Genomic DNA, 72,089 nt, shown 5'->3' with positions numbered 1-72,089 from the left:
CCAGCGAAGGGACAGTCATCCTTCCATTGTGTCACCGTATCATATAAGTCACTCCTGCAACGTTCACCTATCAGTATGGACAAGCATCAAACTGCGTCTAGCAAAATGTCTGGTGTTTGACATTCTGAAGTATGTTCTCAGTTTTTTTAACGCATAAAGGCATATCTTCTCCATAAAGTGCACTCTTAAAATCTGTCACAGTCCAGTTTCTTACACGTTTCTTATTTCTGCTTGATGAACACGCATTGTTTTCTTCCGCTTTCCACAGTAACTTTGGATTTTTTATGTACCATTTTATCCTACTTACAACTTGGGTATCTCTTTTAGTCAATTTTGGTATTTCATCATCTTTTAATAGTTCTGTGTATACTTTGCTTAGCTTCAAAAAGCAAAGACCGTCATACTGGACCATGAGAAAAAGAATCCACAGTTGGGCCGTACTTTGCTTAGATACCTTCAGCAGCAATCCTACCCCAAAATATTAACTGTCCAAGTTAATATGCATAGGTTTGCCCTGTAGATTTTCATATGCTAAGCCCATACATTCTTACACAGGGATAAGTCCTATGTAAGCGAATGCAGGCTTGCTTTTGAGTAGACATGCAGAACATTCCAGTTAGTTACCTTCAATGTAGAGTCTGTTAGAAAATTTCATTCTGCTACGTATTAAGATGTTGATATTATTGCAACTGTTGGTCTATGTTTAGTTGTTTGCTTTTTCTTTGAATACTTTAAAACTTTTCTATAGTCTATTTTAGAAACATTCACAAATCTCCCCCCCCCCCTCCCGGGATTCCCCCCTCTCCTCTCCATATGTATAGATACTTGGTGGGCGAACCTAAATTTAATGCTGTTCCTTCCCAATACCTTTCCTGTATGTTTTTGACTTGAGTTTTCATCACATCCACCAACTCTTTTTTCTCAGTTTCTTCTTCTTCTGAGTTTTTAAATTATGTTCTTTGTAGGTTTTGCTTAGTCTTGAAGGATTCTGGGGAACAAACATGCTTGCTCACTCCTTTATGACTTTTAGAGGATTCTAGTAAATGGAATTTTGGTGTCATGTTACTCTTCTAACTCTGTGGTTCTACATTAGCAAGTGGCTTATGTGAGGAAGTAGTTTTTCCTCCGTTGATGTGAAGTGTTTCCATCTTCTTCTGAATGTTTTTTTTTCCTTTATCATTTTGAACTTGCTGGCATTCTTTGGTGGGATGTGTCACCTTTTTTCCCAATGTAATGTTGGTAGAGGTTTTCGTTATAATATCCTGATTTTAGGCCAGACTGGTCTAGACAATCAGTGAATGGATTTTTTTCCTCTTTTTTCTCACAGGCTCAGAAATCCATCTCTGTTTAAGGCTATAGACATTCTTTTTCCCCCACAAAAATCTATACTGTCTGTAAATTAGTTTATGTACTTAGCATATTTCTATCCTACATTTGTTACATTTGCAAAGAGCTCGGAGCAGCTCACAGAAGCCCCCCCCCCCTTTATCCTCACAACTCAAAGGCTGAGACCTTTTCACTGGCCCAAAGTTAGTCATGAGCATCATGGATGAGTGGGGACTAAAACTAGGATCGCCTCAGTCCCACAGTCTAAAAAAGCTAACAGTTAGCCTTCTTCCCATCAAGTTTATCCATGTGTCAAACCAACTGTCTCTGTCCCAAGCTTTCATGCCATCATAGGTCAAATTTCACGGTCCCTTCTGGTTCCAAAACAAGCATCTTCCTCCGGCGCATGTTCAGAAATGTAAGCATCCACACTCAACATTTTCAGGTCGTGGATTATTTTCCATTTTAAAAACCTGCAAAATCTTAAAGTCCTGTCATCAGCAGGACAGGTGGGCTTGCATGGACTCTTAACACCTGGGCTGGCTGAGCACTCACTGTGACCAGCCTTTGGAGCCTCTCCTTGGCACGAACCAAAGCTGGGCAATTTTGGCTTCACTCGCACTCAGTTCAGTGCACCTCTTGCTACTGCTGCTGCTTTATTCTCCCCACATGTGCCTGTTCACAGCCACAAGTAGATGTTGTTTCCTCTTCATGAATCCTCCCATTGGATGTGCCAGCCTTTACTTACCCTGAAGTTAAATAAAAATAAATGGCTTTTCTGCAAACCATAAGCTTCCTCCCCAAATCACCACTGACCTTTCCCTCGTTCCAGTTTAAAACACTGCAAGTCTGCACACAGGACAACGATTTCCCTGGTTCAGGGAGTGTTTGTAAGGGAGGTGTGTCTTCCACATCTGGCTGTGGCGATATGGAACATGGTGATGATGCATCAGCTGGAATTGCATCCATTAGCTCCAGTCAAGAAGATGTGGGTCAGCAACAGCAGGGACAGGCAACTTGTGGCCCTCTAGATCTTGTTGCACTACAACTCTCATCATCCCTTACCATTGGCTGTGCTGGATGGGGCTGATGGGAGTTACACTCCAACAACTCTGGAGGGCTACACCCCTACTATAAAGTCAGGTTAGGTCCTTTGTGAAAGTTGTCAGGCATAGTTTTCTCTTTCTCTTTGGTAAGTCTTGCTGTCTTTTTTGGTTCTATTTTCCTGAATAAATCTGTGTAAAAGTTCTGAGTCTCTTTCTTATTCGAAAGCTGCCTGGACACAGATCTTTAGCAAGCACCCTAACAACACAATTTATAATACAGAGGAGAAAATGTAATTTTCCTTGATCTTTTGCATCCCGTGTTCCTAATCACTCCTAATGACACACTTAAGTGTGCGTAATGTAGTAGAACAGCAAACCACTTGGCTTTATTAGAATATTAATAGCTGCAAAACTTGTTCTTCAAATGGACCATTATCATAAGGAAATTACAGAGTAAGCACATCTCTTATCTCTTCTGGAAACATTTGGTCATTTTCCTTTCCTCCATTCATATTTGCTTTTCACATTGAATGCGTTTGGGCAAAATAATAAGCTTTGGTTTATTCTTATGGGAAAGACTCCGCATGAGCCCCTGGCTTCTGTGATTCCCCCTCCCTTCTCTTCCACTGGCATAGCCAGAAGGAGGATAATAGAAGCCGTCTGTGGTTATTGATTAGGTGTTGTGTCCAAATCCTAAACTGTGCTTCATCTTAATTATGATTTATTGAAAGAAGCTAGCTTTTTGAGCTAAGGTTTGAAGTTTGTTTGTTTCAGCAAACCATTGTTAGAATAACCACCTGTTCCCAGGTTCATATTAGCTGGGCAATTATTAAGCAAAAGTGCCTTCTGTTACGGCCACATGACGTGGAGGGGCATGTGCAGGCGTGTTCCCATAATACCAAGCCATGTTTGAAGGCTGCATCCTGATGCCATCATTGGCTCTGCAATGCTTGATAAGTGCCTGTGTGAGGTCATGTTTCATTTGCCATTTTGCCACCCTTACACAATAAGACGGGCATTTGCCTGTTATTTCGTAAAGCAGCAGATACAAGAAGAAAGAAATGACAAGTGCCTCTACTTCCCCTTCCTTAATATCAACATTTAAATGTCTGGCACCTTAATCTTACTCATACTCAGACATATCTGTAACAGAGTTCATCCTGGAACACAGACTTTCCTGCCCCAAACCAAGACCAAGAATGAGGTTTTTGTTTCAGTGATTAGAAGGCAGAAGCAAAAATGATTCTTGCATTTGGCTTTTTTTTTTTTTTTAATGGCCTGGAATAATGGCTCGCCATCTGACATTGCTGGTTTTCATCATGGGTTGGACACATGCTTATATTAGTTTTAAATATCTTTCTATAGCATAAACCCACTCCAGCTTCTGGGATGCAAACAGAAACTAGCAGTGGTATTTCTAAAGTGTTGCTATGTATGACAAACAGCACAGAGGTATTGGTCTGTCATTTGGTCTTTTCCATAATGGTGAAAAGTTCATGAAATGTTGGAGAGCCGTTAATAGAGTATTGATCTGTAATACTGGACAAAAATGGTTTCCTACCAATGTTTCCTGATGCTTTTATGAATACCTGTACGTATGTATTCCTCATTTAAAAAGTGACATTTTTTCTTGTCTCTAATATTTCACAGGTGCAATTTATGTGTAAAGCATTTTAAAAGTATTCTGTTCTTTTTGTAGTACAGAATAAAGCATATAGGATATAATTCCAGAGCTGTGAGATGTGATTGCTGATGACAAAACCCTTCACTTAGAGCCATGTCTGTCTTTAAGCAACTCCCTCATTCTTGGCAACCCAAATCTAACTGCGCTCACACTTTCACCTTCTGATTGCAAAGGTACTTAAATGATGCAAACTTGCTTAGGATGGTGTCACTGGAAAATCCCTATAACTCTGCATTTCATTGTCTTGTTTTTTGTATCTGTATGACTTTTCAAGAATTCCTGTTTAATTTTGAACCTTTCATTGTCCTGGAAACTGGCTTTTTATCCTGCATTCCCCACAGACCCCTTTCTTGGGTTGTTGCTTTTCAGTTTTTCCTGTTGATCGGGTTCATCCACATAAGATCTTCATGGTGGAGAAACCACAGCACATATACCTACTTTGAAATCGTCTCGATGTATGACTTTGTCGTAATTCTCATCTTCTACATTGTCTATGTCTTCAGAGCTTATCGTACGCTGACCTGCATCAACTGGGCACTTGCAGTAAGTTCTTCATAATTAAGATCACTGTTGTCCATTTCTCTTCGTTTACTGATTTGCCGTGTAACATTCACCAAGAATTAACAGCAAAAAAGAAAGTAAACTCTGGGCCAAAGGATCATGAAATATGCCAGTAAGCATGTTGCATTTTCTATGTAAAATTGAAATGAAAAACCACTTAAGCCACAGTGGATTCCTTGCAACAGGAAATACGACAGATTATAGTAATGCATGTACAGAAAATGAAACTAGAGTGATCTACTCCAAGCAGCGGAAACTCCTGGAAGTGACTTTTTATAACTTGTGTAATAGCAAAAATGTATAAAGGAGAACTTCAGAATTCCTCCCCTACTTCCAACCTTTGAATCCCCCTGAATCCAGGCTGTTTTAGGGATCTAACATGTGACTTGGCAAGTTGTGTTGTCAGCCACTGATTGAAGGCAATGCTTGCATGGCAGCTTCTTTGTTCAGAGTGACACCAGTAAGTTACCAGTTTGGGCAGGTTGTTGAAGATGGTGGCCTAGATGCATGATGTGATTCATTTCCTGATCTGGCCCTGCGTTCCCTACTGGGACCACTCCACAGTGTCAGTTGGAGAGGGGAGCCCATCTATTGTCCAGTGACAAAATGCTGGCTGCCCCTCTCACTTGTGAACGGGGAGACAATAAGCAAGTTTGCACTGAAATCTTGCAAGCACAACTGGCAAAGAAATACACAATGCAGCAGGACAAACTCTTGCTGTGATTTCCCCATTATCTGGGGGAAAAACAACCACTCACCCAAAATTGGGGTTGGGATTTCTAGAAAGAGAGATGCTCTAGTGATATTGGGCAGGTTTGCATAACATGCTAAACCACTGAATGAAGAAGCGATGGTGGGTGGGCTGTTTGCAGAATAATCCATTGTGAACAAGACAATAATAAGGCTCTCCTCCCCTCCTCCTCCCTCAGTCTTCCAGAAGGTATCCCAGTTTCCTTCACAACAGTGCCCATCTTGAATCTTTGATCATTACCCAATGTTCCTTTGCAGCCATGTTGTTTTATGCTCTGAGCCTCAAAATGCACAATCAGGATTGCATTTTTTCAGTTCCACAAATGTCTTTGTATTTGTTGTTGTCGTTGCCATCACACTCTGCCCTTATGATTGCCTGATGCAGTCCTGCCTGGTCAATGCCATGTACGTTTCAGCAGCCAAAGGAAGTGAAGTGCACTTTGTTAACACTGACGGAAGCGGGCGAGACCACACTCAGGCTGATGTGCACATTGCCAGGCCCTGAAGAGTGGGGTGAGTTAATATCTCCCCTGTCTGAACGAGCTGGAGATCTGGGGAAGTGTTGAAAATGTAGAGAACTGTCAGTTCAGCCCTGGAAATCCAGAGGATTAATCGCTGAGGGAGAGATCTTGCTGCCATCCCCTTTCAACGCACCCCCTTTCCCCTGCATTACCAGGGACATTCAGTTGGCAGCTTTGTGTTCAAAGCAGCCAATATCTAGTTGCATCTTGCCAATTTGCATCTACCTTATGAGGTGCACTTTCTTCCCTTTGACAGCAGAAAATTACAAGAATATTGACTGGGCAAGACTACATATATCCTGCAGTCCTAACTGTGCACTTGTGCAGCCCTGAAAGACTGGGTATTTTTTTTTTTTTAATGATAAGGTGCATATTTCTGGGGCACAGAAGTTCGTGACGATCACTCCAAAGTGCTGCTTGAGCTTTGGTGCATCACAGGGGTGATTGCAAAGAGCGGCAAGGGCTTTTGCCACTCTTGTTGAGCAGTTCACTATCTGCTCCCTGCAACCCAAGATGGAATCAGTCTCCTTGGTTCAGACTACACAATAACCAACCCCTAGAACAAGCCATGGGTTGTCATGGTGGCTCATTTCCTAAAAAGCTGACTTGTAGGTAGCAATGTGGGTTTATACAGCACAACAACCTACCATGGCTACTTATGCACAATGGGGTATGGGATCATGAAAACATACTCCTTGTGATTTTCCTGTTGTAGTTTTTCAGTGATGAATGATGTATAAATTCCCAGACTACCCAGAACAGAGCTTACTTTCAGGAATAGAATATCTCTCCTGGGACCATTGTATCACTTCATAAAGGAAGTGAAAGTTGACAGTAAAACGCTTGTTAATGTTAAACACAGCTTTGCATGTAGCAAATTTGCATGTTGGGGGGGAGGGTAGCCTTGGCTCCATCTGGCAACCATGGCAGGGTAGCTTTCCATAATAACATACAAACATACCATTCTTTAAGGCTGTGCCATTTGTAATTTCTGAACATAGTTGAGCTCTCTTGCCATTACTTATTTCTTTGTCATCCTGTCCAATGCACTCCTGCAGTTTTTTGAGCCAGTGCGGGGTAGTGGTTAAGGGAACTGAACTGGGATTTAGAAGATCTGGATTCTAGTCCTCACTCAGCCATGAAATCCATTGGGTGACTGGGCCATTTGCTGCCTATCAGACTAGCCCACCTCACAGGTTAGTTGTTCCAGGAATAAAATGGAGAAGAGGTACTCCCTGTAAGCCACCTTGGGTTCCTTGCAAGTGGACAGAAAGCAGGCTATAAATGCAGTGTAATAAGGACAATAATGTTGTCGGGGGGCTTTTCCCTCTGCACGTGGGAAATAATGGGGGAAATTACAAGAAAAGAACAAATCTGAAGTATGAAGTGGTATACAATGGATTTTACAACATAGACAGAGTGCCAAGGTTTTCCCTAGCCTATTTTAAGAAGCTGTTGATGGTAGAATGAATCATTGTTAGCTGCTGGGTTATTCAGTAATTTCCCATTAATTTCAGTAGAAGTCAATCAGATTCCTGATAGCTTAGGAAACTGTATTTAATTACTTTCAAAATGAGAAGTGGAAGAAGAATGAAACAAGTACAACTGAACCTGTAATTGTTGAAGCATATAAAACAGCTTCATACATTCAGGAACGCCAGCTATATGGAATGCATACCATACACCTGTCTCACAGTAGCCCTTTTGCCCATTGGGTTTCTTGGCCTTGCCCACACATAGAGAGTGAGGAATCCAAAGCAAAGTCTCTGTCTGTACAAAATCCCAAAAAGGACTTTTTGTAGGGAATACAGGAGCAAGTTACAGCATTGTCACTTTCCATGGGGTTACGGAAAGCATTTAATGCTGCCTTTCATCTAGGAAATATTACCTAGGTGAGAGAAGATGTGTAGCATTAGGTTCACTTTTTCACATTTTGCTAAAAACATGAGAATTTGTTGGCTGGCACTGGGGCTGCTTTAGGTGAGTCACACTGAAATGTGGCTTGGATAAAGTTCTCTTCTAAACCGGGTTGTGCTTGTTTACTTTCAGGAGTTTCTGCATTACCTAATAGGTTCCATCCTGCTCCTCATTGCATCTATTGTGGTAGTAACAAAAAACTCCAACTCACCAGTCCTTACAGCTGGAGCGGTGAGTTTTGCATACTTCTGCATTTTGGCTTGCCAGTGTTTTTGTGGTTTTCAGTCACCAGTGCAAGCAGGTCTTTGGGGAATACAAAGAACCTGTTCTGATCATATGTGCATGAAACCTGTGTGGTCTGTATGTATATTTGGTTGGAATATGTTTGTTTAGGTTATTTGTACAGTGAATTTCTTGACTGTACTTCTGCTTAGTTTTCTCTGCTAATATATTTTAGCAGGCATTAAGTTTGGCTTCTTAATGAGCCCAAAGCTCAGCTACTTCACAAGCCAGTCTCAATGACCCTTGGTCTTTCTATTCATTGAGTGCTTTGTTTTCTATCAAGTCCATTCCTTTACTCTCACAGAACTAGGCATTTCCTCTGGCTCCTTCCACAACTGATTAACTAATTAGACAAATCATTCCAACCTCATGTTGGAAGGACAGGAAAGGGGTTTTTAAATCATATTAATGTAAATGGGATCTGCATCAGACATTCCCAGTAGATTGCATAGATGGTTGTTACCTAGCCAATTTTTTTCCCATGATCCCAAGAGGTCCTCCAAAAATCAAGGTCCTCCAAAACTCATGTCTGCTGTTGAACATCATGCTAGATGGCTGCAGCACGGTGTCATTGAGGAATTCAAAGGTATCTCAAAGAATTCAGAGCATCCAGATCACAACTACCGCTGAATACACTCCATAATAATTAGCTACTGGTCAGAAATAATTTAATTCAATCTATGAAGTGCATGTGAATCAGTACATAAAAATTAGGAAGTTAAATTGTACTGAACAAGTTTTATGGCAACTTGATGTATGCCAGGTTAATAGAAACCTTGGTGGTGCACGGATTCTAAATATGGATGTAGAATATATAGGATCCTGTCTGTTGGATCGCTTAATTGATGTAGAGCTTTTGCTGCTGTTTTTCTTTCAACAGGTGTTTGGCTTCTTGGCTACATTTCTGTGCATCTTAAGTATATGGCTATCCTACAAAGTCTCTTTTGTCACACAGTCAACAGGTAAGCATCCGATCAGCATCATTGCATCAACCAGCTCTACACCACACATTTGTACTTGCATTCTCTGAACATGGGAGGAGCAAGTGGTAATGGTAACCCCATGACACTATTTGTTCAGACCTCATAGTGCATTCTCTGTTATCGTCAGGTTGATGGAAAATGACAGGCAAACAAAAGCAGTTTGACTTTTCATCAGTTTCAATGAAAGTGGAAATATTTTACCTAAGTTAAGCCAAAGTATACAAGAGCTGATGGAGATGAGAAGAGGATAGCAAAGGGAGGATTCTTGGAAGAGAAGGACAGGTTATGGATAGGGTTCTTTGTCAGATTGCCCTCCTTCTGATCTTCTAGTCTGGCCTTGCCATCAAAACTGCAGAGGTCTGAGCCGTGAGAAGCATAGCCTTGTTTGCCCGACAGCAGTGGTAGACAGGCAGAAGGTAGAGATGGATCTATTGGTAGATTTCTCGGTAAACTCTGAATCAGCAAGGATTCCAAACTGATTGCACTACCAGAAATAACATTATAGCCCCCCTAAATTATCCTGCTGAAATGAAGAAAACCTGGGGTAACCAGGAGTGAATCTTCGTATGAAAAGACAGTGAACTTGAATTCCTGGTACTCCAGCTAAATATTAAGTAACTCCCACAAATTTTATGACTGCCTATTCCTGCCCTACTTCTCTTGAACCTTGAGATGCACTTCAGTGCTGTACTGCAATCTAGAATTACATTAGAATGTAATAGGATCTGTGCTGTATCTGACTAAGGATCCATCTAGTCCAATATTCTGTTTGTGCAGCAGCCAACCAGTTGCCCACAGAAAACCCACAATACACTCCTGCCTAAGGTTTCCAACAACTGATGTACATAGGCAAACAGTTCCTGATACTAAGGTAACATAGAGCCCAGGATTAGTGGATAATGGTAGTCTTCTTCTCCCTTAATTTGTCTAAACTGCTTTTAAACCCATACCAGTTGCTGAGCATCACTGCATCCTGTGGAGGCAAATTCCATAGTTTAACATGGTACCGCGCCAAGTGTTTCCTTGCATTTGTCCTGAATCTCTCACCAGTTAGTTTCCTTGGATAACCCCAAGTTCTAGCAATATAAGAAAGGAAGACAAATGCTCCCTATCTACTTTCTCTGTACCTTACCTAACTCTGTATGCCTCTCTTGTGTCTCCCCTTACTCCACCTTTTCCTAAGCTAAAAAAATCCTACCTGTTGGAACATTTAATGATAGCATAGTTGCTCCAGTCCTTGGGTCATTTCAGTTGTCCTCTTCTGCACTTTTTCCAACACTACAGTATCCTTTTTTAATGTGTATTGACCAGAACTGTACACAGTATGCTAAGTGTGGTCATACTTGTGTAAGGGGAGTATGATACTGTCTGTTATATCTTCAATTCCTTTCTTATCCATGCCTAACACAAAGTTCACCGTTTTTGCAGCAGCCCCACTTTGGGTTGATAATTTCCATCTATGAAATTAGGCAATCCATGCCTGAGGTGACTATAAGATTAAAGGATTTGTTTGGCAAAGCTTTCATAGAATCATAGCCTAGTAGAGTTGGAAGAAGGTCATCAGGTCCAACCCCCTGCTGATGCAGGACACCAGTTTACACCATCCCACTCAGATGAGTGTCCTGTTTCTTTTGGGATGTCTCTAGTGTGCGAGAGCCCACAACCTCTCCAGGCAACTGGTTCCACTGTTTTATTGTTTTGACTTCTTGCTATCTAGCCTGAATCTGGGTTGTCACAGCTTGAATTCATTGTTCCATGTCCTATGCTCTGGGATGAGCAAGAAGAAATCTTGAGCTTCCTCTTTGTGACAGCCTTTCAGGAACTTATAAAGTGATATCACGTTCCCCCATAGTCTTCTCTTCTCAAGGCTGAACACACCCGGTTCTCTGTGTCTCTCCTCACAGGGCCATGTTTCCAAACCTGGATCATTTTTGTTGCCCTTTCAAGCCATGCAAGTTCACACAAACTGCTAATGTGGACTGTTCCCCCTGCAGCTTCCTCACTGATTTCCCTGTTATAGAAAACATGTTTGGCCCATCAGTATCACTTGACCTCTTCCATTCCATCCCAGGCATGAGCATTTCTCCTTCTATAAACCACTGATTTCAAGAATTCCTGTTTACGGAATGCACAGGAAAAAGTGAACTTAAAAATCAGGATGGATTTGCTCATTAGCTGCTTCAAGAACAGGAGGATACAAATTTTTAAAAAACAGTCCTGTCATTCCTGGAAACTAGTTCTCCTCCAAGGCCATACACTTCTCCAGCCGCAGAAGGGGGAATGTGGAATTCAGTCCTTCCCACTCTCCCACGCACTTACCGAGGAAAAATATGGTGCCTGCATTATGAGGATGCTGAAGAGATGTTGGAGGGAAGAAGAGACCAGATGATGAAGGATCCTATGTTCTCCTCACCCCCACCTCACCCCAACCTGTTAGATCTCCAGTCTAGAAGAAGAAGAAAAGGCAGGCAGAGGCGAAAATCCCCTTTGTCACTCATCTCACTGTACCGGCAACAGCATGGTGAGGCCCTGGGTAATCAGGAGCCTCCAAGACTGCACCTTAAATATTCAGTTTTAGTTAACACTGTAATTTAGTGGGTGAGCCTAGCCACTAGCAGCTAAAAATAATATCCTTTGAACACACTTCTTGGGATTTTCTTATTTCACTCATGCCCAAAATTTTCCCCTCAAATTATGTACTGCATTTCCACTAAAGCCATCTTTTTGTATATACATTAAAAATAAATACCTTAGATCCAGTATTTCCCATTTCCATCCCATCCATGTGCATGAGGTTCATTCATCTGTGTATGACAGAATTAATACTTGGCTGGGCTAGTCATCCTGCAAGTTTGTGATGGAAGCAATCTAGATTTCCACCAAGTGTTATGCTGAGCAGAGTAACAATGCTTTCTTCTCAATCAGACATATGTTTGCAGCAAGTTGATTCTATTGTTTTCTTTCTCTATCGCATTTGTTTATTAAGATGCTGTTGTGTGAGTTTTGCTGTTTCAAGATGTGTACGCCACATTGGAGAAATCTACTTGCCAGAGGGAAGACAAAGCAAATGTCTGCAAGATGGAACTCTCTCCCGGTGACCTTTGTGGGGAAACGTCTTAAAGGCTGACCCTTCTGAATTTCATCTCATGGTCCTTCACTAAATTGGAAGTATCCCAGCAATCTCTACACTGTATCACCTTGGTTCCCGTCAACTGTGTTCCACCTGCAGAGATTCTTGGGCCCAAGTTGAACTATGCTGTAGTTCTTTCTTTAAAGAGAAAAGAAACCCACGCAAAGGAACCAAAGTGCCGAGGCCAAAGGCTGCATTTCCTGGGTGCGGTTCCATTTGTTAGCTCCACTCTCCTTACAGTGATAGCATTCAACCCACCAGGGAGTAGGATCTGAATTCTTGTTTTTATCAGACATTCAAAGTAGAAAATGGACTCTGCTTTCATCTATTGCTGCCAAATGCTGAAAAAAATGTACCTCAAACCAGCAACTGTTACATACTATGCTGTATCTGATATGTCTCTTTCTTATGTCTGCTTTTTGTGTTTGCAACTGTTCTTGTCACTTGTCAGGAATGGCATTTTATAAATTGCATTTCGACTGGCTTACTGTGAACATTTCCTTGGAAATGAACCAATGTTACTTTTGTATTCTGGTTTTGTTTCATTTTAAGTATTTTATTCAAGATAAAAAATAAAAGTGTTTTAATTTACTTTGTTATATTTGAAAAACATAATTTCTCTTTTCTTGATGCATGCCCATGCCTCTTGGACACCCTGTTCTCAAGCATTTGACATGATGTTGCTGAGGATTATCAATACAGATACTTGAGCCTCCGCAGTAAGTAGCTCCATTAGCTGGAATGGCCCTAGGAAAATCTAATTATTATTTATTCAATTTATACCCTGCTGTTCAGCCAAAAACTGGCACTCAAAGCAGCTTGATTTTTTTTAAACATTTACAAAGGAACAGCTAATTGTTGTGGGTGGTAGTTGTTCTAAAAAAAGCAAATTCTCTTTCATAAATCTCAATTTCCTGGTCTTCAAAACACAGCAGTTTGGTCCTAGAAATTCAACTGCACTGTGTGACATTTGGCTGCATGAATGGGAGAGCGCACAATTGGATGAGCGACACTGCAACATGTGGAGAGGGCACTGACATAAAAGAAAATGTGCTCTATGCAGCAATTAATGTGCACCGCAGCTGAATAAATGATATACAGGCAGTCCCCACATTGTGAACAAGCTCCGTTCCTGGAAAAATGGAAATGCATCTTTAAGTCAAATTTGTACATAGTCAGCGCTCCACATTCATGGAGCTTAGGGGCAAAGGACCCCCATTAAAGTGGAAAAACTATAAATATTAATCACCACCCCCAGCTCACCTGTGCCGCCTCTTTGCAGCAAGGACATGCTGGAGAGATTTTCCTCTCCGGATAGGTGAGGCAGGAAGGGCTGCTTTGGAGCCCTCTCTGTCCCTTCCCCATCACTTCCTCTTTTTCTCTATGGTAGTGATGATTCCCCACAGTATTTTGTTTAATTAAAGGCTTTATGGCAGTTGGTTCATAAGTATGAGTTGTTTGTAACTCAGATGGTCATAATGCAGGGACTCCTTGCAAAGTATGTAAAGTGGTATTTAATCATTAAACCCAGCAGCTTGAATTGGACCTACAGTGGAGTTGATGATAACCTGAAGGCTGTGTACTGGTCCAGTTGTAGTTCTAAGCATTTTTTTTTTAAGGCAGCCCCACATAAAGTACCTTAGCCTGGATGGTACTAAGTGTGGACTGATCCTTTTTGGCCACCAGAGTATAGCTGGGATGCTGGCTACAAATAGTACTCTTGACCCACCACCTGAACATCCAGAAGCCACAAAATCATACCCTATTTAAATGGTCTCTGTTGGTGCGAGTTGACCTACAGCATTACTTCAGCAGCAGTCCTCCTCCCTTGCTTATTAAATGCTCTAACATCTGCTTAATGCAGATTTCTTATCCAATTCAAAAGCTTCTGTTTCTTGCTTTTACTGGTTTCATTTCCGTCCTATGCTTTTTCCTCCTGCAGAGAGCCCGAGGCAGCTTACCTGGTCATCATCATCTCCATTTTATCCTCACACTATGAACATTTATCTTCTGCCATTTATTTTTTCACTATGACCAATAAAGGTAACACAGACTTTGATACATTTCAAACCGAGCAGCCAATTTTAGCCCTGCTAACTTGACTGGCACCGGGGAATGGAGAACTGCTGTTAAATATTTACAGAATGCCGGTAAGCAGGTGATACACAAAATAGAAGAGTCAGAGTCCCTACTAGTCAACTGGTAATTGCATTTGAACCAGAACTAAGTGTACAAATGGTCGCCTTTCACAGTTACCTCCAACCCCAAGCAGCTAGGAGTAATGCTCAAATAACCTATCGCCTGCATCACTATGGTTCAGCACAGAAATCTGTGGCCCTCCAGATGTTGGGACTATCACTGGCTGTACTGATGGGGGATTGATGGGAATAAACTGGAGTTGATATATAGTCTATGATCTAGGACATATGTGGACTAAACTTAGGATGGATCCAGAGAAGACTACCTTTATAGATGAAAGACTACAGATGTTTGAGGAGAAAACCAATTTTTCTAGGGGAAACTACTTGTTCTTTGCACTGGCATGGTCTCATTTTATCATAAGCTATACTATTTGGTCATGAGCAGAACTAAGTTAATTTCTTTCTTACTCTTGGCATAAAACTTAAAAAAAATATTCCAGAGTGCTCCAGGGAAATGTTTTTTTAATCTTCAAAAATATGTGGAGGTGTTTGTACATTTGAAGAAACACAACACAAAATCAAAATCCAATGTGGCAAAGTAGGGTAGTGTTGGACTAGGGGGCTGGGAGAGATCCAGGGTCTGGTATCCTCTTGGCCATGAAGCTCACTGAGTGACTTGCAGCTGGTCTAACTTAGTGGGTTGTTTTGAGGATAAAATGGAGAGGAAGAAGACCTTGTGAGCCACTTTGGATTCCTTTTAAGTGGAAGAACAGTGGGGTATAAATGTAATCCAATCACAAAATATACATGGAGATAGCCAGGACTAATTGTTGGGGGACACACTGTAGAGTTTCAAAATTTAGAACTTCTCCCTTCCAGGCAAATATTTTTCCTCTATCATGCCCCCCACAGGGGAAAAAAACCCAACAACAACTGTAAGATTGTTATTATATTGCAAGCACACAGACCCCTACAAAATATTCAGCAAAGGCGCTAAAGCAAAGGGGGCATGACTTAGTATGCACCTATAAATGCATACTTAGTATACAGTGGACATGACTTAGTATGCACCTATAAATTTCTTAAGAGGTTTTTTGAATTTGACTGGTATATAACTTTGGACAGCATTCCCAATACTGTTGCAAAGATGATCAGTGACACAACCATAGGTCAGACTACAGACCAGTCTGTTACATTTTGAACCCAACCTATTAAAATCTAAAAAGTACAGTCCTATATATGTCTACTCAGAAGTAAGCTTCATTGAGTTCACAGAGATTTAGGATGCAGTAGGACTGCACACTTACTTTTCCAAATGATTGAGTGTCTAATACTGTAGCCTTATTATTTTTAGCTGCTTGGTACATCTGGAGGATGTAGAGATGAAGCAGAGATATTTTAAGAATATTTACAAGGGAGATAGTTCCTTTTCCCAGATAATCAAAGAGTTTTCCTCAGCGCTTCCTCTTCATAGCCTAACAGCTCCTGTTGCTGCTTCAGGATAAAACAAGGCAGGTGGGTGGTGGGAAAGAAATTAATGCTTAGTTAAGCCATTTAAGCTTTAAACCTGGCAACATGCGCCATGCTTGGCACTGTTAGTGAGCAAACTAAATGGTACATGAAGATACAAACACCCTTTCAAGCAAGGCTCTAAGCAACCAGAGATGGTTCATGTGACACGCTGTTTGCATGATCAGAGGGCAGGCTATGGGCCCAGGAGCTCCAGCTGTTAATGCTACAGGCTTGGGGGAAACTATCATTATTAATGCATATATAGCAGTTTATCATGCATGACAGCAAATAATGATACTCTTGGCCGACTTAGACTGCACTAGCAGTGGGCAAAAACAAGATGCTTAAATGGGCAGTGAGCTACCAGAACATGCAGGCAGATACAACAAAAATGAAGGTAAAAATTATAGGATACAGGAGAGAATTAAAGGGAAAGTGCACCAGAAGTGGAACACAGGTAAAACACCAAGGAATCATTGTTCACAAGGGAAGATTTTGCCTTGTATGTGTGACCATGTCAGGCTGTTCCATCAAGTGACACACAGTTTGGCACAAAGGCAGGGCATTGCTGTTTACTCTGGCATTCATGGTGCTGACCATACTGCATGATGAGCCTTTTGACTACCAAATCAGTACTACGAATCCAAACAACCAGTTGCTTAGCGAGTGAAACCGACAGTCAAAGGAACAGACATTCCAGGATATAAGGTAGCATTTAATGGAACAAAAATAAGAGTGAATACTATCTCTCACATCTTCCCAATGTTCTATAACTTTGGGAATCCACCAAAACACACTGAGCAAATTGGCTTTTGGCTCACAGTGATGCCAGCAGTTGGTATTAGCTCTAATTATTAGTAGGCTTCTATATCTGCATTTCAAAATTTTATTTATTTATAATCCACTTTGTTCTGCAAAGTACCCAAGGCATCTTACACAATCTTCCCCATGCTCTCCATTTGATCCTCACAAGAAACCTGAGGAGTAGGTTAGGCTGAGGTCAACATCTGGCCCAAAGTCACCCACTGAGCTTCATGGCAAAGTAGGGACTAGAACCTGGATCTCTCCAGTCCCAGTCCCAGTCCCACATTCTAACCACTATACCACACTGTCTCTCCACCTAGGCAAACTGGGGCACTATAATTTTAATGATTCCATTCCATACTTTTACTGAACACAAATAATTGGGCACTTTAACCTAAGTCTGTGTGATGTTGGGGTGTTTTGTGCAATACAAACCTTACCGGAATCACTCTGGCTCATGTCAGCTGTACCTATTTTTGTGATTAAAAGAAGTGAAATGTAATGAGCCCTGTGGCTTTCTAGGCAAGAAAACAGTCAGCCTACCCTGTGCTTTCATTCACAACAATGTCCAATATCCACCCAGTTTGGGCCTTTATTTTGGACACAGCCTCTTGGAAATAGTCCATGCATGTGTAGAATTTGATCCCATTTCCTGAGATCTCAAAAAGCTCCCATAACCCCTTTGGTTCGAGGAGGCAAGCCAAAAAGCTCATATATCATGACTAGGAGCACACTGGCATTTGGCAGCTGTGGAAAATTCATTTAAAGCATTTAAGTGCAGATGTACTGTAATTACCTTTACAGCGACAGTACAAACAGTGCTAGAAACAAGTTACTTAATTACTTCCATTAATTCTAGTTCTCATTACTGTAGGCCACTGTGATGGCAAACTGTGTTTGGGGTGAGTGCTGTTTTAGCAGTACAGCAGAACAGACAAAACTGATCAGCTGATCACAGTGAAAGTCCTTCCATGTTGTTTAGTTAATGCTGTTTCTAGTTTTGTTTTTCACCTTCTCTCAAGCTATCATGGGAGAAGAGGGACTGTAACTCAGTTTGTGCACAGAAAGTCTTGGTAAATTCCCGGCATCTCCAGTTTTAAAAGGTGATGGAAAAATGTTTGCTGAAGGCCTGGGAGAGCAGTCAAGAGCAAACAATCCCAACTGTGTCAAAAAGGGTCACCCACGTTCCCGTCATTTGTTCAATGGATGGATTGGGTAACCAGTTAAGATGCCCATAAAATTACATTTTCTGCATGCACTACGATGAACACCTAACATCTGGAAAGATTTTTAAAAGCAAGTGGAACAATAGTGAAGAACAATAAAAGAGATAGTGACAAAATGTTCTAATAATAATAATAAATAATAATAACTAAGAGAAGACATAGTGACAACTGACAGAGATACCAATATAAGTGCACACAATGATTTACAACAAAGCGAACATGAGAGTGTAAAATAGTGGCAGAATAAATAACAGAATCACTACTGAGAGCCAGTGTTGTATGTGTCAGATCAGAGCCAGGGAGAGTCAGGTTCAAATCCTAGTACAGTCATGATACTCACTGGGCCAGTCACCGTTGCTCAGTCTGATCTGCCTCACAAGGTTTGTGTGAAGATAAAAGGGGGAAAGAAAACCATATTTGCCCCTTAGAATAGCTGTAGAGTAAAAATGTAAATAGAAGATACTACACAGAATCAGCAACAGGTTTGCGACATACACATGTTTGTGGGGGAAGTATAAAAAATCCACAGAGCAACAAGAACAGTAACACCACATGAGCAATAAGAAGTATAAGAGGTCCAGTTCAGGGTCTCCTGGGAGTAGAAGAGTTAACCCTAGGCAGCAAAGTTGGGCCGTCTTAGCCAGGTGGCACCTCAAGGAAAAGTAGATGCCAAGACCAGGGGAGTCTTGATAGCGATGGGAATGCAAAATGCCCTAAATTACTTCCAAGGACAGGGCCATTCAAGCACCCCTCCCCCCAGAGTCAGAGATAGGAGGCCTGAAGGGTCAGGAGATGTCACCCCAAGTCATATGTTTGATCTAACTGGATAAGAACAGAGAACCCCAGAGGTTCCGGGTTCCTCTTTTCAGAGCAGTTCCCAGCGCTGCTGGAGGCTCTGCCTGGAAAGGCTGCTCTATTCTGCTGGAAGAAAGGCTATGTTGGATGCTGGACGCTATGCTAGCAGTAGGATCGTCTAGCTTTGTTGTTTTAAGTCCGAGGAGGCCAACCGGCCTGGGGGTCTTGAGGTGAGCTGATTGATGTGAGTCCAGTGCAATTGCTACTCTCCAGTTCCCTGTTCCTTCCCTTACCCTTGTGTGGTTTGTGTGTTGTATTGTTTTAAGACCCTCCATCCTATATTGTCTGATAGATGTTTTTCCCCAAGCTTGTGCTTAATCCAGTGTCTGAGCCCTGGGATTTTGGGGGCTTGGTGGGTGTGGGGGAAAGCTGCACCCTGCCAGTCACTGGGAGGTAGGGACTCTGGAGCAGCTGACCATTACAAGATGTTCCTGAGAAATGGGAGAGGCACAGCAGCGGCATATCATGAAGAGCAAACATAATAATTTATAACATGGAAGTTTTAGTGAGGAAAGTTTAATGTCAACCCCCGTTTTTCCTTTTATTCATCTTAAATACCATCCAGCTTTGTCTTGGACATGATCATCAGAACTATAATGAATGGTCCTCATAATGAGAGCAAGAATGATAGAAGCAAGAATGCCTGATGGCTCTCTCAGGGCTTATTATAGTGATGATGAAGGATACCTCTCTGTGAGGCGGAGGAAGCCAGTGAGGTCTGTTACTGCAGAAGGGATCTGTACTTGGAGTACAATCACAGTGTAACAATGTGCAGTTGAAAAGAGAAGCAGTCCCTGAATACACCTTCTGATACAAACCCAGGCATCGTATATTGCTGCTTTCCCCAATCAGGTGGCTTTCAGAGGCATTTGCACTGCAGCTCCCAGAATTCCCATCCAGCAGGGCCATTAACTGGGAATTCTGGGTGTTGCAGTCCAAATGTGTCTGGAAGGTACAAGGTTGGAGGAGGTTAGTATATTTTCCACAGAGTTACAATCCAATAGGAGCCAGTTTCTCTAGGATCAGCATCAGCGATTGCATGATAGTTTGTGGTGCTGTCTCCACTAACAGCAGCTGAACTGGAGCCAGTGTAGGCTTGGGCTTGATGCCAGACTCAGTTCTAAGAGCCATCTTCTGCTTTCTGCCTGGGGCTTTGCGGGGTGTTTGAACATATGTCCTGAAACAGTCTTGATTGCTGGTAGTGAAGGGCCAATTTCAAGCTGCTGGTCTGGGAAAATGGCCAAAAGCTGTCGCTATTGCAAGAACTGGTACTCCCAACAGTTATGCTGCATGCTGGATGGAATTGAGAGAGCTCTGGAGAAGGTGCCTTGGAAACAGAAGTGAAGTCCTTCCCAGCATGGGTGTCTGTGCTGCCATGAGGGCTTATTTCCACAACAGGCCATGGAGGCATGATGTTCCGCTTCTCCAGGCCTGTTTTGTGAAGCTTCTGTGAGGCTAAGGCAGTTGCTGTGTCCATCGGACAACAGTACCTTCCCACTACAACAGGTACAATTTTTGAAGAAAGCTTTGGAGGCTGTGTGCCCCAAAGGGGGAAATAAAACAAGAACAGAACTCAGAGAAAATAAGGAAGGAAGCGAAGAGTCAGAAGAAAGAGGAACTTTGGTTCAGTGTTCCAGCAGGGGTCAGTAGAATTTTAAGAATTCTGCCATTCTGATGTACCAAATGCTGCCAGTGGCCAAAAAGAAACTGAGAGGTAGGCAGGAATCACACCCAGAGCACAAATGTAGAAGGTGAGCAGGGTCCCATTTAAAGCCCCATATAGTGCAAGAGTGTTTGCACATGCATAGAGCCACAAACCACAAAGAATAGTCCTGCTATTATTCTTTTGAGGCTCCAAAGCAAAAGTCTAACACATAGAAAAAGAACTGTTGTATGTAGGAGTCAAAATACTGTGTCAAAAATATTTAAGTCCATCTGGGGATTCTTGAGACATTTCCATAAAAAACATCATTGGAATGAAAGGTCAGGCTAATACTCACATTTTGGAAGTGGAAAGTATCGCCTGTTCTCCTCTAACATAGACCCCATAAGTACTGCACTCATTCAGAATGGAGCAAAGGGCAAGACTGTTTCTTCCATTCCATCTCTTCAGGTGCGATTGTTTGCTACCCACTTAGTGACAGCAAACCTGAGAAATAACTGCAAAACCACATGCTTTCTACAACTTTTAATAAAAACTTTACATGAATAATTTACATGAATCCAAAAGACAGACACTGATACTCAATAGATAAAGCCACAATGTACAACAAGGTCATCAACTGTAAATAAGCCAAAAAGTATAAAACAAACAGAAGAAGGCATTTTTCATCATACAATTCCATCCAGGAAAAACAATGTCATATGAAACATTCCATTTCAAATCTACAGTAACACATTGTACATGTATAATTTTTATTCTATGCATTTTTATGCCTGCCCTATTTTAGAAATCCCACGATTTTTAAATCACAGTGTCTTTTCATTTTCACATTTGTCCGTTCTCCAAAAGCTCCCTACACCATGGAAAGAATTCACAAGTCAATTACCGTGGCTGGGATCAAAACAATGGCCCCATTTTTTCTGCATGGTCAGGGGGCTTCAGACCCATTTCTTCCAAACATCAGCTCTTGATGCCACATGGCAAACCATGGTTGAAATTCAGTCATTGCTAATTACAAGGGGTCTCCTGCTCAGAGGAAACAGACCTACTGCTGAACATGCCCAAGCCCTTAGCTGTGTCAGAAGTAATTCTTTGGATTCTGACCTTACCTTATGTAAGTCTGGCCTTGCTTCTAGTCTAACTTAAGTCCCATTGGTTTCAATGGTTTACTTCAAATAGAATTAAGACAGGATCCAACCCAAAATGTTGAAAAGCTTTGGCCTCCAACTAAATGTGGGTATTTAAGGGTCATGGAAGGAGCCATAAACAAGCCATCAGTTTTCACTACAACACACTTTAATGCAGGTGTGTATGCAAGAACACACCTATCAGGATGCTTAAGGACAGAAGTTTAAATTTCACACTCTGAAGCAGGAATGAAAAGCTAGCAATCCTGATTTTACTACAAAACAGTTGCATGTGGTACTCTGGCAGCAAGCCAGTATGTACCTTCACAGTAATCAATTCTGTATTGCCTGGCCTTGCAAGATTGAACATATTAACTTAGAAGGAAGACCCACAGGGTCTAATAAACACATCAGGATTCCTACTGATCTAGATTAAGCAACAACAAAATTAAGCACAAGAGATCATACATAATTTGAAGTGAAATAAAGATAATTTGAAAAAAATAGATGCTCTATAGAAAAAAATACAATTTATGCTGATTTGAACTCTATAAATAAATAGCCTGCCTGCACCCCTGCCCAAAAAGACTATCTGTCCATACATAATATGTTAAAACACTTGTAACTTGACAGGAAGCAAAAACCAAAAACCTTGCTTCCACTTTACAAAAGGATTCCTTGTGGGTTTCTTGGAGGGTGTCTTTATTCTGTATGGAAAACAAATGAAGTTGTTGGCTTGGCTAATACCAATACACCTTTTCTGTGAGTGTAACTTGACCAAATTAAACCTGGGCAAATCAAAACAGAACTTTCCCTAGAAGCAAAAATGACAAAACTGAGGCTGCCATGCTTGCTATCATGAGAAGGCAAAACTCCCAGGAGAAGACAATCAAGCTAGGGAAAGTAGAAGGCAGAAGGGCTGGTTTAACAGAAACTTACTCTGACAGTAGACTGAACCTTTTCAACAGTCCTATGTAATTTTCTCAGATCTCAGGTGGTGGTCAAAGGAGCTTACTCCATGCATAGGACTGCGACCTTCAGCTTCTCACTTTCTATGCTCAACAACAGCATTCTCCTACCTGGTACTCTTTGTATGAGTTGGACCACAACTTCCAGGATTCTTGGTCATTTTGGCTGGGGCTGATCAGAGATGAGGTCTCAAACATTTGGAAGGCACGAGGTTGGAGAAGGCTGCTCAGTGGAAGCAATCCCTCTCCTAGCTAATTTCCAGAACCTTCAGGAAGAGTATCAAGTTTCTGTAAGCTAACAGACCTGAAACAACGCCAGAGGGACCACATTCTTGCATCACTGCTTTCAAGGTAACTCTGGCAACCCAGGCCCAAGAAAGAAAATGGGAAAGCACCTGTCAAACTCTTGGCAGGGAGGAGGCCCAGTTGCCTGAAACTAACTGCCAAAGAATAATTTCAGTGAATCAGTGGTAGAATCTACACTTAAATTACCCGAGTTGCAGTCCTAAAAGGCACAGCAAGCTGTGAGACAGCCTCCTTATTCTATCCAAAATTCCATAAATATACCACAATTACTTTACTGTGTTCTACGCAGAATAGTCCTGGACAGAAGCTGTATGCCCCTCCCCACCATTTTAATGCTGCCTTAGGCTGTTGTCAAAATATGTAGACTCATCCAGGTAAATCTGGAGAAAGCTGTGTGGGCATCTCACACCGCAAGGGATATGTCATGGAAGTCCAACAACAGCTGTTTTGCTTTGCCTAACTGCCTGTTGCATACAGGCTGGTTGCTACACCTGCAAAAATCAAACCGCCTCACAATACCCCATCACATTTTAATGCATTCCTATTGCTATATGGCCAGGGTCTTCAACCTGGTGCCCAGGGACACCTCTCTTGGCACCCCCCAGACTCTTTCCCCATCCTAGTTTTATCTGTATTTCTTAAGACTGTTGGAAATGAAGTATTTGTTTTCAACACCAGGACTAGAATGCAGCAAAGCAAAGTTCTGTTTTCCTGTGTCCTCTTTATTTGGATTCAAACAAGCAGTTTTGTGTATTGGCACTCCGTTTTGTGCTTGGTTCTTAAGAAAGTCACTTTTGTTTAGGTCCCACTCATTTGTCTTCTGCAACGTGAGCTTTTGTGCTTGGCCATGCCCTCTATTTTATGAATGGACAAACCTCCATAGCTGCCATTTTGTGAGAGTGCCCACAACTACCCAGAAGACTGGGGTCTCTGCAGTGGTCCACCTGAAGTTACATGTTTTTTTTGACTGCATGAATATAAATACTTGACTTCACTTCCCTGTACTCATCAACAGCACTGTCAGCTGCTGGGTCAAGGGGCTAAAGCAACCACAAGTTTACTTACTATAACAAACAGCACACATTTGGACTTGACTTCAAATTCCTATGAGCAAAATGCTACAATCAAAGATCATTATTTACTCATAATCCAAATGCACAAGAAAAATACCGTAAGAGAATCATCATTCTAAACATATTATGAGTGAGATTTCAGGGAAGAAATGAAGATTGCGTTCTATACTTTACTGATTCTTTTTATATTACTAGCATCTCCTTTTATATTTCTGGACAGTAATTAGTTTTAAAGTGGCTTCATTTTGAATGGATTTTTTCTCTCTTGCCTGTTTCCTTGCAAGCTGGTTTTTCTATTTCTTAAAACCTTTCTGGAGTCCTAAAATATGGCAAATGCAGCTTCTGCTTATTGTACATAATTTTCAGCTTAGACAAAAATAGCTTCCTATTTTACAAAATGGTAATGCAGAAAATGTAGACATCATCCATTACCATCATCCTAAAGAGCAGGGTGGATTTGATTTATATTGAATAGATCACTAGTAAGTAAGGCTAGAGTTCAATCATGGTGGTGGTGGTTGTTGTTTTTTTGCATAATTTGCAAGCCTGCCTGCCTTACTCATAGGATTAGGAACTCCATTAATATATTCCCAAACTGGGCCTCTTTTATGACCTGCTACCATTATAGGTTTTCTCCTCCAGTGAAAGGATAGTATGAGAAAGCTCAGGCTATATACAAAAAGATCCAAAGACTTATGGAGTATTCTGCTCAAAGGGTTTCACCCCCTCCTTACACGTAGCTTCTTGTGCAGATCTATTCCACTCCCAACAATCTTCTAATCATTGATTTTTTTGAACCTTAGCACTTAAGAGGTAAGGGGTTAATTCTGTGTACATAGATCTACAAAGGAACAATGGGATTAAGGTCTTTTTCTCAACTCTGTATGTTTATTTTATAACATTTTTACCGTGAAGAAGAGGCATGTGATTTCTGCAGAAACAAATTAACAGTTCTGGGAGCTGTAAAACTAAGCATCTGTGATAATATCTTCTAGTCAGAAAAACTGTCCAATAACCTTACAGGAACCACTGGAAGAGCATGAGTTTGTGAACAGATTAATGGAATTCATTTACCAAAACATTTAAACATTGCATGAATATACAGTCTCATGCTATGTAATTAAAAATGAATCCTTATTTCATGATGAATAACCATTGGAATATAATGCATCTTAAATAGAAAACTATGTTTAGATAGATTTCCTCAAAAAGCATTTATTAATAAAACAATTTAAATTGTAAAAATCTGATTTTTTTTTAATCACTGTTTTTAATCCACCCTGCTGAAGAATCTCATGCACAAAGAGTGACCTCAGTGCTCCAGTTCTCCTTACATAAAGCAGCAACATTTATGCACAAGAAGTCAGTATTCGGTGCCTTGGGAATACTAAGGTTTTCAGAAGAAAGACATTATTTAAGAAAGACATCCGGAGGGAGAAATGAGGCAGCCTAAAACCAGTGGGGAAGAGGATGGAGTGCCTGAAATCTTGAACAGACAGCCACCTCATGGCAACATTTTGTTGCAAGTCCAACTAGTATTATAAAATCCTTATTGATAAAAATGCCATCATTGAAAACCCTCAGTGTTTATTTAAGTTTGTAGTCAGAGAGAAGGCTGATGTGATAGAAGAGGGAAAAATGAAGTTCCCCTAGGCAAGGAATTCATGACATATCCAAACCAGCCTGTTTTCGTATGTGTAAGGATGTTGCACAGGCCACACCGCATCTCTGGGTGTGTAACTGCGCTTTTCTCCACTTCCTGCTATTTCATGTATAAAAACATGTAAAGAAAAGCTCTCTTGTGGTTAGTCTGCACAGAAGCCTTGCAAAATCCCTTTCCTTTCGGCCACTGTCCCATCCGTCCTTCATTACTGTTGCTCTCACATTTATTAAACAAAATGTATTCTGAATTTGAACCCCACCACCTGGCCACTTTCTCACTGGTGCATCTATTCCCTGCATTTATTTTGGCAAAAGCAAGGCTTATTTACTTAAAAATCTCATCTAAAATCTTCCTTCCTTTGCAACCTTCTGCATTCTCTTTATGGTAGTGCATACAAAGTTGAACGAGTGCACTTGCGTGAAACCAGTGTATCAAAAGGAGTGGGGGAGATCACAGTTCAGTTGTGTACCTGTACAGGGACATGCAAAGATTAAGTACTAGGACAGCATGAACAAAACTGAAACAAAACCATCCAGGCACACCTTAAAAGACAGAATCCATTCAGTACGACTCAGCATCAATTAATAAGAAACAGTGGTTTACTGCTTAGGGTTCCTAGTTATTCAGTGGCTGATTTTCCGTTGCATTGTGTGTGTTGGCTGTGCTTTCCTGTCTCTCTTTCTTTGTCTTCTGCTTCTGATAAAACTCAAGGCCAGCGTCCACAGCAAATGCTATACTTGCTAAATAGCCAAAGGCCTGTTAAGTGAAGGGAAGAACCTTTGTATGACTGTCCAGTGAAATACAAAGCACACAAGAACAGCTGGGCACATTTTCCCTTTGAGCTGTGCATGCATGAGAATGGAAGTGCCCCTCCCAGCTTGCAAATAAGATGTTGGGCTGCAGCCAACAGGTGGTGCAGGTTAACGAAGCGGAATAGGCAGCCTGAGCTGAAGCAATGCCTCAACTGACATATGCTACCTCATCTGATTAAGTATCAACTGCAGGAAGTGGGTGGTGTACTTCCCTGCCAAAATGTCAACACTGCAGTCTTCCCGAAGTGTGCAACTTTCTGTAATGCATATTGAGTTATGCATCCTGCTTTCCTGCTGCTCATCACTAAATAGAAACAAATCTTGTATCATGTGCTACTCTGAGTACCCTTCTTTTGCTGCTGTAGAACCTCCAGCTGTATTGATTTCCTCGCACGCATTCTGTGTTTACTTGCTTGGCTGTCGTATTTCTATCATATGAAGCATAATAAAATCCCTAGGGTTATTCTGATCACAAATCTCTCTTTAGCATGCTATTTCCTTTGGCTTGTTTCCTGGGTTATCACGGCAAAGCAGCTATTGAGGACTTCATGCATCGTATTTTGGCTGCAGTGCATGAGTATCCTCCTCTCTTGCGCACAGGGTTGCCCAATGCACCCTTGGGGGCACGCTTAGATTCTGGTGGGAGGGGTCCAATTGCACCATGTCTGTGCACAGCCAGCGAGTGTACGCTGTCTTAAACGCTGATGCAAAATTGGGAAGAAGGAGCCAGTGCTTTTACAAGACAAATGTGTATGACTTCTCTCGTCTTTAAGATTTGAAAAATAATAAATATGGAACAGGAAGTATAGCAATGACTAAGAAAGCGGGTATGGCATAACCTTTGTTCAAATGAAATCTGCTACACCAATAATGACTAGGTTAGAACCTATTCTTCCAGGCTTTCATATTAACACTGAGAAACAATCCAGAAATGGAATGGAATTTGGTGCAGCCTGTAATAAAACTAGTGGTGTTTATTGAACAGAACCCAGCTGGGATGAATACATGCTTCAGGCAGGGGTGCGCAGCCTTTCTGCCCCTGAGGGTGCACCCATGCAGAAGGGGAGTTTTAAACTTCACTTTCTGGATTGCATAATGCAGAGATCACGTGATGCACGGTAGCCTGGCTGCCCCAGTCAACTGGGTAGGAGGGAAGGCATGCAACTGAAATGGGGACTCACCCGGTGAGCCTTGCCCTCCTTTAAACTGCACCCCTGACAGCCATTTGTTAGGCTTGCAGGAGCCTGATTGTACTTGGGAAGATGGTATATATCAGGATGGCTATATTCATCCATCATCCTGCCCAGCACAGTAACAACACCAGCAATATTTTCCTTTTGTTACTATACAACCTCCTTCCATAGAAATAACAGGTGCAGAGAACACGAATGTTAGCTGAAGGCAGGAAGGTAGTAAATATCAAAGCAAAGATTATAGAGAGGGACAAGACCCACAAACATTTTTTCTTCCTGGATGGGTCTATATTTTCCTTTGGGGAAAGCAGCCATATGCTAGGAAAGCAGCTATCTTTAGTGGTTTTTAAGTTATGTCATATCAAGAGAATGCCCACTAGGTCTTAATGTCCCTACAGTGTAATAGCGTCCTACCGTGTTCCTATCACATTACCTTTCCCACAGTTTTTTACAGGTCCAAAAGATAAGGGCTGAAAATGGAAACTGCTTCCACATGCAAAGTAAAGAGCACAAAGAATAAAGAGGCAATGGTCATGTACTTACAACAGCAGCATTTTCAAGTGATGTCTTGTCACTGGTTGCAGAAAACACAATCGAAGCTATTATTAAGAAGAATGCCACTACTGAAATGATGCCTAAATCCTGTAATAAAGAAAAACATTTAAGTATCAGAAACTGCCCACAGTTTGGATGAGGAAAATGTGCACCAAGGATATAGGATCATAATATATACTGTAATTGCATACAGTTATTTTAAATCAGGGGTGTTGAAGCTCAGGCCCATGGGCTGAAACCAGATCTCTGAGGTCCTCACTGGGGAGCGTCCACGTCTCCCCCAGTTGGTAGTCTCTTAGCTTTTACACATGTTCTGTCATTCTAAAGTCTATATTGGTTCTATTAAGGCTTTAAGCAGGAATAGGCCAGTACTGGTTTGTGTTTAGGGTGTGTATTTTGATTTCATCCTGTTGCATTTTGCTAGAATGCAGCTCCCGAGATCTTTTCAAACAGATTTGTTCCTCAGGCTGAAAGAAGATCCACACCTCTTTTTGAACATAGCTTAACTCATAACCTCTACAGATGAAAATACTTTTTAAAATCAATGCAAACAGTCAAACTTGACTGCCTGTGAACCTCCACATATTTCATACTACTTCCCATCTCTCATACACCATCAACCAGTTGGTGCTGAGTGGCTGACCTGAAAAACCTGCTGGGCCACTGAGATGAAGCTATGTATCTCAATTCTTCTGTCTAAGAGTACTACTGTTCTGTGCTAAAGGCAATCAGAATAACACGCCATCATTCTTTGAGTCTATGAGTGATGCTGCACAGTTATGAACAATGAAATCCAACCACAAAGAAAGGAGGAACACCTTTAAACAGCTTTAAAATATGGTACCATCACTGCTTCTTGTTGGACAGGTCCTGTGGCCCCCAGCTAAAATTCCCCCTCAGTGTATTAACATGAAAAGCTTTAAGTTTCCAGTACATATTTGGCCTGTCCAGAATACTGCTACTCCTAGACTGCTACTCTGCCTGTTTTTAAGGAAAAACAACACAGCAATTGAGCAACCCTAAGTATGCATGGGGTTATTAAAAGACCACAGTAGTAAAAATGCAAAAACAGGCTCTCTTTACCAGTTGCTCTATTTTGCTCTGCCCAATCTTGTCATGGAGAGGAGTGCAATATAAAACAAGGATCAGGATACTCAAGAGGAAAGCACAGCAGCTGACAAATTCAAAAAAGTAGAGACCCCCACACATGGTGCACTCACTCACAACTTCTTCGAGCACAAAGGCGAGGAAAGACAGCACCTGTTGGGAAAGAAAAAGAAGGCTGTGGTGAGGAAATAATCTATTGGGGTTGGCAAATTTCACAATCTCAAGTTACAAATGCAACACATTGATTTTTAGTGCAGGAAATGTTAACAAGCCTTGTCTTTACCAGCCTTGTAAGAGATGCTCTTTCAAAAGTTCCTGTTTCTCCAATATGGGACTTAGGCGCAGAGAGATGGGTTTGCTCAAATCTACCAAGGAAGTTCAATACTCCACTGGGATTTCAATCCAGATCTTCCAAGCAGCATGTATGAAAAGTATTTATTGAACTACATTTATTCTTCCTTCCAGCTTCCAAAGTCATTGAGAGGCTGCAGCCATTGCTCTCTTCCTCTCAACAGGATCAGTGAGAATCAGGAGAGTAGAACGTAACTGTTGTCTCTACTTAGTTATGTAGGACGTACCATTTTCTCTCTCTCTCTCCTTGACTTGGTTCACATGAAATAGCAACCTCTCATAGGTAACCAGCCATGGCTTACTGTATTGTACAAATCTAGACCATGCCCCACTGGGTGGCTTTCTTTTTTGTGCAACTAGCAAGCCTGACAACCCATGGTCTGTTCTAGAGACTACTGAACCCACAGTCATCTGAACCCAGGAGACCAAGCCTGTCATGGGTTGTAGGAAGCAGTGAATGAACTGCTTGCCAAAAGGAGCAAAAAACCCCTTGCTGCTCTTGCCTGGGCTTCCACTAGAGTCAACTGTTCCACCAATGTCCAAGCAGCACTTTGGTGTAACTATCACTGGCCTGTTGCCTCAAAAATGGGTGGGACAAATGTGTGCACTTTTGTTTACAAATTTAAAAAGGACTTTCACGGGTGTATGCCTCCAACTGCCCAAAATATGGAGCCTAGACTGGCCAATGTCCCAGTCAGTACAAGAAAAAGAACCATATATAAATTGTTTAGAAGCTCCATTTTAAAACTGATGCAACAAAGATCAGTAAATCGAAACTTCTATCAAAGTATACACATGTCATCAGATATAAATAAATGATCCATAAATCATCTGGTAAATTCCAGTATGGGTCAATTCTACTTGACAAATTGCTCAACTTGCAAATTACATGCACTGAGTTCTTCAAAGTCAGTTTCAAAATGAGCTAAGTCCTGCACAGGGCTAAATATGGTTTTTCTAGGCCTGCATTTATTAGTGATTCTATGCAGGAAGCTACAGCAGATATCCTTTGGTATTCATGGAATTATTCATGGATCAGAATTACTGAATTACAGAATTCTTTAGCTTCATATAATAAAAGCTTCTAATTTCTCAAAATTGGAGACAGTAGTAGGATGGTCAAAAGACCTTTATGACAGGAGAGAGTCTCTTCATTTTCAGCAGAAATTTACCTGATGAGAAGCCTCATATACGTATCTTTTTATTGGTTCTAACTAGGTTGGCATTATGACCATCTGGGTAACTCTCAATACCAAAACTCCATCCATTGATGCATGTGAAGACTGCCAAAAACTACTTGCTACATATAAACTTAATTCTGCCAGCAAAAAGCAGAGGTACTCACTACCAGATCAGTTCAACCAAACACTCAGCTACACATATACACAGACTCAGACAAGCAGTGCTTCAGAGAGCACCATGGCTCAGTTGGTCCTTGGCTTGTCCATGTAGGGCTGGGACAAAACTTGTCTACAATCCTGGAGAACCAGTGTAAGGAACACTGATAGACTGTCTAATTTGCTATGCAACAGCTTCTTCTGTTCCTCACCAGTTTCTGCTAAGGCAAAACTTTCTGGGAAACTGCCCAGGCCTTCTAAACACAGCATTGGCTGGGAAGGACTAGTATGAAGTTCAGGTTGCCTTTGTATCTTACACACTAACCTCTCCCAGGTAGCACTGGCAGGACAAAGCATCATCACACACATTTTTCCTGGTGGCATGCAAGCAATATTGGCTATGGATGTCCTTATAGTTGTTGCAAAACATACAAAAAGGACTTCCATAACAAATAACGTTGCATTCCACCAAGCAAGTGACACATCACAGTGATGTAGCACTTGCTGCATCAACTCTTGTTAACATGTAATTGGATCACTGCTTGCTGAAGCAAATAAAACAAAACAATCAAATGGTGATTTGGCAAATCTCTACAACAACTGACTATAAAAATGCCAGGAAACGTTTGGTTTTATATTTTACTGCAAAGGGCTAACTGCAACCATTTTGTTCTGATTCACTATTATTAGAGTCTTATTTCTTTGATGCTCTATTCTTTATAACAGGGATGGAGAACTTCGGTTTGACATCCAACCTGCCACCTTCATCTTCCCCCACCTCCCAGCAGGGGTAAACTTTTTTCCCCCAATCAGCAGCTGATCAGAGAAAAGGAGGTCTCCTCACTGAGCAGTGGGGATTTTTTTAAAATCTGTGATCAGCTGCTGATTAGAGATAGAGGGCTTTCCCATGTACAGGTGGAAAACTTGTGCTTCATTCTGGGGAAAAAACTGATTGATGCAGTCCTTATTGCTTCAAGGCATCTCCTGCTTCATTCTGAGTAGGTAAGCTAAGTCTTGCTCTACTTGCTTGAGAATAGGTATGCTGCTCATTTGGATTCTGTTTGAAAGGGCTGCCAAATAATTCATTTCTTACTTGTGAGTAAGACACACAAAAGCCGTCTCCTTAAAGTTACAAATATGTAATATAAAGTTACAAATATGTTTTGGCCCTGCCTACCTTGTCTTCGCTTTATATGCTACTCTATTTTCAATAAATGCACATTAAGGTGGAAAAGACCAATTTACATTTTCTGTTACTTGTACCTGGCTTGGACAGGAATGTATGCAAATGACTCATCTCCCATTGGGAGTACATTGGAACTTTCTCAGCCATGTCAATGATTCACCTTGGGACTTACCCACAGCTATTTCTTATCTACCTGTGGCTACTTCAACAGCAAAAAATCCACTTGTTAAGCATGACCTGCTCACAGATGCTGCGATCTTCCAGAAGCAGATTTCAGGCTTGGCAAATGTACTTATTTTTTTAATGGGAAGCCCAAAGTCCACCAACCAGAGCCAGGTTCAAAACATTAACTCGAGGAATGAACAAACCCTTAGAATTAAGGAATCAAGTGCCTTGGAGCATACACTCATTCCAGAAATCTCTTTGCAGCACCAGAACAAAGATCACAAACACTCCCCACAAAATTCCACTCCCTAGACTTTCTTAATTTCCACACCCTAATTTAGAAAAGGAAAATGCTTGTTCCAGCTGTTGCTATTTGTTAAACACAAAAAATTAGAAACATTTGTCAATCTAATATAAATCACTCAGAGATCTACTAATACATCTCAACTACTTTTTCACATCCTTCATCCAGATGGCTTGTTATAGGCACAAATAAGCTCCCAAATAAAATCTACACCCATTCCTAATCATCTTTCTGCTATATATATATATATATATGTGTGTGTGTGTGTGTGTGTGTCCTGAGATGTACACATGGATTCCATAGTAAAGTACTGCAATAAATATAAATGCATTGTCATAATCCCACAAGGATCTGTAATATCAGATTTAACCAGTTCCCAGTAAACCATAAAACCATGCTGAATAAATGTTTTTAAAATAATATATGCGATTGAGTCCAGACAGCAATCAAGTTGGACAGCTACTCCATTAAGATATACTCTGAACCTGCAAGTGCTAAAATTTTCCATTTCTGTCTTGGAGACAGGTCATGATTAATTATTCGCCCTTCAACACTTCCTTAAGCAGGGTAATATAGCACAAGATTTTATAATGGGAATCCTATCTCTATGCCTTCCTCCCACCCTAAACAAAGAGCAGTCATCTTTCCTATTTCTCCACAAGAGGCCTATGGCAGATAAAAAGGCTCTCCTGGCATCCCATCAAGGGCAACAGTGGCTTGCCAGATGATACCACATCCAGTATATGTTTCCTTTTCTTTCGGGGGGGGGGGGGGTTAAGTCCTTTCTTGCATTTTTCATCTGGCCACATTTCAACCCATTCAGATGAAAAGCTGTGCATGTTCACAACATGATTGTTTTCCACCTAAGATTCTACTTCCTTTCCTAAAAAAAACACTTGGCTGTTATCTCCATAATCAATCTCCTCAGCAGGAAAACTTCATGTGTTTTACCCGTCAGTGACATCCTACAACAGCATGAGTTCATTTCCTAAGTACTTGGTGTAGGAGCTGCTCCAGGAAGTGCTGTCTTTTAAGATAATTCTATCTTAGGGAATTCCTAATGCCCATTGTCCCTAGTATCTTCTATTTTACCAGACACAGTCACAGCAACATAAAACAAAGAGTCATGAAACATAAAGTCTGATGCAAGGAACAGTGTGAAATACAATTTACCAAACAAAATATGCTCCATATAATTATATGATGAAAAAGAAACAAAGGAGAATTTTCTTTCTATCCTTCCCCTCTCCACCTCACTTCCACTTTTCTAGCAGGTGAAGATGCAATTACTACAGCTTTGCGTCTAGCACTAAGAAAATACACAGCTAAATATGAATTTTTACAGCAATGACATAATTATATTTGGGGGATTTTTGTTCATCTGTTAACATTCTGTTTCTGGTGTGTATTTATTTTAACTTATCCTTCAAAATGTTATAGAAAGATAAATTTTACATTATGATTTTTTTCAACAACAGCAGCTCACTTCCGTGTATAACAGTGGATGAATTCACATGACACGGCAAATCCACCTTGTGAAAAACCTACGCAAGACGGGTTGTTTGTGGAACAATCCATGGTGCACCTGCAGATGACAGGGCTCACTGAATCTCCCCCTTCTCCTTCCCCTTGGTTCTTCTGTGGGTATCCCAGAGGGCTTCATGGCAAAACTCATCCTGCCTTGGCTCCATACAGCAGCTGCAACCTCTTTTTCCCCCTGTTTTACAGCATATGCAACTGCCAAAAGCCCCCAATTAACCTTGTGAAATTCCTGTTTTAAAAAGAAGCTTGAGTTTGAAACTGTCAAAACTCCACACTCCCTTAAATTGGGTGGTTCACTTTTCCATCATCCTGAACACTTGGAGTCTTGGGAAAAGGTGAAAAGGTTGGAGGACAATGGGAACAGCAAGATACAACCAAATACACTAGATTATGCTACTGGGAAGTAGGCAATCTACACGGCACCTGATTTCATCAGCAAAGATCTCATTGTAGCTTACCTTTTAACTTGACAGTTTACTATTTGCCAGCTGTGAAACTGGATATAAAGCAACAAATAAAACGTTTTTGTCTTGCTTTGCCATGATCTATGGATGGTCCTTGCTATACTTTGATGAGAGACACGATCCAGGACATTGATGGGGTAAGGCTGTGGAGTTGGGACAGTTTGGGCCATGCATTTACATGACTCTGAATTACTAACAACAACATGTTAAAAAAATATGAAGTGTGTGAATCCTGGATGTGAAAAAAGCGGTTTGGAGGGGCTGTCCTTGGATGTCACTTCTGAGGAAAAGGGGGTCAAACAGAAAACGGATCTGCAACTCCCCCAAAAGGGGTCACCTGGAGCATGTGGGAGACCAAACCAGTCACTGTCACTCTAAGCAGTGCTCCAACATTTGGTGGAATGGCCGTCAAGTAGCCCAAGTGAGCTTGGCAAGAGTGGCAAGGGATTTTTGCTGCTCTTGCCAAGTGACTCGCTCACGGATTTCCCATAGGCATAATGGGGTCAGCCACCAAAGTCTGGATGACAAAGCAAACCACTGTGGTACAACTCCTCAACAAACCTATTTCATGACTGCAAATATTCCTGATAACAAGTTCAGTCAAAACCCTCAGTTTAATAGCAAACCTGAGTTGTGATAGTTATGAAAACCTCAGATGACTAAATGTGCAGTAAATGCATCAGAGACTGCCACAAGACCCACTCCCAGCCTATGAAAAAGTGCAGTAGTGCTATGATACACTGTATGGGAGTCTGAGAATTCAGTTTCTTATGTATGCAGTTTACACACCTGCATAGATAGTATAGAAAATGCAAGAGGGAGGAGTTTGTTGCCATTTCACCAGAGTATTTGTGTTCAGTCATGTGTATAAAATGAACTTTAGTTCAAAATACTAATTTGAGACCATGGAGATGGGTTCCAGACTCAATTTTTGCACTTCCTAAGTTGCATATCAGCCATTTATACCTGTGGGCAAAAGTGCACAAGGGAAACCAACTGCCATTGATATGAAGCTTGTTGAACTTTCTAGCCTCTGGGTGTAACTCAGTGAAAAGGCAGAGGCTTTGCATGCAGACTTTTCCAGGTATAGCTGGCAGCATCTCCAGGCAGGGATAGAAAAGACCTGTGTTCAAAACTCTGGACAACTACTAATGCCAGTTAGTGATGCCCAGAGATGGGGAATGTGCAACCCTCCAGACAATGCAACTGCAGCTCCCATCAGCCCAAGCCAGCGCAGCCAAAAGCGAAGCATGATAGAAGATGCAATGCCACAACACCAGGAGGCCACCATGTTCCCTGTCACTACTGCAGACAACAAGGAGCCTGATGGTCTGAAGGAAGCTTCCTACATAAATATCAGAAATTACACCAAAGCAATGGGCATTGCCGCGCTTTCACATGATAGAGCACCATCGCTTTGCGCAGAGCCCTGCGAACACAACAGGGTGCACTATGGCCTCTACATTGCCTCCTCCACAGTGGTGGTGCCCTCCAGTTGTGCTACCAATTTCCATCAGCCTCCAGTCAGTATCATGGGCGCCCATCACATCTGGAGGTCACCACGTTGCGGGAGGCGGGTGCAAGGAAAGCGCTCCCTGGGATCAAGCCAGCAAGCGTGGTTCAAGTGCTGTGAACGTTTCTCGGGATGGCAACAGAGTCTCGAAAACGGCCTCATACACAAGCAGGCAGCAGGCAGTAACAGGCAGCTACGGGAGGCTTTTGCCGAGCTCGGCAGGCACCACCTCGCTCCCCAGCGGCAGAGAACGAGCCGCCACTGAGGCGGGAGGAAGCCGCGAACAAGGCAAGGCCAGGCAAAAGGAGGCCGCGGCAGCCTCAGCTCCTCTTCCCCTCGTGCTTCCCCCGCGCGCTCGCCCGCCAGTTCACCAACTCACCAGTTGCAAACCCTTGAGCAACAAGCGCCGGTGGCCCAAGTGCTGGGCAGTGCAGCCACCCAGGGTGAGCCCCTTGGCCGCCGGCTGCTCGGCGGGGACGGTGGTCTCGCAGTACACCTCGCTGCTGGCCATGGCCACGAAGGAAGAGAACGCCGCTCCTGCAACAGAAGGCGAAAGGAAAGGGCGGCCGCGGCTCAGCCGGCGGAGGAGGAGTTGCACCCTCTGGGTGGGAAGCAAGCGCAAAAGTCTCGCAGAGGAGGAGGAGCCGTTGGCCGCGAGGCGGTCGCACAACCGCGGGGTTCCCCTCTCGTTTCGCCGAGGAGCAAACAGCTCGCAGCGCCCCCAAGCGAGGTGGAGCCTGATAACCTTCGGGTAAGAACCCGCGCACGTCTGGAGCGGACTGTGGGCCGCGGCGGCGCTTATGCGGTACTGAATGTGCTAGTTTTCAAGGCGCCGCGAAGCTCGCCTGTTGCATTGGCTGCTGTACTTGTGCCAACCCTCTGAGGGAAGGCAAAGGAGGGCCTCTGCAGCCGGCTCTTGGATTCGGTGCGTGTTGCGCCCGGCTCTCCCTCATCCTGGGTTCCTTGCAGCGCCTATCAAAAGAGCAGCTCCTCTCAACATATATAAAACTCGCGTAAAATACCGGCGTATTAAGTTGCTTTCTGTTTTCCATCTCTACATGGTTTGAAAGCTGCTGATTATTACTGTACACGGTTAGGCTTTTTAAGTGTTTCTAAGGTATTTGTTTTATTAGTGTTTTAACCAAGTGTTTATTTTTAGCTCCTAATTGCTAGCTGCCCTGGGTACGATTTTCTTGGCGCAATGACAATGTGCCAATCAAATAAATAAAGCCTGCATAGTGTAGTCAGAATGCTGGACTGGGACTCAAGAGCCCTCAGCCGTGAAGTCCCTGCCTGACTACAACTCTCAGCCTAACCCATCTCACAGGGTTGTTGTGAGAATAACATGGAGAGAAGGAACCTTCTGTTCTTTGCATAAAAAATAGGATATAAATATAATTATAGGCCTCCCATGAAACAGCGGTTTAAATTAATTCAGATCAATTCATATCTCAGGCTCATTGGGATTTAATTTCCAATGAATCTTGGTGTATGTTAGGCAATGTGTTGATATACAACCTGTGCTTGGCACTTAAATATTCAAAATGTCATTGGGCAAGTGTCATCATGGTTTAAACCTGATGAGACCAGCCACTGTGAAATAGATTCAAGTTCAAGTTGCAGTAGCCATTCCAGGAACTGTCACTTTTATATTTGAATGAAAACTACTGAAAAAAAAGGGGGGATTCACAAAGTTTTGCTTACAAACATTGTCTTTGTTGCTGTGCAGATGTTAAAGATAGAAAGCAGAAGAGAGTCTGTACAGTACTTAATATGCATATGACTTTGAAAGTAGCACTGACTGGAAAGTACATTTGATTTAAAATGTATGTGTAGTGGTACTTGGGGAAATTCGTAGCCTTGTACTGGAACACAATAGGGGAAAATGAAAGCAGACAATATTTACCAAATATGGAGACAGATGTGGAATTTGTGTGGCTCATGTTATTTTATTATGGTGTGATAGTGCTTTATGTTTTTAATATAAACAGAAAACCAATGGAATGCTAGAAAAGGAATATACACTGTAAATAAAATTATAATAAACCTACCACATTAATCATATGTGTAAACACATCATGCATCTTTTTCTGGATTTCTAATATGGCACAATAATCCAACAAGGTTCTTAACACTAAGAACAGGGAAGATGGTCCACTTACCTGGTGGTTTATATGCACATTATGCTGCCTTTAACAACACAAAATTTAAGTGATAGTTTTTAAATGGCCTTGTAGTCTCAACTGGTGAGTGCAATGATCTGTACTGTCATGGAGCCAAAGCAGTGAACTGCCAGGGCTGCGATACTGGTTTCAAGTCCTATTGCTTAGCACTAGGCAAAGCTCTCTTGTGGTTTGAATCTGCACACTTTTATTCAAGGCAAGTCCCATTAAATTTCAGTGTGACTAACTTCCATGTAAATGTGAATTAGAGTGTATTGGAAGATTAGTGATTCACACATCTATTGAGAAAAGGCAAAATGAGAGTATAAACAGTATGATACAAACAGCTTTACTCCATTAATACTGCACAGCCATATCTTGAAGGAGCAGTTCTTGTAACTTTTTAAGCATAATGATGTGAGGGTCCAAAAACACTTTACAGGTAAACTGCCCTGCAGCCTATATCCTTTAGTATGGATAAACTAGCATCACTTGTTTCTTTACTTATTCAAGTGACTACCATCTCCATCTTGTGGATATCCGCAAGAAGGAAATTTTTCCTTCATAATGCAATATAAATTAGCAGGGAAATAATGGCCAAAATAAACTGGAAAGGACAAGACTGGTCTTGTACGTATATACAAGGAGAGATGAGAGAGGGAACAGTTGCCTCTCATTTCTTCTGGTTAGTTCAGCATAGAAGTTGTTGCAACATTGAGCTCAATCTTGGTCTCAAAAACATGCAGCAAGTCTGTAGGATATTTTGGAAATACAATGTTAAAACATGCTGCAAGTATGAGCACTGTAGGTATTTCTAGATATAAACATTTAAAACTGAGCATTGTAGGAATTTCTATAAAAATGCCCGTTTGACTACAAAATGTGTTTGAGGAAAATTAAAAGTGATTAAAACATTTAAGCCTAGCAAAGTAGAAATGTTTATTTGAACCACTTATTAAGTCATATAGTTACCATTTCTTGTTGTTTTGGGAGGCGGCTTGGTGTCACTGCATCAAGAAAAGCTACTTTTATGCCTCCCTGATACAAATGTGATCCTAAATACCCATACTGAGTGTTAATGCTCAACCTACCTGAAAAGGTGCCTTTGCCCCTATAACCCATAGTGAACTTGGACTGTGATGTATTTGACACAAACCATGTGCAAAATTCAAATGAAGGGATGGAGAATGTCAGTGGCAGCTCCACAATGCTCTCTTTCTCTGGAAGCTCCACAATGCTCTCTTTCCCTGGAAGGTAGACAGAATATGTTCTCAACCTATGCTAGATCTTTCCATTTAACTGAGTTTACTGTACTTTGATGTACTTTATTTTTATTGAAATATAAAGTATTCTATTATTTTTAACCATGTAACAAAGTTTATCCTCTCATCTTGATCTTTCACTCTTCCTTCTCCTTCAGCTGCTTTTATAGAACTGACTGCTAATTTACACTGGCAGCTTAGCAATTGATACACTTGTTTTTGTCCTTTTAAAGGTTATCTTCCTATTAAAATGTATTCATTAAACATTTGCAAATATCTCACATTAGGAGAAAATTATTATCTACCTTATTTTCCTTGCAAGAGAGATATACACATACCTTTGTAATATTTGTTTGAAATATAATTGTTTGATGTCTTCAGAAAAGCCCTTAGACTTGATAAATTCAGAATATTTAAGAACAAACTAAGTACTGTGATTCTTGAAGACACACATTACACGAATACATTGTTAAACACAATTTAATTCTAATATATAAATGAATAGAAAGATATTACTTACCTCATCTGTAGCAAAAACTCATGCACATCTTAAATGCACATCAAAATGTTCACTGTGTTTACACAGTAGTAATCTGTTCCAAGGTATATTTTATTCCATGCATTTGATTAGAAGTGAAAAACTTCAAACCATCTTCCATAAAGTTGCTCCATGTCAGATTAAGCAATCACTCAGCAAAGTTTGATCTTAATAGTTTAAAATACTACAATTGCAATTTGAACTTTATTCTTTATCAGTTATCTATGGACAGGCTTTTTCCTTTCAGAATTCTCAGTCTAAACAGCATTACATTGATGAAACAATCATTTCAAAACTGCTTTTGGAAATGCAGACCACAAACAGCTCAAACAGTTTCTTTACCTAAGCTGAAACAGGTTCTACACTACAAAGAAACCTTGCATTTTACTGTTAAGTTTTAAAAGCTGCACTCTCAAGTTGACCACAGTAACATGCAGATTCTTTCCATTGTCACAAATACTGTGGCACCATATGGAGAGATATATTACATGATCAGAAGAACCATATAAATAGAGCCAGATGTTTAAGAGTGCTTTGCACTTGTTTGTTTTGAACAGTAGCTCTTCAAATGAGATTGCAAACTGCATTTGAATGTGAGGGAAATTGCAAGAACAGATCTGAGCCCACCGTTCAGGGGTTAATATTCCTTTGGAGGAACACAGATTTAAAATCCATGTATATGTTAATTCCATCCCTTGTATATCCTACTCTACCAACAAAAAACTAACATTGGAACCTTAATTAAAGCATTAAAGCTAAACACCAACACATCATCCCTTTCTGCTGGGAACAGCACTTTTATCTTCTGCAAAACACTACATTGAACATGAACAGCAGGATCTGATGTTAATGAATTCACAGTATTTAATATGTGATTATGTCTGTACATTTGAAATATTTCTTAGAAATGCTGCTGTAGACCCATTGAAGAATGTGGAATCATGTAAGTTACAGCATTGTTAAAGCTATGAGTGTATGGACCTAATCAGCTCCTTGGATGGCAGAGAACTAGGAGCACTATTAAAACAAAAGGTTTTGAAAAGAAGAATAGTTGCTTTAGGAGAGAAACATGAAACAACATCTTCCAGAAATATCTACATTTGTTTAACCAGCTTGAAAGGTGATTTTAAAAAGTATGTGTGAAACTTATGGCTGGTTCATCAAAGATGAAAACCTATATGCACATTTGTAAAGTGCACTGAGAATTGACTTAGATTTGTATGGTGAGAATAAATTGCTGGAGGTCTTGGGGGTTCTCCAGCAAGGTGTTTTTCCCCCAGAAACTTTCCAAGAATGTCCAAGACTTTTCTAAAAAATAACCAAAGCTATCCAACATTACCCCAGAAGTTTAAAAAGCATCTGGTAGTGAATCCTCAGTAGTTTCACACATTGTTCTGGCATGACACTTTAGTTCAAGTTGTTTAAATATTGTTCAAAATTCAAATGAGATCAGTGACATCTCAACTCATATTCCAAATGAAGTATTCAATTTTATTGTAGTTAGTTTATTGATGGTGCACAAAAGAACAACAGTTGATCAGTCTCTTTCCAACAAAAACTAGTAAATTCTCTCCCTTGAGGTTAATTTGTAAAATTGCATTAAACTAAAAAGGTTGGGAGATCAATATAAATTAAGTGCCCATGTTGCATATCACCTTTTCAACTCTTCAAGCAGCCTTTTGCATTACAAATGATTGTGGACACATTCAATTTTACAGTATGACAGGCTTTTAAACAAAATCCAAGAATTAGATACTTCTTAATGCCACATTGCACTGTGAACAGGAGTCTTAGAGTATGTGATAGTTTTCCATCTTTACAGTTCCCTTTTACAAAGTTGGGCAACACAAAAGACATCAACTGTTTGTCCTTCTCTGAAAAAGTGTTTCAGCTCCCTAGTTCCAGTCACTGAAGGAAGAGGCAGAGGCAAGTTTAAATTATCCAAAAAAACCAAATAAATGGCTATATTTGGTGTCTTCAAGATGCTTCACCTTCTGTGGGGGATGTAGGTGTTGTTGGAGAGACTAAATCTGGCTTTCGTGACATTCTGTCCAATTCAGCTTGAACATCTGTTAAGACAGGTTTTTGGCCTGTATAAATAAAGGAGGATACAAAATGTAGCATGTTAAGTGTAACTTTTCCCATAAGTAGAGCAGGCCAAGTGTTTTTGTTACAGAACTCAACACCCAGTCATTACTAAATATTTCAAACAGCAATACTAAGGTGCAGTTCCAACGTGTATCATTTGAGGTACCACCGTTCTTTCAGAGGACTAAGAACATAGTTGATTGAATGTGGCCCCACTATAGTAACCCCTTACATAAAGTCTAAATGGCTTCTTCTGGCTGTATTACTCTGCAGTATTGGTGGGTTTGCATGTTATGCTAAGCTATCCTCTGTGAATAAGCTATACCACTTATATGTTTACTGAACACCACATAGCACACCTGACAGAAGATCAGGCTTGCTGTGGGTTTTCTCCCTCTTTAGTCTTCAGACACATATCCCGGTGTCCATAGCAGAACCCATGTTGTCTACTCTCCCCAGTTCTACTTCACTATTCCTTTTTGTTGCATTTTTATTTTGGGAGACTCAAAAAGTGCAACTGTAGGTCATACATTCCCCCACCCCCAGGTTGCCAATTTTTCACAAGGCCCCCTTTACAAGTATCAGGTGTAAGTCTTTTCTACTCAATTTCCTTGTGTGTTTCAGCTGTCAAAGTTATCAAGTGGAGTAGCTAACATACAAGAAAAATTGACAAGACCAAGTTGCCTCTAGCTATCTTGTATACAATTGCAAAAAGCCAGGGGAGAAATAAAAGGAGGGAGAACCCTGGTGAATACAGCTCAGAAGCACCAAAAATAGGGTGGGGGAACCAATGGAATAAGGGTGACAAAAGTGGGTACACACAGTATTTTTCTCTTGGCACAGTGATTTCCCATACTTTTCTGTTTTGAACTGACAGTCCTTAGTCCAACATTTTCCAACTCTCCAGTGTGTCCAGAAAGGGAAGCTATTAATTCCCATCCATACTTTTTGTGGCTACTTTTTAAAACACTTACTGCTCCAGTTATTGCAGTTGGGAAAATTGTTGGGAACATTGGGACATTCTTTTGCCCAGGAAAATATATGCGAATTTAACAGCTGCAAAGTAAATGGAGACAAAATTTGCGCACCTGAAGTACTTGCTCTGTTATAGCAGGTCCACAAATTTCCCCTCCATTTACTGCTGGAAGGGCAGTCCCTGGCAAGATCACAAAAAGCAATGCAGGCTTTTTGTCATACTTGCTAAAAGATTGTGTAGCTGATTGCATCAACCACAATAGAATTGGACTCCTAGATGACAGAACAATCTGTCATGGCTAGCTCCTTACACTGTGCTGTCCTGTTGTGTGAATTCAGTCATTGCCTTAGCAATCACAATTTACTGAAATAATACATAGCTAAACCTTTAATTACAACTTGATATTATAATGTTTTGCAGTACTGATTAGTATTAGCTTGATTGTCTTAGGACAAGTTTGACAAGAAAGTTTTCCTACTGACCAGTCTGTAAGCAAAGCAATCTACAGTACTAGCAAAAGGGCTCTTTTGGAAGAATTATCTCCCATATCCAACCTCCATGGATGCACAAATGTATCTATACTAAATATGAACTGCCCATGCACAGGTGGTTTCATATGTTCCCACATGCTGTGGGGTGGGGAACTGTAATGTAACCTGGAATTTGAGCTGAGCAATGGTATGCAGTGGTCTGATACATATTCACAGCTTTCATTGTTTGCTGCAGCTTCTGCACTCAAAGGCTTGCAACTTCATTGCCTTCAACACAGAGGGGACAGTAATGAGACTAATGTATCTATGATACTGCAGTGCAAAGCAAAGCCCATCAAAGAATGTTGTGAGAGGCCGTTTTCCATATTGATACTACAGTCAATAAAGATGACAGAAGGCACACCAAAAATTCAGATTAATCCATCAATGTAACTCTTACTGTTACTTATGTTTCGGAACATTGCAATTAGTGGAGGTTCAGCTGCCAGTCCTGTACCTTGTGCATGTCTCTTTGCCATATTATTTTCAAGAGGTTTTCCTACACTGTATGACCACTTGGAGCAGGCAAAAGCAAAATGAGGCTCACATTGCCTTTTGCTATTTCCAAAACCTTTGTGGTACAGAGATTTCCTCACTGATCCCAAAGTTCTCTGGAAGGCACAGAAGCCTTGAAGAGGCGAGGGTTCAGTGGTGCCACAATTTATGACTGGCTAACAAGCCAGTAAAACTTTGTGGGCTCCTCAGCTCAAGTCTTATGCCACAGGTGATAACTGACTAGCCCCTGACCTAACAAGGGCTGTCTGTACACAGATCTCATAAAGACCGGTCCCTGTATATGAAAAAGGATTACTGTGTAGTGCGTTTTGTGAAGGATGGGGGAATGCAACAGCGAAGCTCTGCATCTGGCACACAGCACTGGTCACACAGTGATCCTCCCTGATTAAGGAGGACACATCCCCAAGAATTTTGACAGATTTATCACTTGTGATGAAAAAGGCAAAACTGAACCCAGATCTTCTCAGCACACCTCTACCCCTGAACATATAGTTAACTGAAACTGTTGAATGGTGGTGACCACAGTAATCTTTTCTCATGTTTAGAGATGCTTCCCTGCTGCAGGATGCATTACACATACTGCCACTGTGCACAAAAATGTATAAGTTGAAGCCTGGAATCCCTCTCAAATGGTAAGATTCTATGATAATATAATTAGCAAAGACAACAATAACTAAACTTTAATATTTAAGACTCATTTTCTTACCTCCTAAAAAAGCAAAAACTTCATTAGTTTGAAGCTCTACTTTATTTAAGAATCCTTTTTATCCAAACCCTAACTGTCTGTACCCTGTTCTTACCTGATTTTTTTGTAGATGCTGGTAAGCTGCTGCTGCCACTACTCCCAGTGCCTCCTACTCCTCCAGGACTACCAACACCGCCAGGTCCACCAGGTGAGCCAGTTTTCTTACTCAGCAAGCTATTGAAAAAGTTAGCCAGAACTCCTTCGCTTGTAGCACCAGCTAGAAAAAGTATTTAAAAGAATTCCCAAATGCACTGATAAGAATTAGTTCAATTTAAAATCTTGAAACAGAAATACATGCTTCCAATCATACACATTATGATTTTAAAATTCAAAGCTAACTGTAAGTTACTATTACAGAAGCTGATAGTTAAAACCCAGCAACCAAACAGAATTACTGCTTAACCACCAGAACATTTTGATACTACATGGCCCCGTTGATGACTGCATTATCTAGATAGTGATTAAACTGCTGCCACAATTTCTTTTGAGGGATTATAGAAAGGGCATATAATGAACTAGAATTTTATGTCATCCTATCTAAAATAACATTTCCTTGCTTGAAAGAGAGATTCAAACACACCAAAGCTATAGCAGTTTTCACCTGACTGAAACATGAATAGTTGCTTCCCTTTATTTAAAATGCAAGTAGCTATCAATCATTCATATAATAATATTTTAGAGAAAGGTAGAACAAAGCATGTTTACTGCTGAAATATAATGTTTGGATTCCAATTCTTAAATGTAACTCACTGAAATTGGTAACTTATGCCCAATAATTTTAATTGATTTACTCTAAATATGACTAAGTCTGGATCCAGAACCCAATATTTAGAAAAGGTGGTAAGACTATTTACTCTCAATATTTTACCTTTCATACTGGGATCAATTTTTTTGGATCCAGCAGGAATGGGTGTAACACTGGTAACATTGGAGGTTACTGATCTGTTTGGTGTCCGAGGGGATCCTCCAGGGACTCTTGGTGAGGTATCCTATATTGAAAATTTGAGAATATGCTGAAGTACTCAAGCCCATTGAGCCTCTAGGACTAAATGTTCCTCTCAAAGGTAATGATAATCATCAAACAAGTTACATCAAATACTTGTTACAAAAAGTCTTCGCAAATTTGGATGAGAAAGTAACTCGTAACAGATGATACAGTTAAAAGCATTTATGGAAATACTTTAAAAGAGATAGAAAACTGACATTGCATTGTCATAAAAATCCCACTTCAACAGCTGTGGAAGTTATGCTACTGTCATAAGAACTATGAATGTGAATGTCAGTTGTGGTGTTTTGGACACACGAAGCAGCAAGGTACACTGAACCTAATTATTGGCTACTTTTAAGTTTTAAGAACCTCATCCTAGATCAGAAAAATGTTTGATAATTCCTATTAGGAAACTTTATAAGAGGATACTCTATAATTAACTTCTGATAACTTCTATCCCTACCCTCCATCAACCGCGTTCTCATACAGAAGCTGGCAAAGCTCTGGAATGCACATTCAAAAAGCTGACTGACTTCTTTATTTCATGGCCCCAGAAAGTTGCCTGAAAAATCTAGATATGAATACATTTTTCAAAATTTATGTTTTGGGGCATTTTTCTACAAACATATAAAACAAAATCTTTACAGTGCAACCCTATATACATCTACTCAGAACTAAGTTCCATTGAGTTCAGCTACACATATATACTGCTAAATTATGAGTATCTACTCACCACTGGTCTTCCAGCTGCAGTAGGTGGCTGTTTTGCTAACAGAGACTACAAAATAAAATCAACATGTTTTGTATAAAAAGTTGGCAATAAATTCAAATACAAATATAATTTAAACGCATAGGTAGAGTACACATACTTGTTGCTTCATTAAAAATACTTGGTCATCTTCTGCTACTATCTCTTTCTCATGTACAAACTGCAAGAAAGAAAGAAAGAATACATTAAAAATGCAAGAACATAGACAGAATGTTACAGGATCAGGCCAACAGTCTACCTAGTCCAGTATTCTGTTCAGACAGTGGCCATCCAACTTGCCCTTGAGATCCCAGAAGCTGGAAATGAGTGCAACAGCACCTCCTGCCCAATTTTTCTGGCAACTTGTCTGTATAGGCCTCTGACTAAAATGTTTGTTTTTAACACAATAAATTCAACTAGAACACGCTGATGACAAACACCGATATGGGGATTAAGACCTCATCAAAGTCAATGCAAAGAACAGCTACAATTTTTTTTTTTTTTTTGTCAGAATATTCATCAACTGTTGTAATGCTCTCTACATATGGGTATTCTTGAAGGCAGTTTCAGAGGCTGCAGCTAGTAAATAATACAGCAGCCCAAGTATTTATTGGGGTTGGCTGCAGAAAGCACATTAACCTGTATTTATTACCCCTGCACTGGCTGCCTAAATACTGTACTGCTAAGCCTAATTTCAAATTATTGGCTGCAGCCCTTAAAAGCATTACCACTGCAGTACTTCCATTAATATGTACAATGCCGATACAAATAATCTGGCAATGCTTGATACAGTGGTAATGCTTCTTAAGTGATGTAACATTCTGAGTATTCCAAATTATGATAGCTGCACAAGATCACATTTTTAAAACTTGGAACGGAACTGCACACATGTCTGCCACCCCACCCCACCAAATGTTAGGAGGTTAACAAGCAAGTGACATTTGCTCCAAAGTGCTATTTGAGCATCAGTGGAGCAGCTGTCACTAGCCTCCAGAAAAAAACATACACAAAAAAAATGACAAAGAAAAGGGGTCATGATCAGAGCAGAGGAGAAAAGGCAATATGAAGTCTGTCTTGAGGATGTTTGGGATACTAGCTGGAAGATATGGGGGAAGGTGTTGGGGGGGGGAAACAAACAACAGTTAAGTCAAATCATCTGTCAAGTACACTATGGGTTATTCTAAAACAAGCCATATTCAGTAGCATATATACAGAATGGGTTGCTGTGTCATGTGAGCTCATTCAGTAGGTAGTTACCTTTCTGACAGGTGGCTTTGTAATAATATCTTCAAAATTGTCACCCACTTTTAAAGTCTGGAAGTTTTCATGTAAAATTCCGATCTTCTTTTCATTGTCCCATCCTGCAGGACTGAAGACATATTTTCAAATTCACTCACTCAAGGTTTGGCTCCCTTATGTATCCTGTACAAAATACTTCTACTGTTTAAGCCATAACAAGAATTTTCAAGTCCAAGGGCAACACACACCATGTTAAAAAATTAAGTCCCTGTACTACATAAGAAAGGTTGGATTGTTCTACAGAAACATCTCCCCTCACAATCCAATATATAACAATAAAATGCTAAAGTTTCGGTAATTTTATAAATGACGTTTAGTACTATATAATATGGCAGGGTTACATTTTAGTAGGATGTGAAATGAAACTGGAAGTTATTTTTCCTCTACCTTCACATGAGCCAGAATATTACTACAAGGCTCCTTTTCCAATGGCTAGAGGAAATCCTTAACAGGAACATTCCTGTTAGATATTAGGAATACAGTGCATTTTTAATATATAAGACAAACTAATTTCTAAATAACTTACATAAATACTGCATCTTTTTCCACAACAACAGCAGGTATGTTGAAGGGGAATCCATATAATTTCTGGACAATATACTTATATACTAAATCAATATTCTTATTTTCCTTTACTGAAGTGTAAATAAGTGCTGCACCATCTGAATTACTTGTTAAAGAAAATGCAAAAATGTTTATTGGCCTGGCAATTTGATAGTTCTCTTCTAAAGAATGATAGTTCTCTCCTAAAGAAAGCACAAACCCCTTTCAATCTATTACTTCTATCCTGGCGTAATCATAGAAACGTGACCTTGGAAGGAAATCATTCATACAACCTCAAACATGGAGTCTGCTCCCTCCTTCCATGCCCCTGGTTTCCTGCCAGCATGAGAGAAGCCTAACCAAAAAGCCAGTTTGAGACTAGCACCTTAGTCACAAGAGGTCTAGTTAACTGAAAGAAAATCAGGATGAGGCTAGTCTAGGGCACACAAAAATCTTTAATTGGTTAATTTTCATCCTTTTGTGTATGTGGGAGATATAACCCCATTTGTCCTTATGGGGGAACAGCCACTGTTTCAAAAGACAAACAGTAAGTACCAAATGTTGGCAAAAGGTTTGTTATGGGAAAGCAAATAGCATTGTAATTTCCTATTTTACAAAACATCCTTTGTTGAGACAAATTAGGGTTGCAACTAATTCATATTATGGTTTTCCTATGCAAAACTCATTTCCATGAAGGTGAAAGTATTCAGGGACTTATTACTATATGCACAGCTGGTGAAACATGAATATACAAGTTCATCCTATTTGGAGTACAGTTTTTCCTGCATGGAAATGATAAAGCATCAGAAATAACAGCGCCCAAAGAACTAGGTATTACTGAGCTTCCCAGTTATATCACAGATCAAATGACATTTCCTGACCCATATTGGCTGTCCTACAATAAAAGGACAGGATATCAATAGTAAATATAGCTGTGCTTAATACTGTAATCATCATGTAGTTTCAGTCCTAATGAGAATGCTAATGACTGAAGGAGAGCCTTTGAAGGTAGACTGCATCAGGTTAGATTTTAATATTAAAATGAGAATTGTGTATCACAGCCACAATCTAAAGGATGGTACAACTAGTTTCATGCTGGTTGTCTTGTATTTCTCCAACATCTGCTCTTCATAACACATGGCACACCACTTTTGAATAAGATAACTTTCAAAAGCAATTATTGAGATGGCTTGCTGTTTGAAGAAAAAAGAAAAAAGACTGCTTGGAAAGGTCAAGCCCTTAGAGATCATTCAAACAAGCCTTTAATTTTGCATATAAATGTGCTACCAAATATGTTGTGCTCTGTTTATTCTGATTACTTTCATCATGTCCTGGTTTAGTCAACTGTGATTAATAAATTGAGATATGAATGAGTCTTTTGCCTGCCAATTTGCTCTTCCCTTCACAGCATGAACAATTAAAACAAGTCTTTAATTAACCACTTTCCCATTTTGCCTGAACTGAGACACTATGGTAACCAGAGTTGGAAAAATCCAGGATATTAAACCAGTTTCAAACTGAGAGTTAACATCTTGGCTTCTTCTTATGCTGGTAATCCATGGTTTCCCTGTTCAAAGATATAACCAAACCAAGGTACAAATCATTGAAATGAAGACAGTATTGCCAGCAGATTTCACATGAAAGTCTAAGCACATGGAGAAACTTGATAAATGCTATCTAACAAGTCATATGGCTTACAAATTATCTGAACACAGGCTGAATATTAATGATAAGCCCACATTTTAAAGGATACACTGTAAACAGAAATGTCGAATGTGTGATTGAATGAAGTCGAAGTGCTCATCTCTGTAATCGTGTTCTTTTTCCAGCAGACCAATGGCGTCACACTGCAAAGTTTAAAAAGGTTATTTTAAATACAGTTGCAGCAGTGTGTCCTTGCACTTCTAGAAACAGAGTATACAAATATTTTATACAATCTTTAAATTTAACAGTGTGGTTTTTCAGCACAAAAATTCTTAAAATCAGAGTCAACTAACCATGTCATTCAAACATACCCTATTTAGTAGTACTTATGGACTGAGAGCCAAGTAGAGGGTATCCCAAATCAAAACCTGTTCTAAAACCAATAAAAGGGATTGCTGGCATTTCTTAACAGGAGGTCTACTTCTTTTTTGATAACTGCTAGACCTGGATCTTGAACCACTTATAATTTTGGACTAGTCTAAAATAAGTTTCAAGACAAAGTTTAAAGGACTTACATCCAGTAAGCAAAAGAAAAATCCTCACATTTCATCATTCTACTCAATATACAGAACCTGTGATATCTGTTAAAGAGCCATAAATACTATAAAATTTTCTCCAGGATGGATTGATTTTAAATGGCAAGCGACTAAAGACTTGAACTAAAGTTCAAAGGCTTCAGTGAGATTTGTCTTTTTGTTTGCTTTTCTGCTTTTTAACAACAGACCCATGTATACCCTTGCTCTGGTGCCACATCAGAAATTGCTTTTCAAAGACCCTGCAGTTTTCCACACAGCTTGGAATGATGACTTAAGAAACCCAAGCACAAAGCCTTCTTGGACACACAAAACTAGTTGTATGGGTCTTGGGATCCTGGCCCATTAAGTGCTTACCTTTTATTTTTTTAAGCAATACAGGAAAACAAACAAATTTGTACACAAAGTATACAGATAAATCTAAGTTATAATACAATCTAATGAGCTTGAAAGCAAATTATTGCCTAGAAAAGTTATCAAATTTCCCTGATATGGAGATCACATGTGATAAAATAAAGCAAACAAAACAGCAGAATGCTTATTCAGTAATTTAGATCCCTTGTTGCTTATTTTGCTCTGCAAGTATATTCCAACTGAAAATACAAATGTTAAAAACAGACTTGTATTTGTAGGCTCTTAACCCATTTACTAAAGACTAATTTCCCAGGAAGTGGACTTATATTCAAATACATGGATAAGATTTGAGCAGCACAGCACTGACATACATCTCTAGAGGCATCAGTGCTATCAGAGATATATAACAGCTCCCTATGTTGTTATTTGATTTTTTTATAAGAACTGCTTTCACAAGGACATGATCTGCACATGGAATTAGTAATTGCTAATGCACACCTCTTAATTATAAGTGTAAGGTAATAGTAATTTTAGGTTCACAAGTATGTATTGTCATAAAAACAGTGGTTGCATTTTTGTTTACTAACAGATGGCCAAGTTGTGATATTACTCTTTAGTGTATGGCATTCCAGCCACAATAACTGTTCTTGTGGTGTTACAAAGTAGAAGAGCTGTTAATTGAACCCAAAATGGCTAGCATCTTGACCATTCCACTTCCAGCACAAAAGCAATGTAGGGTACAGTAATTCTTTTCCTCTCAAATCCAACATTTGTAGCCTCAAAACAGAAGAGGATGTGGAGTCAGTGGTACATCTAATGATCCAAAAGCAATCAACTTCATTTGCATGAAAGGAACTACTCAAGATCTCATTGAATTTAGGAACCTTATTTAGATACTGAATCCATTCAAGAAACTCCCTCTGCAATCCAAGATTCAAATATATTATCTCCAAGAGACCTCCATGATCCATGCAATATCCTTTGCTATTTCTGAGCAAAGGATACAAGGTCACTTTACACCACCATTTCAGTATCTCACTTCCTAGGCTTGGTGCTGATTTTTAACTGGGTCCTACAACACTTTCATTATCCTGTTGCAATATACTGGGATGCATATCCTAGCTAGTGCTGTTGGGAGTTATACAACATGAGGTAGTCACATGTAACCCACCTTTGCAATATATTACCAAGCTAATTAAGTATTTTAAAGTATACCACTCATGTCTCAAATTCAAACAAGCAGATATTGCTGTTTTTCAAAACATGTTAGCACATCTGGACAATATTAAGAAATGAGTTGTACACATTTTTATAACTACAAAGTATAGTATACACTTTTTAAATGTTTTAATAAGTATATACTTATTAAAATTAAAAGTATATACATCTTTATAGAATTCAGACTATTAATTTCAACAACTGAAGTAAAAAGCAATGTCGTTCAACTATTCAAAAAAGATGAAATATTTATAGTTAAACAGGTAAAAAATGCTAATTCTGCTGGCAATCCAATATACTGTCTTCAGACCTATTTCTTTTAATACAAATATCTTCCATTTATTTTAACTTCAACCTGATTCCAGTCCTTAAAATATGCAAAATAATATGAAATATGAAACAAACCTTTGTACAAACTACTACTACAGGAATGCCTAAGTTACATGTTAGTGTATCTGCACCCAGTGGTAAAATGACACTGTCATCTTTTTCTTCTTGTAATGAAGTATTTCTCCTCTGTGGAGAAGCTGGAAAATCTTCCCCTGGTTCTGTGTATTCCTGGAAGTCTCTTACCACTGAAATATCAAGAAAAATTGGATCAGGTCTTTTAAGGGGCTGTTATTTTGTTTCTGAGTTTGGAAGTATAACAAAGATATGACATGTTCTTCAGTTTTGCCAATTGTATATCAATGTGTTTGTTCTAAGTACACAAAGTATCCCATCAACAGGGATCAAAAAGCAGCAGATAACAGGATTGAAAAGCATAGTCCTTCCCTAAGAACAATGGTAACAACTGAAAACGAAAAACAAATACAGATTTGCAAGCACCTGGAGGGATACTATACACATAAACTGTGGCACAACAGAGAGAAAAACACCACAGACTAGACCATCTTGTCTGAGCTCTCCAGATGTTTTAGACTTCAAGTTCTTCATTCTCAGACAACATGGCCAATAGCCAAGTATGCTGAGAAGTGCATCCCAAAATATCTGTAAAGTACCAGTTTGGGGAAGATTGCTCTAGTTAATGAATAAAATAGGTACAGAGCTATAAAGGGAAGCTCAAATCAGATTTTTTTTAACTAAGAGGACAACTTGTTTGTTTGTTCTTTGTTTAAACTGTACAGAATTAGGGTTCTCTCAAATGCAGACGGTTTCACTGTACGAGGCTATTTCATTTACATGGATAATGTTTCAACAAATACTGCCTTATACCTTAGTATGATATTCTCTTGAAAGCTGATTTCTATGTCAGAGTTTAATCTTTTTCATGAAGCTGCTGATGTGCCCCCAATAAATAAATTCAGTGCTCCTTTAGGAGAATTTTGCAGGAAAATTGTTTTGTTGTTTAAGCTGTTGATATAAGACTAGAACAGTAATTCTGCTTCACAAACGTAAGAGCTTTCTTGTAGGATGGACAAGACATCTTCTCTTGTTAAAATTAAAAGGTACTTTTTTGCCAACAGGTTTATGAAATATGCACACAGAATATACACTTTTAAAACCCATATAGTAATTCCAAGGAATTCACTAACTATACAAGTGTACTAAGTACACCTTGACCTGATTGACGACACGACAGCCCACCATGGATTTAATCCCTGTGCCATGTTAGCAAATGCGTATTCATAATTTTGCATTGCAAGCTCCAGTCAGGAGTCACCATGGCTTGTTTTGTCATTCAGACCTAAGCAGGGGTTATTTGAAAGTTAAGCAGCCCCCATATTATACACAGTATGCTTTAGGATTATGAGAGGGTTACTCTCAACTAACTCCTATTAGTCAGATTTGCACATCATGACAAGCTATGGCAAATGCTGACTGGTTTGCATGTTCATAATGGTGGTTGGCACACATTATCAAGCCACTGTCAGCAGTCACGTTGAGCAAACTGGACAATAATGTGCCAAGACACATTTGAACACAAACATTTATTTTTAAAGTCATTTCAGAAATATGGAGCAGGAAGATGGCAGGTAAGGAACTCCCTCCTCCCCACCATTTCTCTAGTCAGTTTATCTTCTCCTGAGAGCAATCTGCTTTAAAATAAAACCAAGCAGGGAGAAGAATTAAAAGAAACAGTTTTGTGGCTCTAATCTGTGTATATGTGCTCAACATTAAGGAATTCCTCAATGCATCCTTGAAAAATTACTTTAAACACATGATATCCCTTTCTAAGACTCCTTGTTCTGCTTGCTTGCATGCAACTCTGCCTTATGCAAGGCACACTCCAGTGGTCTAAGATATAAAGGAAAATGAACACAAGGTGCACTGAATTTAACAAATAAACAATTTCTGTTTGCTTTTAGGAGGTTTCTTACTGCACTCTGAATAAGGTCTTCACATTACCATTTGAAGGCTCAAAAAGCAAAGGGTTAGTGACATGACGCTTCCTAAATAAAAGGCTGGGATCTTCTACCCAATTTTCTTATTCTTCAGCTTATCATATTTCCTACTACCCACAACTTATTGTTCATCATTGTTCTCACCAACAAGATATTTTGAACTTCATGAGAAACAAATATTACTTCAAAATAGCTACATTTTTGTTTACTATAATTTTGAAATCATTTTTGAACATGGTTTTGATTTCCTAGATAGAAAATTTCCTAGATTCCAAGGTAAAAGTCCCACTTCACAACATCCCTCCTATACCTACAGTATGTTTTTTCAGCTGTTATCTGCCCATTGTCCTTTACAACAAGATGGGCAGCCTTCAGGCTTTTGGGATCCACAGTGTTTTTTACTAGAATTCTGGTCCACCAACCAGAACCAGGAACAAAAAAAAGTAGTTTGGGGGAAAAGCCTGCTACAATATATTATACTGGAGGTGGAGAGGGGGGAGGATAAAGCCAGTTATATATTGCAGTCACAGACTAGGAAGACTGCCACATGCTAGTATAAAATTAAGATCTATGCTTCTATAACCAGGGATTTTAACGTAAAATTCTAAAGACTGGCCAGCAATACTGTACACAGAACTTGACTCAAAGGTAATCACTTAATCTTTCTATTTTAAAGGTGAGGAATGCTGAGGCTGAGATATTAGCAGTTTGCACAAGGCCAGTTACTGCAATAATAATAAAAAATCCCCTCTTCCTGGAAATTAAAAGAAACCTTTGCCACTGTATTGCAAATCACACAGAGATATACTGTTACTAGATGATACTCTACCTTTAAAAAGTTATAAAACATGAATACCACAAAACCAATGAAAAACAGGGTATGTCATTTTTTAGATAAGGTTTACATACTGCTTTAATATTGAACTGCAAATGGAACTTCTGTATGAGAAGGGCTTCTCTATTCACCTTAGAGTCAGAAGTTTATGTGTGAAACCATCCAGATGTAAATAAAGAAGCTCCCAGTGTCTCTGTACATGCATTTGAGCCTCAGTGCCAGGAGAAGTGTGCCTTAATAATATTTGCTTATAGCCATTTAGAGCTTACTGAACCCCTTTGTTGTCTTTGGAGGATATATAGGGGGAAAAACAAGCCACTTTCAGCATTTTATAAGTCAATAACCAAGAAAACATATAAATCTAATGTAAAAGATTTAAATTAATTCTATGTATCATCACTGAACTCCATATAAGATAGCACTTTTGCAGCAGACTTAAAACTTTGTTCCAGAATAAATGACTGACTGAATTCACAGAACATATTCCCATCCTGGCAATAAGCCAAGGTGGTTGGTTGTTTTGCAAAGCACCCTCAATGAGCCCAATGGATGATCAGGCTAATTATGGGGACCCTGATCCGTCCCTTCCCTTTGTTTCTCCAAGCAGCATCCTGGGAAATACTATGGAGAAAGATGAGTCTCCTCTCTCTACCAGCAAAAATTAGGAGCTGATTTTGGCTCATTGCAGCTGTCCCTTTAAATTTCCTCTTCAAGATGGCAAAAACCAGCTGCAGATTCAGCTATTGTTATTGCCTGAAGAGATAGGCATTAGCTGCCCCTTCAAAGTGACCTGTGGCATCTTGGAGAGACTGCCTGTGTTTGCTCATTATTTTTATTAGCTTGTTTGCAGCTGCAAATAGATGCATTTCCCCCCCTCTGAGCTGTCACTATTGTGCAAACAGAGTTCATTTCCTGAATTGCAACCAGGGCAAGTTCCATCCTTAGCCAAGAAAATATGCAGAGGGATGTCTGTCACCTCTTGAGCATGCACAACTCTAAGTATTGTCCCAGATAAGGCTAGAAATCCCTTCCTCCTGCCTTGCTTTTAATGACTGAGTTGTGAAAGGTAAAGCATTCAGTGGAAGCAGAGTCCTAAGCAATATTTGTTAAGAAGGAGCTGTTTTTAACAGACACCACCCTCTTCCCAGCAAGATCCTTCTGTTTTTCTGTTTTCTCCCTTTGTACACCACAAGGCAGACTTTTTCCCTCTGTCCATTTCTCAGCTTGGGATTGAGGAAAGGTCAAACTGCTCTCCCTACCTTTTGGAAGTGAAAGGGCACTGAACCATCCAACTCTATTTCCCTTTAAATAGATAACAGGGAACAGTATGACCTTTCCTCAATCTCAAAATGGGTTCGCAGAAAGGGTGCAGTGGGCACCCTTCTGTTACATTGCCCCAACTGAGACTGGAACTTGCCCTGTTCTGCTTCAGAATGCAAACGCTGTTTGTGCAAGAGGGGCACTTTTAACAAATAAGTTTACTGTGCCCATTCATGGGTACCAAAATAAAATAAAATAAAATAAAATACTGGGCAGACACAGAAAACCTCCATAAGGTTACTTTGGAGAGGCAGTTTGTGCCTGCCCATTAAGAAAATTGCAGCTGCAAGGTCATCTGATTTTCACAATCTCCAAAAAAATTTAAAAAGTGGAGGGAGGAACAAGTGCAAAGGAACAAGCTGTGATCACCAGACAAAATCTGCTAACAATCACAACAGGGAGAGGGGGCACTCTGTCAACCATTCCCAAATGCCAGTTGGGTACTTCAGGTGCAGCTGGCAACTGCAATCACCTGGCAGTCACTTGGATAGTGAAACAAAGGTTTTTTGCTGCTCTTGCTAAGAGGCTCACTGGCTGTTGTGTCTCATGGGCCATGCTATCCAGAATAATATGACAAGCCACCATGGGTAAAAAAGCTTATAGGCATCACAGGAAGCCGTGTTTGAAAAAATAGTAAAACAGTCCCTGATTTCATGACACAACAACCCACCTATAATAATAAACCATGGTGGGTTGTCATATCATGCAAACTAGCTCATCACATGTGCTAAATCAGGCAATTCTCAAGACAAATTGTGAAAATAAAGCCACGCTTGATATTATCACATTTGCAATCTTAGTTCTCGAGACAATCTATATTATTATAAGTTTAAGAATAGTTCCAGACAAATTATATAGCTATCTCTCAACTAAATTATAGTTCAAGACAAATGGTTGAGATAAAGCTTCTTTATAATATAGCTGAAGCACTTTGTACACTATGTACTTTAGCTATATTATAAAGAAAACTTAATCAATGAAAGGCCTTTAGAGATCTTTTATAAAGCTTAAGGGTATACACAAATATAGATAATCAACTGGCATACATACTGTCATTAAAGAGCCATTTGTATGGGTTATTGTTGCTTTGTCCATTATAAGTGATGATACCGCTTAACTATACAGCATTTCCAATTCATTTATACAAACAAAAAAATAGCTTTCCCACTACCCCAACTATCATGGCACTTTCAAAATACTCACTCTTTTGTTCCATTTCTTTCATTTCTTCAGGAGGAATTTTTAATTTATCAATATGCTCCCTTACAACACTTGCCCATTTCTGTAAAGAGTCTAAAGCAGTCCATGGCTTAGACATATCTACCACCAACATAACCAAAGTGTCCTTTAAAGAGATGGCCTCCATTGCAAACTTAAGTAGACCTTTATGATAGAGGTCACCATCCAATATCCATACATTACATCTTGTCTGATCTATGAGAAAAACAGAAAATAAGATTCAGTTGACATGCAGAATACCCTGTTATCACTGCTAGTATTTATACAAATGCTACTAATGTGATTTATAACAGTTTTAGACCCAAACTCTTTCTGACACTGAATTTAGATACTTAATATGTCATAACTGTTTTTATGAAAGATAAAGAATAAATGATGGAATCAAAGCATCCCCTCCCACCAACAGAATATCAATGGAAAGTTTCTGTCATTGCATGGGAACCAGGGCAATTGCTCTGTTACTTCTGTTACTTCTATTCCTCCAACACTCCCCCCACTCTAGAAGGTTATAGGACCCTCTAAAGATTTAGTTACACAAAGGGCTACAGGAAAGAGGGGGAATAATTGAAAAAACATGCCACTCCCTATTCCATTAGGATAAGTTTTCTGTTGGTGAAGTTAGCTGGATTCCAACCAGTCTTCTATATTTATCTAGTTGCATCAACATAGTCCAAGTACTGAAATACTATATCCACAAACATACTAGCATTTCAAAGCAGTATAAAAAGGTACTTCAAAATTCTATTGTGGTTTAACATAATTCTGAGCTAGTTAGAATTTAGAAACATTAAGACATGCATGGTTTTGTACTAGTGGTATTGTCTATATGGTTAATGACACCAAGATGACCAAAAAACATTTGAAGGATGAAATCTGTGATAGCATAGCTTAACTGGAATGATTATCTTTGAATACTCGTCTGATATTCTTGTCAGATTTAAAATTAAGGCAGTTTAAAATTGCCAATGGAACAGCAGTATCAGAATAATATTTGTAAAGATCTCTGAAACTGTATTCACAATAAATAGACTGAGAAATTTTAAACAGCTGGAATGAATAACTTTATTTTTCTAATGTTCTCTTTATCTTCACTTAATGGAAGTAATGTAAACCAGTAAGATATCTGGTGGGATAAATTTGATGCTAGTCAGGAAAAGCCATTGTACTGACTGGGAAAATATTTGGCCGTATTCAACATTTTCAGAATTACGTGGCATCTACAGTATCTCACCTACCCTAGCTAGATCATATTATAAAGAAAACAGTAGAGAAAAGGAAGTAAAGCCTTTAAAAGATGTGGACGAAGGAGAAGGGAAAGATTAACAAAAGACTAGAAGTAAAATAGGGTGATCTTCACAATCACACCCACCAACAGTACAACAGTAGCAGCTTCTCCAGTGATAGCCAAGCGACATTTTGAAGCAATTGTCAGTAGTTCACCATCCTTCAAAAAATTAACTGGCCTCAGAAATGTGCACAAGCACCTACATAGTTTAATCATTTTTTCAGCCAGACTTTCAAAATTAATTTTTGTTTCAAACTGGTACTTACCATCTCTGTCTTCATCATGTACACTTAAGTACAAATATTCCATCCCTCTTCCTTTCTTGTATTCTTCAATTCCTTGAAGTTTTCCGATTAAACTAGTTTTACCTGCTCCATCTTCCCCTAGAAATGTTTAAAAAGTGAGCTACATTAATGCCACATTTATAGTATATTCTCATAATATTTATCTCAATTTGTGAATTATTTTTAGCAAGTAGCTGCAGAGCTCTGGCTCTGTAGCACAGATTAATATACAATGTAGTATGATGTATGCACACTCAAAACAAACAAAGCAAAAAAAAAAAATCAACTCTTCCTCCAATACACATAAGTAAAGATGTACAAGATCTCATGCCATGAAAAATTAATTCCATATAAGCCAAGCTTTATGTCATACAGTATCTAATACATTTTAAAGGTAAAAAAAGAGCAGGGAAAGTAAAGTAAAGCCCCCTCCTTGCTGTTTCTCCAGAGTTCCAGTACATGAAGTAGCTGTGAAACATGTAGTTCAGTCTTTCTTATGCTGCCCAGATGCATTGGAACTACAACCTTCAGCTGTGTGACGGATGCTGGGAGTTGTAGTCCAACCCATTTGGAGGGAATTGGGTTGGGGAAGGCTGATATAGTTCAAGACTTAAACTTCCATGTTGAATTAGAACATATTTGAGTCTTGATGATAGAACACATGCCAATATCTTTTTACAGTATCACCTTTGTTTGTTTTTTGCTTTTATATACCATCAACAGCTATATAGGGCTCCCAGAACAGTTTACAGAAAAATAAAAGGGTTCCTTTTTATAAGAAATATTTTCAGTTCTATTGCCATTTATGTTTCAGTTTAGCAGAAATATCCTTAGAGCTGCAATACTAGCAGAGAGAAATATGTTCTACTAAAAGCATAGCAAGTTCACTGGCCATAGTTTAACAATAGAAACAAACACATTTTAACACCTCTGGGAAATCTTTCACTTTAAAATACAATTATTGCTTGTCCTCTGCAGTTGGGAGGGCACAAAGCAGTCTCTTAGACTGTTATTCATTATAGGCTTATAGAAACTGATATAGTTTTAAATGTTGCTCAGTTTTCCACTGTATATGCCTTTACTCTTCTGAACAGTTATTTTTTCTACACTTCCATCCATTATACAGAGCTAGCATCCACAAAAACATATCTTTTTTCACATAACCATATTTCTTATTAGTGAACAGACCTGACTTTGCATGGTTTGGAATAGCCCTTAGTTTGACAGTAACCCTTGAAGCAAAGTTACAGAGCTGTTGGAGTTTTAGACGTTGTGCCAACCCTGTTGCAGTGAAACTATACCAGCTGTTACCCCTACAGCCCCTTAAGCCTCCTGTATTGTGCAGGGCTGGGGTGGTGGTGTCCACTGAAACCTGTCCTTCAGATTACTTTCTCCTGGCTTTAAACTATGAGCTTTATCCATTGGTCAGCACTGTGTACCACCTTGTGACAGAGGACAGTACCGCAGGCTTCAGAAAACTGACTAAAATTAAATGTTGTTTTAAAAATAAAACAGTCACTGGGTGAAGAATGCTAGAAACATAGTAAGCCATGTTTCAGCTGGCTAGGTTTCATGGTCTTGGAGCTACAGTGCTGACAGGTACATATTCTTATTATTACAGAGCATGCACCCTCCTCTTTGCTTTTTCCTCAAAAGATCACACTTTCAAGAATTATGAACCACAGGAGAGCTAAAGTGGAATCCAACAAGCCACACTGTTTGAAGAGCTCCAAAGCAGAAAGGACCTTCTTAGGGTTATTTGAAGATTGCTCCTCCTTCCAACAAGCCATGCCTCCAGGGTTTGGAAAACATGACAAGCTACACACGCATGGGTAAATAAGCAAATGGTGTCCAGCATGTACTGCAGCTTCAACAGGCCCCATAGTTTGCTTAAGACATGGTGATCCTGCAAACCAGGTCAATGGGTTTGTTGTACCAATCCCTATCATTCAGAATAAAGCATGCTATAAGCAGAGACCAGAAAAAGCAATTGTACCTTAAATATACATTAAAATATCACTTCAAAATGATTACTACAGGAAATGAAATAACTATGTATGCACAAAAAAGGATCAGTGGTAGTATAATCATAATGTTATTCACACTCCAGAGCAAAGCTGGTGAGCAACAATCACAGCTACCTACAATGACTGCTTCAACAAGCTATAGGCATACTCCTATTATAGAAAGGTAGTTAAAGGACAAATCACTTACTGAAAAGTACAAGTTGCTATTACTCCTCAGAAGCCATCAAGTTATTTAAACAGAACCCAATGTAAGGATCAAATTTAAATATAATTGGCTGTACATAGTTTCTCCATTTTCCTGCATTAAAAAAGCTGCTGTACAGGTCACAATCGGCAATGTGTAGCACGGAAAAGGTGTAGGAGCATTTTAACCTTTTCATTTGCCCACACTGGTTGTTTTACCGTTATTGCACCCTCCTTCCCATAAATGGTTTGGAAGAGTGCAATGCAGAGTATGGGGGGAAAGGTTATGCCACCCCCCTCACCCTCCCAACTTTCCTACCACCCCCCACAACAGCACTTTTAAAAATCAGAACACTGAGGGAGAAACTACATGTAGATGAAATCCATGTCTCATTTGGCCTTAGACTGCAGTGAGACAACCTTCAAACTAATGAGACAAACCTCACCACAGAAAAGGCTATTAATTACCTTCTTGCAATGTTTAAACTGAAGGAGAAGTAATATTGAGTGGCATACGAAAACTAGATTGGCTGGTTGCTGTTTATAAGAACTGTGAAGGGAAAAAGTCCTGTGAAGAAATGTTTCGGCCTACCAGAATATTTAGTAATGGTAAACATTTTAAAGTATGCTTTGGCTAGGGATTCACAAAACTGCTCATATTCTGATTTTACAAATAACTTCCGGAAGGTTACTTATGTGAATAGAGTATCTAAACTGAAGAAGTTTTATACAACTCTCATGAATTCTGAGTATTGAAATGTTGGCTGAGTTTGGTGGGAATGTAATTCCTGGCTCAGGACCATCATCTTCCCAAATATTAAGAATTAGTGTTGTATGTGTGTGTGGGGGGGTGCTTATTCTGCTGCTTTTTTAAATTTGGTTTTATATATTGTAATAATTTTTTTTGCTGCTAGTTTTATCTTGTTTTTATTCTATATTGGATTTATTCCTTGTTTTAATTTTGCATTTTTTGTTTTTAATGCATTGTACACTGCCCAGAGAAGTTTAGATATTGGTCAGATTAAAAATACAGTAAAGGCACATCCCTATGGGGATGTCTGTAATTCTCTGAACCCAAAAGATAAAGAGTATCCTATACAGGGCAGGACTGTGGGACAGAAATTGCTGCTGTACTACACCTGCTCAGAAAAATAGCTAGAAAATTGATTGTGGCTTTCCAACCATGACATTTTGGAGAGGCAGGGAAGGAGGCTGAGGTGCTACCAGGATACATTGTGCCTTGACAGCACTGCTCTCCTATCCCTGCCCGCTAAACCCTTCTCTGAGATCGTTTTGCAACTTTAAAGAAGCAACCAGTACCATCCTTTCCATTTTGGATATCGAAGATAACCTAAGCATGGAATCCCATCTCCACTGTCAGACCATTTTGGCTCTCCCAAAAAAATCCTATGACCACAGGATTGCGCTGCATAGTTCAACATAGTCCAAAATACTTGAGTGGGACCAAGTTGCCAAACTTTGATCTAGACAGTGATTTCAAAGAGCAATCAATATATTTTGTTCATTTTTTCAATAAAAGTTTTTCCAAGGGCTTCCCTTAAGAGCTGGGATCAAAAGCACCATGTGTGGAATTTCAGATGTATGTGGGAATTTTTCTGATGCTTACTAAGGACCATTCCCCAGAGATTAGAGGGAACTCCCCAGAGCTGTATTTCATGTGACTGCCATGGGGGGAAAAACAGCACACACACACACACACACACACACACACACACACACACACTTTTCTGGATCTCAGCCAGAAACAACTCAACAACTGGCAACAGTTGGCAACAATTCACATAAGTAACTGAAATGTATAAGCTACTGAAGCAACATTTTCTGGGAGTCTCTCCCCAACATTCCAAATGTATTTAGAGCATGATCCTATGGATTGCACCAGCTGCAAGGGAGGAAAGAGTGACTGGAGCATCAATTCCCAGCTCTGAGGTCAAAGCTCTGTTTCTAACCTCAGATTTGGGTATCTGAAGTATCATATGGACCCCAGATGGTGTCTAGGGGGCACAGGATCCCTCTCTTATATGCTTTTTTATAAGCTGCTATTTTTAGGACATAGCTCTTACATGGCAGATTAACTTAAACCAAGACAGTAATGCAAACATTTCAAAACCTGCGCCATTAGAAATAAAGCAGCAACTTATTAAAAGAAAACACAAAACACATGGCAAATAACTATTTTAGAATTGTTGTTATTATTATGAAATTTATGCATCACTACTCACTGCAAAAAGCTTTCTCAAAGTAGTTTACACGATAATAGAATTCATAACTGACAAAAACCCTGTAAGCAATAAACTATAAGCAGCTCAGTACAAACAAAAATAAATACCATAAACATAATCTAAAAACAATACAATATGGAAAGTTTTTATCCACAACTACAAAAAAATCTTTCTCTACTTTCAGTGTAGAATAAATACAACAAAAGCAGCCTGAAACAACTGGCCCATCACCAGGCATGCTTGCCAACCTTCAATGGAATGTATCCTACAGGCACAATCTAAGTGTTTGTAAATAAAGCTGTTAAGGGGGTCACTATGCTAGCTAAGCCATTACAAAGACTAAATCATATTTAATTGTTTAGAAAAAAATATAAGTTTTATATTAAAACAGATATTTGGATTTCTTTTTTAAATGTTCAGACGGCTTTTTAATCAAAACACTGCAATAGTTAAAACACATAAATATCACTATGAGAAAGGAACAGATAAAAAGGGGACAAAGAAATAAATGTTTAGTTATTTTGAACAATCTTATAGCCCCTATAGTTCCTACAAAATTAAAGTATGACAATCATTTCAATTGGACTGAGCTCTGAACTGGGCCTTGTTCAGAGATATCCATTAAAAATAACCTGGCTAAACATAAAATCTGAATATAACACAAAAAGCCTACACATATAAGCTCTTAAAACTGATGTAATATATTTATGTTCACCTTTCAGGAACTTAGAATTATCAGACCAGTGATTCATAATTAAAGGTTCAATACTACAGCTTGTGCCCTCTAATGATAAGCCCCAGAGATCAGCAGCTTATGATCAACCCTTGTGATATAGTGGGAGTGACAGAGGCAATTTCCCACTATCATGCTTTGCTAGGCAGGGTTTTTAGTCCATCTAACAAAGGTCTTTGTAGGGGAAGGGAATGCAGCAGGAAAGGACTAAAGATAGCTCCTTCTCACCCACAGAAACACCCCTTTCTCCCCATTTAAAAGTTGACTTCCCAGTCTCAGAGAAGTAGCCAGCATTGCTCTTTCCATGCTGGGGAGGTGGTGGAGTCAATTCTTTGATTTCCCCACTCTGAAGCTGGAGCACAGTCTCAGACCTCAAACTGGGAAATTATTCAAAACCCATACCAATATACAAGACCAAAAATTTGTGCCATAAGATTTCACAAACTAGAGCAGCCTTCCCCAATCTAGTACCCTTCAGGTGTCTGGACATCAATTCCCATCAGTTCCAGCTAGCACGGCCAATAGCTAGGAATGCTGGGAGTTGTCATCCAAAACATCTGGAAGAAAACAGTTTGAAATTGGTGGGGTAGAACTGTTCCCAATGCAGAAGGGAAAAGGAAACCATGGCATTTACATCCATTCCAAATCTGCATTCAATATCTCATTACCCATTAGACATGAATGACTATCAATTACATTTGTTTCATTCATTTATTCCATTTCTATACCAACTAATAACCAAAGCTCTCAAGATGGTTTACAAATAACAGAACCCTAACACACAGCATAATAAAACATAATAGAAGTATTTTAACATGCAGACATTTAAAGCTATTTGAAACTACTGAACCAATAGGAATGAAATACCAGGACATAATAAAAAAAAAACTCACATCAAAAAGCCCCATTATATGCCATCAAATGCCTGGAAGCAAAGTCATAAACTGGTACAGAAAATATAACAGCACTGGCATCAGGTGGTTCTGAATGTAGGCATTTCTTGATTGGGGACAAGCAGTGAGAAGGCCACCTCAATTGCTGCCATTCTTTGAACTACGAAGGAGGGACTCAAGTGCTGATCATAGTGTACAGGTAGGCTAATACAGGTGCTCCATTCAGTATTGCAGTCCTGAACTATGCAAGGCTTTATAGACCAAGACAGGAACCCTCAAATGGATTTGAAAACACATAGTCAGTCCAAGCAAGTCAGAATCAATATTATATGCTCAGAGCTTCTGGTCCTGGCATCAATTTGATGGCCAAATTTTGCACAGGCTATAGCTTTCCAATTGTCTTCAAGGGCAGTCCCTCATAAAGCACACTGCAGTTCTCTAACTTGGAAAAGACCATAGCATAAAATACAGAAGCCAAGTTATTATTGTCCAGATGGAGGCATAGTGGACCACCACCAGAAGCTGACAGAATGTACTCCATGCCACTATGGCCACCTTGACCCTGAAGTAACAATGATAACTCCAAGAGAACTCCCAAGCCTTGTAGGAGAACAGTAATCCAATTGGGAACAAACACCCTCCATCTGGGAAACCACCCACTAAGAGCATCTCAATACTGTCTGGACTAAGTTTAGGTTTAATAATCCTCATCTAGCCAGGCACCAGTCTAACACATGCACAGTCTGATTTGATCATGATGGAAAGAAATAAAGCCATCTCAGTGACATGATGACAATACACTTCAGAACTCCAGCTGCCCCCACATAATGATGTTGATTACTTGTGAAAAAACATGGGAACCAAAACATATCCCTGACAAGTACCATCTTTTGAAGCCATCCATTCATGTACGAAAGAGACCACTACAACACAGTACCCCCCTCCCCCGAATATACACTCGCAGCTCAGATAGCTGCCCAGGAGGACACCATGCTCAATGGTAATGAAAGCCACTAAGAGAGTAAACATTAAAGTCACACTTGCCCTTTCTCTCCTGACAGAAATCATCATACAAGGTGACCTAGTTGTTCTGGTATCAAAATGTGACCTGAACTCCAACTGAAATTAAAACAGATAATTGGTCTTATCCAAGAACATCAGGAGCTGGTTGGCAACCACCTACTCAATGTCCTTGCTCAGAAAATAAGCATTTGCCATCAGCCTAAAGTAGTTAAAATCGTCTGGATCCAATTAAGATTTCTTCCGCAGTGATCTACCACCACTTCTTATAGACATCCCAGGGCACCAAACACATTACAGAACAGGTTGCTACAGCGATCAGATATAAACAAACAAACCTCTTGTAGAAAGGCTCAATTTTTAAAATCTAATGTTTTTTAAAAGTTAAATTCTTAGCAACATAAGTCCATTCACAAACTTGCAAGCTATAATAGCTAAAAATACAACCTCCATGCAGATGCTGGGGCAATTTCCCATCTGCCCTGTTTGCAAGTTTTCAAGAAATACCTGGCTGGTAACAAAGTGATGGCTCTTAGACCTAAATAACCAAGGAAATTCTCATTGTTTTTAATGAATTAAAAAATCAATAACTCACAGTACATAACTGACAACCCCCCGCCTTTCCCACAAGCGATCCACTTGTAGCCAGTAGACTAGTCATTTTAAGTCCCACTAAACTGAACAGGATTTACTCCCAGGTAACTGGTTAGACAATTAGCAGCCTCAGGCCATAAAACACTATCTGGTTTTAGCTCTATCTACTTTGTTTGAGCCTTTAATTTAATCTCTCTTTTGCAGAACTTTGAGTTTTCATCCCAATTTACCCAGCATTTCTTAAGAAAATGATATATGCATCTGTTCTTCTTCCAAAACTTATCGCCAGCACAGGCAGAAAAAATCCTCCTCCTTACATTTTGCTGTTCTGTTATTTGCATATAACAGCACAGACAGTATAGTTACCCAGCTTGCTATATCCAGCAACAAGCTAGGTTTCTTATTCACAAATAACTCATTATGAAATGGGGAGAGGGAATACCAAGGGTGTTTGGTCATTCTCACATGCAATGTTCTAGTCAATGTCCTTGGAAGGAAATAAGGTAGAATAGAAATATAATATGAAGTTCACCTCAAAAGGAGGATATCCCAAAGCATCTCTATCTTCAACCCTTAGTGAAATTAACTGAGCCAGAGGGTACTTGACATAGCCAACTAAAGTGCCTACCCATTAATGGATTTATTCATAAGTAGACATCCTAACTTACAGAACAAGCTGGATGGGGACACTGGGTCTGTTCATGCATTGTCAGTAACATAAGGCTTTTTTGTTTAGATTTCTGCATTGCACTAATTTATCAAATGACAAAATGCAGACATTAATCAGAGACAAGCACTCAGTATATGATGTTGACTGTACCCGAAGCACAGACCTGCTGTTGTAAATGTACCCTAATACACTCAAATCTCAGCTTCTGCCAAACACTCCAGTGAGAGAACACTTCTGCTAATAACAAACATGCATACACATCTGAAGGAGCAGCTGACCATATCTAATGGGTGGAGACATCAAGGCGTAATATAAGCCATCATCAGACAGGCAAGCTGCCGCTGACACAAAATGTGACAACAATGCTGTCGACAGGCCTTATGCATGCAGGCTGAGCTTATGCCAGCCAGTCAACAAATAGCAGAAACCACTGAATGGATACTGGAAGCTAGCTCTGAAGCACTGTACAAGTGTTGTTCACTAAAACAGTACAAAATAAGGGATAATTAAACACGGCGCTAATAGTGCATTTTCATTCAGCACAAGAGACTCGGCGTCAGATTCTGCATAATGCGGGGAGGGTATGGTGCGCTTAATGAACCGCTGCAGTTACCCCTCCCTTCTGCACAACCTACAAACACGTGGTCCCATGCAAGCATTCCCTCCACCCTAAATACAGGCACATCGAAAAGCGCTCCAACCCTCATATTATTATATAAAATGTTGAAAAAAGGGGGAGACAAACCAACAGGAAGGATGAGCAGAGCGAGAGGGACCACTCACCCAGCAGAACGACGTTCTTCCCCGAAGGCAGTTTAGATCGGGAACGAGTGGACACCTCGCTGAGGATACAGGACCTGCCGCCAAATTGGAAAATAAAATTAAAACAACAACAAGGAAGCCGATGAGGAAAGCGAAAGGTCTGTGGGGAAAGTGACACGCTCCTGACATGCCACGAGGAGTTGCAGCAGGACGATGGCCAAGGTGGAAGGACTGGGCGGGAAGAGCAGGGAGAGAAAGCGAGAGCTGCCGCGAAAGGGGATGATACCACCCCGGGCGAGGAAGAGGAGGAGGAGGGGTGAGGAGACCCGCAACATGGCGTAGGGGGCCATTCACCGGCGCTCCCCCCCCCCCCGGCACACACACCGCGATAGGGTGCTCGGGGAGACACCCGACGAAGCAGGGCGGGGGAGAAGAGCACCTGGCCCGCCGCGGGGATGGGGAGGGGCTGCCGCGTCCTAACGGTCCCCCAGAGGAGCCCCCGGGGAGGGGGTCTCAATTACCAGAGGTTCTGCCCGTCGTCCTCGTCGCCCCCCGCTCGCGTGTCCGCGCCGCCGCCATTTGCAGCGTGGAAGCCGGCAGCCCCGTAGCCCGAGCCCAGCCCAGGCGAGGAAGAGGAACCGAAGGAGCCCGCTCGTCCTCCTAGCGCCGCCGCCATCTTCACTTGTACGTACACACAGAGAGCGCGAGCGCGCGCCCGGCCGCTCCCTCCCCCCCCCGCCTCCCCCGCCAAGGAAAACGCCGCCGCCTCTTCCCTTCTCCTGCACGGGAAGCGGAGGGAGATCGAGGAGCGGGCGGCACCGGCGGCCGCCGCAGCAGTGGCGCTGGCGAGATCCCGGATGTTGGATGGGGCGCGGAGTGGGAGGGTTGGCGCTGGCAAGGCGCGGGAAGGAGGTTGCACGCTCGCTCGCTCGCTCGCTCTTCTTGGCCGCCGCTTCCTCCTCCCCTCCTCCCTCCGCCGCTATTGTTGCCGCTTCAGAAGCCCGTGCTCGCTTAGCCTCCCTGCCCTGCCTGGGTGGCTGGGGCGTTGTTGGCTTGGTGGGTGACGAAGACAAAGAGGGTCGCCAACCCGGCAGGCTGCCCGGCCGCCCCCGCCGGCCCGCCGCACCCGCCGGTCACGCCTTGGGCTGGGCCGCCGCACCTGTCAGGGCCGTCCACGAGAGGGTCTCTTCTTCGTCGCCAGGGAAAGGGCTACGCAAAGCATCCTTGAAGTGCCTCACTGGGGCAAGGAGTCGAGAAGCGACCTCCTTGGAAAAAGAAAGAGAACGACTCAAGATGTCGCTATATAGGGAACAATCTTGCATGTTAGTTGGACCTCTTTTTTTGGCCTAATCCTTTTTTTAGGATTGTGCGCTTGTTGCAATCCAACTCTTTCCTGGGCCAGCCCCCTTTTCAGCCGGAGCATTATTTTATGCAGGAATAGGCTTAAACGCTTGCCACGCTTAGAGCACTGTCATGTGGCTGGCTAAATGCTGTCTAGATGGGCATGGGATAGGTTCCAGGTCCGGCCTTGGAAACACATTGGAACTAGGATTCCACTGTGAAGCACCCTGCACCAGCTGTGGCTCTGAAGATGCATTTGGAGCTGCAGTGGGAAGGGGGGGAAGAGTGAGACTCTGCCAGGATATGAAGATTTCTAGTGGTGTCTTAAGTCCTATCTCCCTGTGAGCAGAGGTGAAATAGGTGGCTGAAATTGGCCTTTCCTTTGTGCTCCTCCCTTGATTGGATGCCCATAATGCTCCAAATTCAGAGGGTTACAAGCAGCCACTTTGGACACTGTTTCAAATCTATTTTTAAGGTGCCACAACTACTACTTCCATTTCTTCTTTTTTGCTGTAACTAAGTCAGAAACCCTATACCCATTTTTACAGAAGTAAATTCCACTGAACTCATTTCATTTTATTATTACAATTCTCCATGGTACTTCTTGGGTTCACGCATAAGACTGCACTATAGCACAGTTGCCCCTCTGGGATTTCTCATCCTCCGAACATGAAAATCTGCCTGGTGTCAAACATCTGAGATGGGACCCTGGCTGAAGCCATGATGGTTGTCATGTCACGGGAACCCATCCACTGACTTAAATAAATCAAATCATCACCATAAACAGAAACTTTCTAGTGCCAAAATTGAGACTTTATAGTTCTACAGCAAAATTAGAAATGTGTGTTTATTTAGCTTTTAGTCAAAATTGCTATCCCAGCCTGGCTCACAAATCATTTTAATGGTGTATACCTTGGACCTATCTCTCCACAGGCTGTTGCAGGCCAACAACCTGTCAAGCCCTATTGGACACAGGTCCTCAAATTATTCTCATTTTACATTTTTGTTGGGAAATCTTACCTGAGTCACAAGCATAGAAAAAGTATTAGAGGATGAAGTCTCAAAATCATATAAATATATTGAATAATAGAAAATAGCCTTTTAAAAAGCAGTTTAAAATATGCTGATTGTGGATATTGCAGTATGGTGACTCAGTACTAGAATATGGGAGGGGGTTGGGTGGGAAGCTGTTTAAAGAATGCCAGCACATTAGAAATGTATAAACACAGCAGCCAACATGGCTCTAATTCTGAAATTGCAGCATGTGTTCAAGTCATTTTTTATGTATCCTCTTCTGATTAATCTGCATTGTGAAAGTTTTATATTAATCTGCATTGTGAAAGTTTTATATTAATCTGCATTGTGAAAGTTTTATAATTTTCATATCTGATGTTGAGAATGGTCAGCAATACTGGATATTGTTTAGCATTATATAGTTACCCACTCCTATATTCAAAAGCCAGGTCAATATTTCATGTCTTTATTCTGTGTATAAACTGCATTTCATTTTAAATACTTGAATGTTTGTCTTGATTTGTAATTAGTTTCTAGAAGTGTAACAATGTCAGTCAGTTGTAGCAAAAGCAACACCTTGTGGAATTTTAAAGACTATTGTATTTTTAATTGTATAAGTTGCAGCACACCAGAGTCCACTTTATTAGATAGAGGAAGTATTAGTCTCCCTTGGCAGCTATGTATGTGTGATATATAGTAAGGTTAGATAGAAATTAAATGCAAAAAAGTGACAATTATGTTGTGCATCCAAAATAAGTAAAGTAACCATTCACAACAACAGTAATTGAGTATAATACAATCATTCTAACATTGCTAAATTAATTAACACCTATAGTGGGATAGAATAGATATTGACTATAAATGATAGCTTTCTGTTGTACTACAGATGTTAACTTCCCAATGCTAGCATGGATGTGCTTTCACCAATTACTGCTGTTGTGAATAGTCACTGAACTTATTTTGCATACATTTAAGGTTTAACATGTTTGTTACAGACATTTCTTTTTTAATTTCCATCTAATTCCCACCA

At 40.3% G+C, this 72,089-nt stretch overlaps 3 protein-coding genes and 1 long non-coding RNA gene across 4 annotated transcripts in view; 2 read left to right on the top strand and 2 right to left on the bottom strand.

Annotated features, from left to right (window-relative positions):
- Nucleotides 1–13,494, top strand: part of CMTM7 (CKLF like MARVEL transmembrane domain containing 7) — a 16,748-nt gene extending 3,254 nt beyond the window's left edge. The window contains exons 2-5 of the mRNA XM_044417368.1: nucleotides 4,426–4,599; nucleotides 7,938–8,036; nucleotides 8,968–9,049; nucleotides 12,057–13,494. Of these exons, the coding sequence (XP_044273303.1) occupies nucleotides 4,426–4,599; nucleotides 7,938–8,036; nucleotides 8,968–9,049; nucleotides 12,057–12,070 (369 nt within the window). The 3' untranslated portion in view covers nucleotides 12,071–13,494. The remainder of the gene's footprint in view (nucleotides 1–4,425; nucleotides 4,600–7,937; nucleotides 8,037–8,967; nucleotides 9,050–12,056) is intronic.
- Nucleotides 13,495–20,911: 7,417 nt separating this feature from the next.
- On the bottom strand, nucleotides 20,912–36,815 carry CMTM6 (CKLF like MARVEL transmembrane domain containing 6). Its single transcript, XM_044417356.1, has 4 exons — nucleotides 36,447–36,815; nucleotides 29,182–29,358; nucleotides 28,087–28,185; nucleotides 20,912–26,007 (listed from the first exon to the last, which is right to left on the bottom strand). Exons 1-4 carry the CDS (start codon nucleotides 36,576–36,578, stop codon nucleotides 25,996–25,998), a joined length of 420 nt encoding a protein of 139 aa, XP_044273291.1. The 5' UTR covers nucleotides 36,579–36,815; the 3' UTR covers nucleotides 20,912–25,995.
- Nucleotides 36,816–41,494: 4,679 nt separating this feature from the next.
- Nucleotides 41,495–69,415, bottom strand: DYNC1LI1 (dynein cytoplasmic 1 light intermediate chain 1). Its single transcript, XM_044417342.1, has 13 exons — nucleotides 69,226–69,415; nucleotides 68,726–68,799; nucleotides 59,562–59,678; nucleotides 57,975–58,205; nucleotides 52,677–52,846; nucleotides 50,216–50,309; nucleotides 48,446–48,581; nucleotides 47,878–47,989; nucleotides 46,742–46,801; nucleotides 46,606–46,650; nucleotides 45,753–45,873; nucleotides 44,940–45,101; nucleotides 41,495–42,119 (listed from the first exon to the last, which is right to left on the bottom strand). The coding sequence occupies exons 1-13, from the start codon at nucleotides 69,378–69,380 to the stop codon at nucleotides 42,007–42,009; spliced, it is 1,590 nt and encodes a 529-aa protein (XP_044273277.1). The 5' UTR covers nucleotides 69,381–69,415; the 3' UTR covers nucleotides 41,495–42,006.
- LOC123016776 lies at nucleotides 44,959–61,609 on the top strand. Its single transcript, XR_006413474.1, has 2 exons — nucleotides 44,959–45,032; nucleotides 61,201–61,609. It is a non-coding gene; the product is annotated as an uncharacterized LOC123016776 (long non-coding RNA).
- Nucleotides 69,416–72,089: the final 2,674 nt, after the last annotated feature.

The sequence above is a fragment of the Varanus komodoensis genome, unplaced genomic scaffold (genome assembly GCF_004798865.1).
Source record: "Varanus komodoensis strain SLA01 unplaced genomic scaffold, ASM479886v1 scaffold10, whole genome shotgun sequence".
NCBI lineage: Eukaryota > Metazoa > Chordata > Lepidosauria > Squamata > Varanidae > Varanus > Varanus komodoensis.
Note: the sequence above shows the minus strand (reverse complement) of the source record. Positions and strands in the feature narration are given on the sequence as shown.

Bases quoted from the DNA above. Each gene is read 5' to 3' on its own strand.
- CMTM6 (XM_044417356.1), bottom strand. From the start codon at position 36,578: ATGGCCAGCAGCGAGGTGTACTGCGAGACCACCGTCCCCGCCGAGCAG. The intron at 29,359-36,446 runs GTGAGTTGGTGA...CTTTCCCAACAG, and splicing joins TGCTCAAGGGTTTGCAACTG to GTGCTGTCTTTCCTCGCCTT. The intron at 28,186-29,181 runs GTAAAGAGAGCC...TCTTTATTACAG, and splicing joins AGAGCAAAATAGAGCAACTG to GATTTAGGCATCATTTCAGT.
- DYNC1LI1 (XM_044417342.1), bottom strand. From the start codon at position 69,380: ATGGCGGCGGCGCTAGGAGGACGAGCGGGCTCCTTCGGTTCCTCTTCC. The intron at 50,310-52,676 runs GTTTGTTTCATA...TAAACTTTGCAG, and splicing joins TAGTAGTAGTTTGTACAAAG to TGTGACGCCATTGGTCTGCT. The intron at 42,120-44,939 runs GTAAGAACAGGG...TTATTTATACAG, and splicing joins AGCATCTACAAAAAAATCAG to GCCAAAAACCTGTCTTAACA.